Here is a 72,089-nt window from a genome sequence, read left to right on the forward strand (position 1 = left end):
GCTAACAGAGCAAGAGCAACACAAATTAAATCTCTGAGAAGAATTCCTGTGTGCAGACAGACTCATGGTGTGATTCTAGGCACAAAACAGTATCCCTTGGTGATATCAGTACACCTTAACTTATGGTGAAGACATATTCCATAATATCTGACATGTTTAAGGCAGTTAAATATCTTCCTTAACATAAAATGTAAAACACAACTTTAAAAGTGGAACGAAAATGTACCATGCTAATTTCAAATGTGTTAGCATTTGCCTCTCATTTGTGAGAAAGTGATTTCTGCTGAATGCTAACCATCACAGTTCAAGAAAACAAGCTGCCCCTTTCCTGTGAGTGCAAGTCTAACAGAGCAAGAGCAACACAAATTAAATCTCTGAGAAGAATTCCTGTGTGCACACAGACTCATGGTGTGATTCTAGGCACAAAACAGTATTCCTGGGTGATACCAGTACACCTTAACTTATGGTGAAGACATACTCCATAATATCTTTCAAGTTCAAGGCACTTAAATATCTTCCTTAACATAAAATGTAAAACACAACTTTAAAAGTGGAAGGAAAATGTACCATGCTAATTTCAAATGTGTTAGCATTTGCCTCTCATTTGTGAGAAAGTGATTTCTGCTGAATGCTAACCATCACAGTTCAAGAAAACAAGCTGCCCCTTTCCTGCGAGCGCAAGGCTAACAGAGCAAGAGCAACACAAATTAAATCTCTGAGAAGAATTCCTGTGTGCAGACAGACTCATGGTGTGATTCTAGGCACAAAACAGTATCCCTGGGTGATACCAGTACACCTTAACTTATGGTGAAGACATACTCCATAATATCTTTCAAGTTCAAGGCACTTAAATATCTTCCTTAACATAAAATGTAAAACACAACTTTAAAAGTGGAAGGAAAATGTACCATGCTAATTTCAAATGTGTTAGCATTTGCCTCTCATTTGTGAGAAAGTGATTTCTGCTGAATGCTAACCATCACAGTTCAAGAAAACAAGCTGCCCCTTTCCTGCGAGCGCAAGGCTAACAGAGCAAGAGCAACACAAATTAAATCTCTGAGAAGAATTCCTATGTGTAGACAGACTCATGGTGTGATTCTAGGCACAAAACAGTATCCCTGGGTGATACCAGTACACCTTAACTTATGGTGAAGACATACTCCATAATATCTGACATGTTCAAGGCACTTAAATATCTTCCTTAACATAAAATGTAAAACACAACTTTAAAAGTGGAAGGAAAATGTACCATGCTAATTTCAAATGTGTTAGCATTTGCCTCTCATTTGTGAGAAAGTGAATTCTGCTGAATGCTAACCATCACAGTTCAAGAAAACAAGCTGCCCCTTTCCTGCGAGTGCAAGTGTAACAGAGCAAGAGCAACACAAATTAAATCTCTGAGAAGAATTCCTGTGTGCACACAGACTCATGGTGTGATTCTAGGCACAAAACAGTATTCCTGGGTGATACCAGTACACCTTAACTTATGGTGAAGACATACTCCATAATATCTGACATGTTCAAGGCAGTTAAATATCTTCCTTTACATAAAATGTAAAACACAACTTTTAAAGTAAAAAGAAAATGTACCATGCTAATTTCAAATGTGTTAGCATTTGCCTCTCATTTGTGAGAAAGTGATTTCTGCTGAATGCTAACCATCACAGTTCTTGAAAACAAGCTGCCCCTTTCCTGCGAGTGCAAGTCTAACAGAGCAAGAGCAACACAAATTAAATCTCTGAGAAGAATTCCTGTGTGCACACAGACTCATGGTGTGATTCTAGGCACAAAACCGTATTCCTGAGTGAAACCAGTACACCTTAACTTATGGTGAAGACATACTCCATAATATCTTTCAAGTTCAAGGCAGTTAAATATCTTCCTTAACATAAAATATAAAACACAACTTTAAAAGTGGAAGAAAAATGTACCATGCTAATTTCAAATGTGTTAGCATTTGCCTCTCATTTGTGAGAAAAGAAAGTGATTTCTGCTGAATGCTAACCATCACAGTTCAAGAAAACAAGCTGCCCCTTTCCTGCGAGTGCAAGTCTAACAGAGCAAGAGCAACACAAATTAAATCTCTGAGAAGAATTCCTGTGTGCACACAGACTCATGGTGTGATTCTAGGCACAAAACAGTATTTCTGGGTGATACCAGTACACCTTAACTTATGGTGAAGACATACTCCATAATATCTGACATGTTCAAGGCAGTTAAATATCTTCCAAAACATAAAATGTAAAACACAACTTTAAAAGACGAATCACATTTCTATTATTTATATCCAAATACACCACATACATCCCCTCTCAAATTCATAACTCACCTTTTAAAAGTAGTTAGTTGAGAAAGAAATGTGCCACTCACACAGCAGATTATCAGAGCCAGAATCTCTGACCTGTACACCTCTCAGCAGAACCAGTAAATGGCAATGTTTCCCTCTCTTTTTACACACATATACATGTTAACTTCAAATCACAGTGTTTCACACATTTTTTCCAATGGAATCACACATTTCTATTGGTTGCAAATTTCAACCCTTTCCAAATGATCCCTTCCCCCAACATGACTTCTGCCTGCTACCATAGCAACAGGTCATGGAACACTGGTGTGAGCAGAGAGGTCAGAAGTTCAGCACACAATGTTTCAAATCCAAATAGCAAGAGTGCTTGACTTTTTAAACCTAACAGCAAATCCAAACTAATGTTCTGTGGGAACACATTTTTCTGAACCAATACAAAACATGCTTTTATAAATTTAAACATACAGCCTCGTTTTTACTGTTGAATGGTCTGAAACAGCCAATGATTTCTTTTTATTTTAAAAAAAGTATTTAAGCCTCCATTTTACAACTATCTTTCTTTTCATATTGCCATTCTACTGAAAGACACCTTCTGAGTGCATCCAGATCTCCTTGGAAGATGTTCACAGTGTGGATTATAGGATACAGCTATGTCTTCTGGAGTGAAAAGTTTGCAGAAAAAAGAGGTATTGTGAAAGATCTTGCTTTGCCAAATGTAGACATTAAATGGATTGGTCAGAGAGGGTTAAAGTGGAACCAATTAATGCCTTTGGTGAAAACCTTTCTACATCTCCCACAGCCTAACCTTATTATTGTGCACTGTTGTGGAAATGACCTAGGCACTTTAACTGGGGTAGCTCTGGAAATGCTTATTAAGGACACCTTTGTGCAATTGATGTCACTTTTTCCACAAACTGCCTTTGTATATTCTAAGATATGCCAAAGGCAAAAGTGGAACTGGTCCAACCAACCTTGTCCGCAGATTGACAAAGCAAGAAGGCACGTCAATAAGTCTGTTTCTGCTTTCCTCAGAGACTATGGTATGCGTTCTATATACCACAACAACTTGCGTTACAACATGCAAGGCATTTATAGAGGAGACGGTGTACAATTCAATGATGAAGGGAACAGAGTCTTCCTCTTGAACTTTGGACTCTGCATCGGTACTTACTTGTAGGTACCAAAAAACACTCAATAAACACAACGGCTCTTTTTAGAGCCACCTAATATCTAAACACTTAATCTTCTTTTTTAAATCTTTTTAAAATTAAAAAAAAAAAAATCTTTTTTTTGGCCCTTCGGGGTCCCACTGTGACCTCTGACAAACGCTAGGGGGTCAGGAACTCCCTACCCTGCCCCCTTTTCACGTTCTCCACCTTTCCTTTTCAGTGTGACATACAAAATGGCGGCCGACACTTCCGGATTTTGACCGATTTGAATGTTTACAGACATGTAACAACCAATCAGAATTTCCCTCGCGCACGTTAGGGTGTGCGCACCGTGCGCTTACGGTGCGCGCACGGTACGCGCTTATAGATATTTACATGCTTTTAAATGCTATTTTCTCAGGAAATACTGAACAGATTGACACCAGACCTGCAAAAGGCACTTCCCTGACCTGAGGACTACCTCTCTGCCAAATTTCAAGTAATTCTGTTGAGCCGTTCGGGCTGTACCTTCGACTAAAGGTCCTATGGGAAAATGCATGGGGAAAACGCGTTTTGGGACCCCCCTTTTATCTCGGCCCCCGCTTCACAAATCACCCCGAGACTTTCAGGGTAGGAGCTGAACGGAGCACCCCATTAGTTTTGAAAATTGCGCAAGGATTCGTCAACCGGCGCCAAAGTTATTCAAAATGGAATTTTGAGATTTCTTATGGAAAGTAAACACGGTCCTAACTATAACTATCTACTGGCGACCGCCAGTAGATAATACATATATATATATATATATATATATATATATATATATATATATATATATATATATATATTATTGTGCAGGGTTACCGGTACCCTGAACATGGACCGCCCTGATTGACAGCCTCTACCCCTACCGGACTCTTTCAGGCAATCTGAGGTCAGCTTCGGCTGACTCTTTCCGCTCTCTGAGGCTTTGAAGCGCATTTCGAAGGTCCCGTTCCTATTGTTGAAAGCGGCAGGGGGGCTCCGTTCGCTGCCAGTCCTAGTTGTGGGCGACTAGGCGAGGACGCGGTTACAGAGGAGGATTGTGATAGGAAGAGTTAATTGCTTCAAACCTTGGTGAGGCAGGCTGTGCCGCCGGGTTGGCGGTTCATTGGGAGTAAAAGTCGGTGCCGAGAAAGGAGCCAGCTTAGGCAAGGTCTGCAACAGGACTTTCAGCCGCCAAATCATTAATCATACCACAAGCAGAGGTACGTGTCGACACCGATAGCGGCTTGCTGGAGGGTGAAGTTCTAGCCGTATTTCCTAAACCCTCATTGCCCCTCACTGTCTTTTTTGTTAACATCGCTGATGTTGTTTAACTTTAGCCGGTGTAGTAACCCTGAACCATCACTCCCTTCCCGCAACACGATCCGCTTAGTGACATTTTTGTTTTGAAGAAATCACGAAGATATCACGAAAGATACCTCTGCCGGTTTGCAAACACCCGCGACATCAGGTAGCGCCTTTTTCCCCGGATGACTGCCTACACTGTAGGAAAGCCTGGGTCGAAGAAATAAACCACCCAGGGGAAGAGAAAGAGGCGGAAACAACGTGCAAGAAAAACACAAACCAGGAGAGGAGGCGAAGGCTAAAGACAACGAGACGCCCTATGGAAAAGGACAACAGCGTTCCAAGCGCAACAAATGACGGGTCAGCAATTTAATGACAATAATCCTTCTATCATTAACATTTCCTCTCACAATCTTATTAATGAGGAGCGTGCTTTGCTGAAACTGGGTTTATCCTTCTGCCCCACAGCAAACTTTAACTTCCCCAGAACGCGCATTGACATTTTTCTGTTCATAAGGAAATTAAAACTCCTCAAAATCCACTCCTTAAAACAAGGTGGGGCTGTCCCTGCCTTGGCGCTGTCACCCAGCACTCAGAACCCGATACCTGACCCTTTGGCCATATGTGATATTGGCCTTTTGGCTGCTGCAAGAGAGATTGAGCAGGGCAGTAAAGACTGGGATATGGATAGGGATCTTCTGATCAGCATGGGTATTACTGTTGACCATAAAACTAGGAATGATTTTAAGCCCAAATCTAGATTCAAACCAGTGACCCTCCATGATGGAATCGATACTTATCATGAGATGATTCTATCAGAACTTATGCAACTTTGGGAGAAACAAAACAACTCGTTTGGTAACAATCTCACAGCCGAACAGAAGGCGGGCCTGCTTTCCTTGCAAAAAGCCAATTCCTTTGTCATTAAGCCTTCTGACAAAGAGGGGAACGTTATATTGTGGGATGTAAATAAGTATAAAACTGAAGCAATACGGCAGCTCGAGAACTCAGGGAGTTATCTTAGATCTAGCCAAGCCGAATATAAGAATACTATTGTCCAATACCATCAGTTATTAGAGACATGGCTAGGTCAAGGGACCTTGAGGCGCAATTAATTTTTATTTCTGATGACCAAAAACCAGCTGTCCCAGTGTTCTATATGCCCCCCCAAGGTGCACAAAGACCCTGCCAAACCACCTGGGCAACCTATCATTGCAGCCAATCAAAGTTTACTAGAAAACTCTTCCATATACTTAGACTTTTTCCTCTGTGATTCTGTTTTTGTTTTTAACTTACCATCTTATTGTAGAGATACTATGGAATTGTTAGCAAGCACTGGAACCTGGTCAGACAGGACTCAGTGATAGGTAAGTTGGTTAGTCCCAAACCACACATTACTCACCGTAGATGTAAATCTCTACAGGACACACTGGTACACAGTCATCTTACACAGCAAAAGAAGAAAACAGGCACATGGCTTAAGGAACTCCCTGGTTTCCATAAATGTGGCCGTTGTAAGGCTTGCGCGAACAGCCAAAATGTAAAAAGTTATTTCTTACCAATTGGCAGGAATGAGAAAATTCTTTCTTTTATCAACTGCAATACTGAATATGATGTTTATGTTGTGACCTGCATTTGTGGCTTGCGCTATGTTGGTAGTACAGTGTTTCCAGTTAAAAAGCGGATTTTGGAGCATCTCCGTGCCATTAGGAACAGAGATCTTACCTATACTATTGCCAAACATTGTGCGCTATAACATGAAGAGATTTCTGACGTTAACTCTAAGATCTCATTTTTTAGAATTGACAGGGTTGCAGTACATCCACGTGGAGGTGACCGAGAACGCCGCCTGCGACGTTTGGAGTCTGAATATATCATCCGCCTACAGAGTAAGGCGCCTGGTGGCCTAAATCGAGAGGAAGAACTTCATGTTCACCTAGGATGAGGGGATATGATATACCTGAAGTGTTCCAACAAATCTGGACACTGTATTGATACACTCTGGCTTCCCTTTTAGGCGCGCTCTCTCTTAGCCTCCCCACCTCCTGCCATACTAACCTTTTTCATAGACAGCTTGCGTTCGCAATTGTTTATTTTATTTCTCCCTACCTGTTCCATTTCACCGCCATTTCGCCCAAGCGGCTGCTTGGTCGATGGGTGGGCATAGCCGCCACGCCTTGGTTTTTTAACACACTGGGGGTGGGTTTTTTCTTTCCCCGGCATGATCCAAGCTTCTCCTTAGATATTTTTGTTATTACACTTTTTGTGTGACTTTTTATTTGGGTTTTTGTTATTTGTTGCGGCACCCTTTAATTTTAGCCTAGCCGTCTAGTGCCAATTTAGGGTAGTTGGTTGCTGTTGCCACTTGGCAGTTCCACTTGCTCTGTATGTGCACCATTTCAGTGTGGTACACATTTGATGGGATCGCATTTCCTCTTGCGCAATTGACGGATTTCAGCACAAGCTAAATATATCCTTTTCACATTAACCATTTATAAATGAGGAATTTAAATTTACCTATTTTGTGTTATATATAGCAAAAAAGATAAAAGGAAAATTATTATTATTTTTCATGGATGGCAGCCTTAATGTGGGGAGAGTCTGTTTTTTTATGTATTCATGACTCATTTTTCTATGTCTATTCTTAAATTTGCTTGGTCATGCTTGGTTGTAAAAAATGCCTTTATATGTAGCCACGTCCTTCTTACGAAGTGACTTTGACAAAGACTGTGAGGTTGAAATGCGTCAGTCATTAACCCTTTCTTTTCCTGCAATCCTGAGTGCGACTCCTACCTTTTTGTTGTGAAGCAAGAGGGTTTTCTATCACATCTATATATAAATATATATAGATAGATAGATAGATATATTCACTGAAAAAAACATAGGTTTCAGGGGCGTTATAGTTAGCTGGACATTTCCCTCATTCAAAACCCTAGAAATTCCCATGTTATAGTTAGTTCAGCTAACTATAACTCACGCCCCCGCAATGCACTGCTGATGACGTCGCATATTACATCACTCTTGACATGGTCAGTGACATCACTGATGAAATCACTGATGACATCTCAAATGACATTACTGATGACATCACTGATGACGTCATCCATGTGATAAATTAGTGCATCTTCTCACACCCTAATATAACCTTTGATACACCGACTCAAAATTTGAAACGCCCATTTTGACAACCATAAATACTACAATACCAATAACTACACACCCACTCATTGATTTTTAGGTCTACATACATGTCCACTCACTCACCTGTGCAGTCACTCATACTTACAGTTACTCTGTGCATTTATACACCTATATAGACACTCACACACCGCCAATCATCCATTGAGGTACTGACACATCTAGTCAGTCATGCAAATAATTAATCACAGTCCAATTTACTCACCTATACAGTTAAACACACTCAAGTCCACTTACTCATACAAATACTAACAAATTCTGTGTCTTCTCTGCAGAAAAACAAACAGCACATGACACAGATATCCTTGCACTATGGCGCATACAGCCACTCCCAAAATCACACACTCTCACATATAGATAGTTATATACTCTTACACACATATACACTGCGTTTCACATATGTAGTTACTGACAAATGTACAACTGAGATATACATTCAATCACTAACACACCCATACATACACTCACCCAACCATACAGTCCATCACAGATGCACTCTTAAAACCATGCACCCACTGAATCACCCACTTACACATCTAGTCACAGAGTCACACACACCCTACCCACACAAACACTCAGGCACCCATACAGATACTCAGACAACCAATCAATAACCCATATAGGCACTCACAAAACCATGCAGCCACTTATACACCAACACACAGACACATACAGACATTCACACAGTTTAGTCACTAGTCTGCAGTAAGATACATTTAATGACTCACTTATAGAGTCAGTTACACGCCTAGAAAATCATCCATTCACACACTTGTACACCCACTTATTTTTCAACAGGCCTTTCCCTATATATATTAAACATATTAAAACTGTTCAGAAGCACATGCTTAATGGATGATGTCATCAGTGATGTCATCAGTGATGTCACTGACCATGTCATGAGTGATGTAATATGTGACGTCATCAGCAGTGCATTGCGGGGGCGCGAGTTATAGTTAGCTGAACTAACTATAACAGGGGAATTTCTAGGGTTTTGTACGAGGGAAATGTCCAGCTAACTATAACGCCCCTGAAACCTATGTTTTTTTCAGTGAATTTCTAAGGTTTTTTAAATGCTAATTCCTAACTATAACGTGCCTGAAACCTATGGTTTTTTCAGTGAATTTCAAAGGTTTTTTTAAATGCCAATTCCTAACTATAACGTGCATGAAACCTATGTTTTTTTCAGTGAATTTCAAAGGTTTTTTAAATGCTAATTCCTATCTATAAATTATCTCTAAAGATATCATGGAAAAGCATCTTTGTGATTGGTTAAGAAAAAGCAGTTTCAACGTGAAGTACATATCATAGGATAAAATTTACTCAGCTCAACCACACCTGCTACTTGCATTTGGAAGGCACTGTTGGAACTTAAAACAATCGTGAACTTTTAACCTACTCGTGTCGTTAAATGTTCAAGAAAATGTTGCAAAAAAATATCGTTAAGTTTTAAAAAATTGATGAACTTTTAACCTGCACGTGTTGTATAATGTTCTAGAAAGTGTGTTGATAGAATATGTTGCACTTCTGACTTCTATGTATTGTTGAATATTAAAAAAACAGTTCATATGGAAAATTAAAAAGAAACCAATAGAGAAGTTTTGAAACCTAAAAGAATCAAGGAACTATTCTAATTTATTCTTTACATGTATTTATGTGTGCAGCAACAAAATTATAGACACAACAGCACTAGGAAGAGGAAGAAGCAGGGAGTGGGGGGAGGGGGGAGATGGGCAGAATGGCACACATGCACAATTAAGTACAACACACATATAGACTAACAATGGCCAAAATGAAACACACCAACAAGGAGCACAAGTCACACAACCCACCAACATCACACCACTAAACGAGCATAGAAGTGAAAACCACGCTGCATTCATACAGGATGTGTACAAAGGCCAGTCGTTGTTGTTGTGGGATGCCTGCGACCGTGGTCATCATGGATGAGATGCCCAGCATGTGGCACATGGTCGAGTTCACTGTGTGATATGTTGCCAAACGGCTGCTCCTCCCTCCCACGAGCCCCCACACTTTTGTACGGTATGCTGTTGTATCTCGTGCACTCGTACGGCACACCATTGTAATGCCTATTTGTGCATGTCCTGCTACATTCCAACTACACCATCACAGTGCCGTTTGGAGGTGGTGCATGCCACTTTACAACATCGACTGCTGCGGCTCTTGTAGCAGGCCACACCAGAACACAGAGACACACTTACCGCACTTCCTGTACACGAACATGTCCGGGACACCCCGTTTCCTTGCCACATAGGCACACCCCTGCACTGACCTGTGAACCTCAGACCAGCACACGCCAGTTGTGCATGCAGGAGGATGCGTGCGTAGCTACACATCCAGGCTCACTGCCAACGCTGAGGTGACAGCACACTGTGATGTTGCAGGGCTCGTGCCTATCATGCTAAGACAATGACCACAGGGACACACTTACTAAGATGTGGGTTTGGGGGGCATTGGGGGTCCTGGAGTAGTTGAGATGAGTCTTCTGGCCCTCATGGGTATCCCTGTATCATGCTTGTTGACTCTATGGCACCTGTGGGTGTTCTGGTGTGGCTCTTGGCTGTGTTCCCTTTCATGGTGCAGGTAGTTGTCCTGCTTAACACCAGCAGAAAGCAGGTGTAAAATCCCTGGTGCTAACGTGTCTTATCGCCGGAATTTGTTTCGCATTGCAATTGGTGTGAAAGTTGTGATGTGATTTTTTTCGTGTGCAGAACGATATACGAACTGAGCAGTGTATCTCGTCAAGATCCAGCACCTAACGCACTATTCCCAATCAATATAAATACAATGAGATTTCTTAATAGATTTTGTGTGTACACTGTAAGTGCAGCCAATACCTCAGTGCAATTCAATACAGGATTTTAGTATTTAGAATAAATTGGAAAGGTGCACCTCGTGTCTTTTTGCACGAGAACGGCTAGTCTCCATTTCATTATCAGCACTTTAACGAAAGTAAAGTTGAGATAAATCTAACACACTATTCAGAAGTTGGTGCAAACTGCAGATATCACCAGTATTCCAGCGATAAGTGCCCCAAAATGTAACACCATGAGTCACACAGCAGTTAAGAGAACAACCAAAAACGTTATTAATTTTTTTTTCAAACTTTATTTTTTATAATCATAAATATGTAAACGATAAACTATTTTCAAACTTTATTTTTTTATTAACATATATATAAACGATAAACTAATAAACAAAATGTAACAACAATAATACAAAACAACAAGGCGGAACACTCCAGTGGAGACCATGGATGTCGACGACAGACCTGGAAAATCAGAAAGATTGTTAAAAAAACAACAACATGGTATTCTCAACAAAATACCACAAGAAACAAATCACAGATATATAAAATGCAGACAGCTAACAAAATTTTATAAGTTTAAATTACAAAAAGTGTAAAAGTTGCCGCTTTAAAATATTTACCGAATCTGAGGACATTTTTTTGCAGAAGGCACCACACCCACAACGTTTTTCTTCAGTGGTGAGGACATTTTTTACTTTTCCCAAGGGGCAAACAAAGACCAATGCCACCTTGATCATGCACAAGATTTTCAAAAGAGTTCTGTTACAAGGGGATCCTAACAAAAAATACTCGTGAGGCACGGCAAGTATGATGAAACACCTAAGGACCCTTCATCCGAACAATCTTGCACGAGAAGAGTGCAAACAGATGAGAAACACTCCTATTCTGTATCTGTAAAAAAGAATCACGAATACATGTTTATTAATAACTTTCAAAATTATACTATTCCATTACTGTACAAACACATTTTATATAAATACTGACTAAGAAACTATGTCCCTGAACCACAAGTGTGACGATGGTTAAAACACTACATGCATAGTGCATACTACTTTGAAGCAGTTCATGCCCTAAAGCCTACCTCACTAAAACTCTACATGCTAACTGACTAAATGATTACAGTATTATAAGGAGACACACTGGGTGAGTGACAGGGTGTTTGCTAGAAGAGTATGAATACTAACTAGGGAATTGAAGGGGCATTTAAAGCAGTCCATGTGCTAAGGCCTGGCTCACTGCATGACTACTTGGGTACTGACTGAATGATTAGATCACAGCAAGGAGAGTGACTAGGTGAATTTATAAGTGCTAGGCTGTTCGCACAGGGAATGGATTAGTACTTGGTACTGAATGGGTCACTAGAGGAGTGCAAAGGCAGTGACAAGTGCTGGACTGTATGGATACTGACTAGGAAATTGAAAGTGTGAAAGACAAGTGTCTAGGTGGTTAGAAGACAGCATGCATAGTGCATAGGGGTTTGAAGCAGTCCATGTGCTAAGGCCTGGCTCAGTGCATGAATACTTAGGCACTGAGTGAATGATTAGAGTACTGCAAAGATAGTATCTTGGTGAATTTATAAGTGTTTGGGTTTTAGCACAGTGAATGGATTAGTACATGGTGCTGAATGGGTCACTAGAGGACTGCAAAGGGAGTGACAGGGTGTTTCCTGGAAGTGTATGGATACTGACTAGGGAATTGAAGGTGTGAAAGACAATTGTGTAGGTGGTTAGAGGACTGCATGCATAGTGGATAGGGGTTTGAAGCAGTCCATATACTAAGGCCTGGGTCACTGGATCAGTACTTGGGTACTGACTGAATGATTAGAGTTCTGCAAGGAGTGTGCCTAGGTGAATTTATAAGTGGTTGGGTTTTGGCGCAGTGAATGGATTAGTACATGATGCTGAATGGGTCACTAGAGGAGTGCAATGGGAGTGACAGGGTGTTTGCTGGAAGTGAATGGATACTGACTGGGGAATTGAAGGTGTGAAAGACAAGTGTGTAGGTGGTTAGAGGACTGCATGCATAGTGGATAGGGGGTTGAAGCAGTCCATGTGCTTAGACCTGGCTCAGTGCATGAATACTTAGGCAGTGACGGAATCATTAGAGTATTGGAAAGAGAGTGTCTTTGTGAATTTATAAGTGTTTGGGTTTTGGCAAAGTGAATGGATTAGTACATGCTGTTGAATGGGTCTCTAGAGGACTGCAAAGGAAGCTACGGGGTGTTTCCTGGAAGTGTATGGATACTGACTAGGGAATTGAAGGTGTAAAAAACAAGTATATAGTATGTTAGAACACTACATGCATACTGCATAGACATTTGAAGCAATCTATTTGGTACTTAGAAACTGACTAAATAATCAGACTACTTCTAGGACAGTGCTTAGGTAAAACTTTTACATTTTCAGTTCTGCCACTGTGAACAGAATAGTACATGGTACTGCACCTTAGTGTCAAACCCTGACTCATTTTATCAATACATAAGCAAAGACTATCTACTAATGCTACTAAAACTTGACAACATGACAGGCTTTAAAAGAGTTATCTGCTAAAAAATACACAATGTTACCAAATGCTTCTCTCACCGTGGTTCCCAAATGCACACAGACTGACAGTGTGATTCTAGACAACAACCACTATACCTAGGAGTTTACCAAAAATCATTCACTACTGTAGAAGTGGTAAGGGAACTGCACACAATCTTCATATTTCAGGACTGCACTTTTGTGTCAAAGCCTGACTCATATAATCAAAGCATAAGCAAAAACTGGCTTCTAATGCTACTAAAACTTGACAACATGACCGGTTTTAAAACAGTTATCTGTCAGCAAATACACGATGTTACTAAATGCTTCTCTCACAATCCTTACCCACATGCACACAGACTCACAGTGTGATTTTAGACAAGCAACACAATCCTAGGAGTTTACCAAAACTCATTCACTAGTCTGGAAGAGTTAATGGTACTGCACACAATCTACATATTTAAGTACAGCACATCAGTGTCAAAGCATGACTCATTTAATCAACGCATAAGCAAAGACTGGATTCTAATGCTGCTAAAACTTCACAACATGACAGGTTTTAAAACAGTTATCTGTCAGCAAATACATGATGTTACCAAATGCTTCTCTCACAGTGATCCCAAATACACACTAACTCACAGTGTGATTCTAGACAAGCACCACTATCCCTAGGAGTTTACCAAAACTCATTCACTACAGTGCAAGTGGTAAGGGAACTGCACACAATCTACATATTTCATGACTGCAATTTACTGTCAATGCCTGACTCATTTAATGAAAGCATAAGCCATAACTGTCTTCTAATGCTACTAAAACTTGACAACATGACATGTTTTAAAATAGTTATCTGTCAGCAAATACACGATGTTACCAAATGCTTCTCTCACAGTGGTTCCCAAATGCACACAGACTCACAGTGTGATTCTAGACAACAACCACTATACCTAGGAGTTTACCAAAAATCATTCACTACTGTAAAAGTGGTAAGGGAACTGCACACAATCTTCATATTTCAGGACTGCACTTTTGTGTCAAAGCCTTACTAATTTAATCAAAGCATAAGCAAAGACTGGCTTCTAATGCTACTAAAACTTGACAACATGACCGGTTTTAAAACAGTTATCTGTCAGCAAATACACGATGTTACCAAATGCTTCTCACACAATCCTTACCCAAATGCACACAGACTCACAGTGTGATTTTGGACAAGCAACACAATACTAGGAGTTTACCAAAACTCATTCACTAGTCTAGAAGAGTTAATGGTACTGAACACAATCTACATATTTAAGTACAGCACATCAGTGTCAAAGCATGACTCATTTAATCAACGCATAAGCAAAGACTGGATTCTAATGCTACTAAAACTTCACAACATGACAGGGTTTTAAAAAGTTATCTGTCAGCAAATACATGATGTCACCAAATGCTTCTCTCACACTGATCCCAAATACACACTAACTCACACTGTGATTCTAGACAAGCACCACTATCCCTAGGAGTTTACCAAAACTCATTCACTACAGTGCAACTGGTAACGGAACTGCACACAGTCTACACATTTCAGGACTGCACTTTTCTGTCAAAGCCTGACTCATTTTATCAAATCATAAGCCATAACTCTCTTCTAATGCTACTAAAACTTCACAACATGACAAGTTAAAACAGTTATCTGTCAGCAAATACACGATGTTACCAAATGCTTCTCTCACAGTGGTTCCCAAATGCACACAGACTCACTGTGTGATTCTAGACAAACAACACTATCCCTTGCACTATACCAAAACATATTTCTTCATCTAGAAGTAGTACTACATTTTAGTATAGAAACATAGCATAACTCATTTCACAAATTCATAAACAATGACTGGTTTCTAATTCTACCAAAATATAAAAACAACACAGTTATCTGTCTGCAAACACATGAAAAACACAAAAATGCTTATCACAAAATGGTTTCTACATGCACACACACTGTCAATAAGATTGTAGAGAAAAAAAGTACTCCCTACACTTTAGCAGGAGAAATACATTAGTCTGATTAAAATCAAAATAGTCTACATAAATCCCCTCACAATTAAATAACTCATCTTTCAAGCTCTTTTGTAGATTAAGAAATATATCAGTCACTCACCATATTTTCTTTTACAGAATCCCTGCACTGTGCACCTCTCAGCAAAAACAAAGAATGGAAAAGTTTCCCTTTCATTTTCCACACATATGCATGTAAACATCAAATCACAATCCTTCACACATAAACTCAAAAGCAAACACACATTTCTATTGGTTAAACATTTCAACCCTTTCCAATTGAAATACATTTCAACCCTTCCCCCAATCTGCCTTCTGCCTGTTACCATAGAAACAGCTCATGGAACACTGCACTGAGCTCACAAGTCACAAGTTCAGCACACAATGTTACTAAACAAGACAGGAAGTGTGCTTGACTTTTCAACATATGAGCTTATCATATATAATGTTCCTTACAATCTGTTTTTGTTAACCAATAAGAATCAAACCTTTAAAAAACCGAAATATACACCCTACCTTTCAGTGTAGAAAGTAGTCATACAACCAATGATTTCTTGTCTTTTTTCAAAAAACATTGCCGGGGATCCGCGCACCCAACGAGTGAGAATCCGTGCACCCAACGCAATAGGAGGCGCACACCGTGCGCTCATTTAGCTGGGACCCCCTAAGCACCTCTAGAGGGTCAGAGTGTTTCCACTCTGCCCCCTTTATATGTTTTACACACTTATTCCCCTTGCTTCTTCAGCCTCGCTTCTACCGAGGCAGAAAATGGCCACCAACAGTTCCTGGTTTCGAATGTAGAGAGACACTCGACAGCCAATTAGCATTCAGTGCACGATCGGGAAGGTGCGCACTCAGTTCGGGGAGGGTGCGCTTACGGTGCGTGTAGGGTGCGCGGATCCTCCGTGGCCATAGATATTTATGTACTTTTAACTCTAATTTTTTCAGGAACTACTGAACGGATTCACACCATATATGCAAAATTGGGACCCCCTGTTTTTCTCAGCCCCCGCTTGAAGAATCACCACGAAACTTTCAGGGTAGGAGCGGAGCGGAGCTGGCCAAAAGTTTGGAAACTTTCGCGGGGATTTGTCAATCGGCGCCAAAGATATTCCCAATAGAATGTTGCGGATTTCCTATGGAAAATAGGTCCTAACTCTCTACTGGCGACCGCCAGTAGATAATATATACACACACACATATATGACATCAGGATTGTATTCTTACCCCTGTGGTATGTGAGGTAGTACAGTTTGGGGGTTCTCTGACCTTTGGATGAATTGGGATGAATCTATAATATTCCCACTCACTCCTGCCATGACAAAAATACCAAGGGAATACCCATTGCACTGGTTGATATTACATTACTTGGGTATACAGATACACACGGACCCAGAAGTGTTGCTACTTGATAACTATGGCAGAGCAATACCATGGCTCTCAGAGGTAGTCAACCACTGGATTAGTTTGCCACTCTCACTGATAGGATACATCACTGTCTTGAAAATGGTAGCATTACATAGATTATTATACTTATTCCAAAATATTTAAAATGTTACTATCCCACGCAGTGTTTGACAACATAACTTCTTTCATAATAAAATTGGCCTTAGCTGATGGACATCCAGTAGTGCAAAGAGAGACGCTCACCCTCCTATATGACATGGAAGGACTGAATGCCCCAGACCTGAAGAACTACTGTAGAGCAGAGCAGAGCAGAGCAGAGTATGTTTGCTCAGTATTAGCTCCATGGCCTGTCAGACTTGCCAAATTTTCAAGTCGAGAGGGATGCAGCTGGCCCGTACTCATTACCTCAAACACTTTTTAGAATCCTGACACGGCAACTCAGTGTGTTTGATTAATCAAATGTCACAGTCCACTCCTGGCACTAGCTTATGGAGCGGCAAGCGGACTCTTTACTATATTCACGCCTTGTCCCGTTACCTTGGTGTTACTAGTTCCCTCCAAGTCAGAAGAGTGGTGTGACATGAGCCTTGCAGATGCTTGGTATCAGGAATATGGCTGATTTTTGTCAAGACAACACAATGTGTACATGGGAGACGGTATGAGATCGGGGTGACAGGCCAATGGCCCTAATACGTTACCGCTACTATAGAGCTAGGCACATATTAAGGGGAATGTTGGGAGACGATTGTCTGGAGCCCCACGCCATGCCCTTGCTGTCTCTAAAATTGCATGTCGATTCTCCTGCTAGACTGGTAGCAAAACTATATGCATTTGCACAGGAGGCATCAATGCCTGGGCTCACTAAAGCTCGTCTTAAATGTCAGAGGGATCTGGGAATAGTCATGAGTGACAAATAATGGCAATATTGTTGTTCCGTTATCCAAGCTATTTCATCAAATGGCAGACACAGATTGGTGCACTTGAAGTATGTTAACCAGGTACATTACAATCCAGAACGATTACATAGATACAGTATACTTGATAGTGCAGAATGTCAGCGCTGTGGAGATACTGCAGCTGGGTTCACTCACCTTGCTTGGTTTTCCCCTGGAGTACCTGAGTTGTGTAGCTCTGTGTTCTGTGAACTAGAGGTTATTATTTGGTTAACCTTGGAGTTTACCCCAATGCTAGTGCTATTTGGTTATGATAAGGACATCGACCGAAAGACTCAGCGGTTGGTTGCTATCGGGCTGCTGCTTGAAAGATAGCGTTTGGCTATGTGATGAGCACGAGGTCCGCCCCTGACCTTGAAGGATTGACACCCAGACATGGTCTATGGTAATACACAATCTAACACATATAGGGAACTCCACCCCCGAGCAACCCAAAAGACTATGGGGGACTTTATTAAATTAACCTGAAAGGTAAAGACATTGGACAGACGGAGGGAGAGGATGGTTCGGAGGCAGGTAGTGAACGAGGGAAGTGAACAGCGCAGTGTCTGAAATTCTTCTATGCCTGATTTCAGTCTGCGATGATTAAATGTGATTTGATTATAGCTACTATGTTTGGCATGTTCACTCTGTATACCTGGGTGCTGGTTGACTCCTCCAGGCCTCTTCCAATGTAATGTTTGCCATATCCTAGACAAACTGGAAACTCCTATTGATATGATGGATTTCCTGACATATAGGGGCTCATTACGATACCAGTCAGAAAGCCTCTGATCGACAGTCGAAAACTTGCCGACCGCGCCAAAGCCCTTTAGACTGACTTGGTCGGTTTACGATCCGACCACCCGATTACTATGTTCGTGGATGAAATGTACACCGGCCGATCATTCTGACTCAGTTCTGATCAGCCCTCTGAGTATTCCTGTTGGTCCTAACCGCACCGTAACCCCCTTTGGATGGCTTGACCGACGTTGGGATTACAATGTTGGATTCCAACAGCTTTTCCATGCCGGCCTTTCTGACATGGAAAGGCTGTCAGAGTGTGACTTTGGGGGCCTTGCCCCTGCGCCCCACAGTTGGTGGCCGAGGGGGTAGCTAAGGTACCACCCTGTAAAACACTGCACTGTGTGGCAGGCTCCCTGGGCTACCTGCAACAAGGTGCAGGGTTTTACACACACACACACTCATTTCCCCATAGGAGCTTGTGTTATGTTCGGTTTCCAATTGAACAGCGTTCGGTCACATCGGAATCTGGCTGTCGGAACCGCAGACCGCCTGTCAGTCGATCATGAGTCCAAGACTGTGTTTGGTCAGAGGCTTTCGCCCCAACATCATAATGAGTCCCATAATGTACTGCCTTGGTGTTTCCATTGACATTTTATAACCATGATGAGGTATTTATTGTGGTGTCCAGAAAAGTATGTTTTTCAACACCTTGTTTAATAAAAGGAATGGAAATTTAAAAAATGACCTGTTTACACTACTGATTAATATGTAACACAAAACAAGCATGTTGCCACCACCATGCTCATTTCACTTTGCTCCAAGTAATGGAAGTAGAGCTCTACCACTCGGAGGGTAGTGCTTGGTGTTCCCCTACCAGTCTAACAAGACTGCTTTAGCATGAAACAGACCTAGGTCATGGCACACATGCATGATCCATGTCCGCCCATGACTAAAAATCATTACCAGGGGTCTATATATCCCTACCGCGGGGGCAGTCAGGGCAGGGATGCATGTCTGTCACCATGCACAGGAATTTTCCATCCCAACAACAGCTTATAGTACTCCTATTCACCTAGTAGAGTATCATGACCGAACTGAACAATCTATGCCCTACCCATCCACCTCCCCCATAAAAAGCTGATTCATGCTCTGCTTAAGTATGCTTAAGTATGCCAGAAACTCAATGTTCCCTATTAGGAAAGACACATAATTATACAACCTCCTATCACTCATTCAGCCATGATTACAAGGAGAAAGAGGGAAGCAATTTCCACCTGGTTGCATTTATCCATTCTCACTTTAATTTATTGGTCAACATGTCAGGGGAGAAATAACTGTTTTCAAACAGCAATCAATCTATCTCTTTCATTTCCTAAGTAATATGTGAGCATCTTCATCATTATCATTGTCAATATTCATTTTAATCAATAGATACAAGTTGGTCCAGTGATTTTCTTCCATTTTCTTCCAATTTCTTGTTTTGCTGCTAGTGATGAATGAGACACAAGTGTTCAATCATTCGTCAACATACTCTTCAATGTGTGTGGTCTCACTCCCAGGTTTAAAGTACAAGGCTCCACAGAAATTGGAAAGCACAGTGCCCTCTTGATATTCTTAATTTGGCTTTCAACCTCTTTCCTGTTTATCTGAAGTTAAGAACATGACATATTTAATCTCGCAAATCGTGGTCTACTTCCAACATTTCATATCCAGGTTGGGATACAGTGGGGCAGATTTACTACTTCTGGCGCATCTCTACTAATCAGCAGGGATGCGCCAGATGAGTTGCGACGCATCTGCCCAGCCGTGCGCCAACACTGATTCACCTCATTTACAATGCGGCACACCGTGGCGCACGGCTGGGCAGATGTGTGTTGCATCCCCCCGCGGAAAGGCGGCGAATTGCCGGAGTTGCGTCGCAAGCGCGACGCAGCTCCAGCAAGGCTCGGGGTGCTCCTATCCCTAACATGCTGCGTCAGTCCTTACGCCTGCTTCAGCATGGCCGTAAAAGTGACTGAGTGAAATCTTGTAGATTTCACTCAGCCACTTATCGGGGGCGTTCCTGCGCCGGAACACCCCCCCTGTGCAGGAACGCCCACATGTGGCACAAGGCTTCACAACGTGACGCATCTCCCTAGATGCGTCACGTTGTAAATAGCCCGCAGCATGGCGCTGGCTTTGCCCCACCGCCGCGTCACAAATCTGGCATAAGGGGGTTGTAAATTTGCCCCAGTATTTTTAGCTTTCTAGTGGTCATATACCAATTGTACATATTGTTGTTTGTTTCCTGATTTACAATGCTGTGTAAATTCTTGGGACTATTCTGACAGAAAGCCAGCAATTCTTTCTTTGCTACTGCCATCCCTCATGTTTTTTCCATGTTGCCATGAATGACTACAGTTTTTTATCTAACAAGAGTGATTACCAAAACAGTATTTGAAAACACATATTGTGGTCATAAGATTAAGGGTGTACACAATTTACACCATTTGCGTGAAATTACAGCAAAATTACACGAAATTGCATGCAGTACAAATCCATCATTTTGCACTGTAGTGTAGCAGAAATGCATCCACTCATCAATTCTTTGTGCGTGTGCACATTTAAACAAGCATTGGCATAGCCAATAGGTCTCGTCTCACCTTTGGGACCTTATGTGTTTAGCCATGCAACTGTTGATGTTGCACCAAGGATCTTGTGCTGCATAATCAAATACTTATAAGGTACCAAAGGCAAGACTTATTGGCTATGCCAATGCTTGTTTTTGTTTGTTTACAGATCGAACTCTGATCGGTAAACAAAAGGAAAATAAGTGCATGTGTCGTTTTGTAGGCGCATGCATGCTTGGTTGAATATGGCAGGCTTTTTTTTCTCTTTCGGAGCCGTTCTGGACAGCATCGGGGATGCTGTGCAGCATGGCTAAAACCATTGGCAAAGCCAGTAAGTTCTAAAGGCAAGACCTTTTGGGTTTGCTAGGGCTTGTTTCCCCAGAACGTTCGGTCAGCTAGTCAGATTGAAATGTGGTTGATGGGTTTTATTTTTGGGCTCTCTAGTGCTCCTCTTAGCGTTACGCAGGTTGCTCCAGTGTCTCCCAGGATTTTCAGTGTGTACTGCACAGGTGTCCAACTTGGGCCCTGAAGGAGTGAATCCATTTCCGATTTTCAGCCCCAGACTATGTAAATCATTCCAATTTCAATTCATTGTATGGAAATATGTTTCATTGTTAAGTTGCTCACACGGTATGAAGCCAGTTATGCCAAAGCCTTCCAGTGACAAAAACATAATGAAAACCATGCGAAGAAGCAAAAGAAAGAATTGCATTGATTGTAGCACAGATCTGCTTGAACGCATTTCATAGTTGACTTAGTATATTTAAAAAAAAAAAAAGAATTTACATGTTGGCTTGTACACAGTGTACAAGTTCTTTGTTGCAGGTAGAACAGCATTCTGTAACACAACCCCACCTCCACAAAACCACATCTCATGGGAATATCTGCCCTCTCGGTCAACAAATCTTTGGGAAACGCTTCTTTCTCGGCACAAAGGTGCCATTTAGGTCTCTGACGAGCATGGCCGAAGCAAGTGGAAGCTTATCACAAGGCTGCAGAAGTGGCCAACGTAGTAGTTGGGTAGAGCAAAAAAAGACCATAACAAACACAACCAGGCCACAAAAATATACAGTATGCAACGTTTACTGGCATAAGCGCAGATTTTCACTCTACCATGTAATTTGTACAAAGAAGGCCCGTTCCAAATTATAGCTCTGCCAGCCTTCACATAAAAAACAAGTTCGCGCGGTGGCAGGGGGAGGCGCACGCGCGCGCCTCACGTGGCAGCAGGGGGGGAGGGGGGCCTGCGCGATTCAGTTGCCGGAGCGCTAATTGCTACCATATGGTGGCGCTCGCTCCCGCAAGTGAATCTCCACACGTGCACGCGTTACCATTGAAGGCAATGGAACGTGTGCACGGTTGTGGGTGAAAAAGGGGACCGATGGCTAAAGGTCTCCTCCTAAGCAGCGCATGCGCGGTGCGTAGGCGAGACCTAAAAAGCACTCTGAACAACAGTCTTTTGCACTCTTTGTTGGCATGCATTAATGGTAAACTTTTAGCATGACTTGTGGGTTTACTGACAATGGTGCAAAATTTCAGGTATTTCATGAATTTTGTGTGGGAAGCATACATTTAAATTACCCAAAGTATGCCAGTGTAACTAAAATGTTGCCCTTGCCTAACAAAAATTTTAATATAGCTTAAAAAAAATTCAATTCACAGAAAAACAGTTATAATGCAGTTATAGTTACAAAATAAATTATAAAAAACATTTACATTTGCCAGTTATAGTTGGTGAATTACTTTAACTTGCACCTCAGAATGTTCTGCTTATAAACTCACATATAACATCAGTCATGGCATGTTAAATGACTTCATTGATGAAAGACCTGATATCTCAAATTATAAATGACACTTTAGCAGACCAGTGGATAAGGAAGGCTGATTGAAAGGCTCTGCAAATATATATATAGTAAATATATTTTTATAAAAAACTAAAGGTCGTTGCTAACAGCAGACCTTACAAGTGGGCTACAGAGATATTCAGTAGTATCCCTCGGGGGCCATGGGGTCCCTGTAAGAGTGGGGGGACTAGCAAAAATCAAGAACATTTATTACAATTATTAATAACCAAGGCTCGAAGGACTAAACCATGTGGCAGAACATGTGGAAAAATCCAAAGCTGGGAAATAAATACACAATGTCCTTCAGGGCCTACAGGACCTTGTTGGGGTCCTTCAGTAGTTCCTCACTGATTGTAAGATACAGGACCCAGCAGCACAATTGGAAGTAACCTTATTTTCTGATTCATCAATGAAAAAATCTTTGTTGCATGCCTCAAAAGATTTAATTTTCCCCTTATTAAAGTGGGTAATAGTTCAATGCACATCTTTCAACACTCACCTCATAACTTCATTAATGGCCAGATAATTTCATCTAACAGCCAGTCTATGGTGTTTGGGAGCCACAAAAGATCCCAAAACAGTCTGCAAATTACAGTAAGAATTTGAGATATTTGTTTAGATGGATGGGAACCCACCTCAAGTGAGGGTGATCCACTGAAGTCACTGAATAAGCCTGAGCTCAACCCCCTGGTAGCCATCGCAGAGTGCAGACAGGTTTCACTTAGAGGCAATGTATAAAGTATTTATGTAGCATCAAAACAATTATAATGTCAAAATACAACAAAATCACAAACAAATTTAGAAAAACTGAGAACATTGTAATAAATAAAAGGACACCAAAACAACAAGAATCCAAAATGGAAAACGAAGAATTGATAATATTTAACATTTAAGTAGAACAATAGTGCCATAAAGCATCAAGGGGCTGATTACGATGGCAGACGGACTTCAGTCTGTCCGCCATCGTCTCAGGGAATGGGACCGCCCGCCTACAGGGTGTATTACGATGCGGCCACCACAACTGTGGCCGCACTAGCCATACATTACATTGCGCCCGGTGCTGCTGGCTGCAGTACCCAGTGCAATGTAAAAAAATCATGTTTTACGATTCCCTGCACTATGTAGCAGGCACCATGCGGTGCCCCAAAACCTAAAGTGCCCGCCCGGGCACCCTAAATCCATCCCTGCCAGCGTTTCAATGCCGGGTGATACACCATGGAACGGCTGGTGGGAATGAAACATTGCAATCCCAACAGCAGTGCCTGGTAGGCACCGCTGCCATTTATGGGAATATGAAGGCCTCCACAGCACTGGCAGGCTCAAGGAGCCTGTTGGATGCATGTCGGTCAGATTTCGTGAGCACCACGGTACCGCCCGCAATTATAATATGGTGGGTGGTAAATGGCCTCACAATGGAGGTGAGCCAGCCACCGACAGCCTGTCAGTGGAGGTTTCACTGTCATTATATTCAGGCCATAAGAGCCAACAGTGGTCATCTAATTGTGCTTGACTGGTACCTAGGCACAAGTTAGGGCCAACCGTGAAGTAGCATAGGTCAGATACAGAGACTATGTTCAACCCGGTTGAAAGTTTTAACTTCAGACTTATTCTCTATAATGCAAGTCAAAAATCCTCAGTGGGGTGAGGTGGCAGGCTGTCCTCAAAGAGGATTCCAAGTCATCGGATACCTACTGGATGAGGTCCTGTTGAAGAAGCAGCCTTTTGGCAGGAAAGCTCTGAGTGGGAGAAGTTGGAATTTTGCAACCAAAGAAGGTCCTTCACCAGCCGGATACTTCTGGTGCCTTCACTCAATGAAGATTTCTACATTTGGACTGTGTCACTTTTTCAGAGCTGTGATTCTTCCAGTGGGGCAAGGTTGCAGGCTGTAGCGAAAGAGAGCTGTGTGAGGCCGGATACCTTTTCTGCAAGGTCCTGCTGAATCGGAATTGCTGCTGTGGAAAAGCTCAGAGTGGGAGCAACTTCGTTGGATCTGCTTAGCAGGTTGGTCCCTGTCACACAAAGATTCTGGATCCCAAAATGTCTCTAAACCCAGGTTTCAGGGGATGATAAACGGAGTACACTTTGACACCAGCTAAGGGTCCAGGACCTTGGGGACAGAACATGAGGGTCAGGATTCCCTACAGCAGAGGCCAGAAGCAGGGTCCAGGGCAGGTTCAATTGGCTCAGGTGAGCTGGGTGGTTGCAGGAAAAGATCTCTTGTAGCTTGTTGTGCCCATGTAGCTTGAAAAAGAGGTCAGCTTTATGACTCTTGGAGTCAACTTCTTAGTCCTGGGTACACGTAGGAGAGGATTTCCAGTCGTCTAGGCTCTTCTACTGTTATAGGCAGCAGGACCAGTCCTCTTCTGTGCATCCACAGCTCCAGAAAGTGTTATGAGGAAAGTACTGTGTGTACCACATTTATGACTGGCATCATTCTGTGGCTGGGGGTGACTTCTGGAACCTCCCTAACCAATGGGGTAAATGTTCCTTGAGGTAACCCAACCCACTTTGTATTATGCTATTATAGATAGCAGAAACCGTGTTCCCGTGTACAGAGCTTTTGTATCCACCCCAGAGGTGTGGCCGGCGAAATGAGCAATCCCTCCTCCATGGTCACTCTAAACCAGTTCTGGAGGACCTCCTCTGTCCTTGAGACTGATGCTTGCCTGAGTGGGGGAACAAGGGAGGGCCCTGCTTAGGTTTCAATGTACATTTGCCTGTACCAGGGTAGGATTCTTTGAACTTAATCAAGGTTCTGGACACAGCCCAGGTTGTCATCCTGACAGAGGAACATACCACATCCCCACACCCAAGGCCTTTATCCTTCTCTATTTGCAGTTTGGCACTTCATCACAGGGGGGTAGTCAGCTGTCAGGCAATAGTTGGAGATCATGCAAATGGGCCTCCAGAGGCTTCAGGCAGGTGAAAGATAATTTCTAAATGTATCTGTTTCAAAATATTTATTACAAATGCAAATTAACCAGTGAATTAAGCTTGAAATAAATATTTTAAAAAGTTCAAGAATTAGGTTTATAGGTGTCTTCCTAGCCTCAAATAACAATATTAAATGTAAATCTTCATGCCAGTGTTTTCCATGGAACAACCAATTTTGCTACAGTGAAAATAGATGTTTGGGCTTTTTCACTGTAACATTCGTAACATTAATGTTGTACATGGCCTACTGGTAAATACCATGCACCCTGCCTTAAGAACATTAAGACCTTCTTAGGGGTGACATTAATATTCAAAATTAAATGTCAAAAGGGGTCATTTGACAGGTCAAATTTGCTGTTAAAACTACATAGCCAGGCTAACAATGTTAGGCATGCAGCTATGTTTGCACAGTCACTGCAGTGGTTGGCACAAACGGTATTGCAGCCCACAAGTGACATTTAACTTAAAAGCCCTGGGTACTCTTTGTACCATACACTAGAGATGTACACATACATTAACTATATCAATCAAGTTTAAGCCAATTTCATCATGATGAAAGGGGGAGCACAGGCCCTTTGCCATTGGTTAGCAGGGGTACAGTGCTTCCACAGCTAGCAACAGTCAAGGCAAACATTTGGAGGTACACCACGCAAAAGATGATCATTTCTAACATCTACTGCATGTGTATCCAATGGTTTTCATTTCCTCTCAATGACCATGCATATTATTTATCAAGTTAGTTGGCTTTGCAATATTGTTCTAAGTTAAGAAGTGAGAAACTATCACCCTCCTAGGAGACTCTGTCAGTTTTTTCTTTAGACTCGATTGTTTTTCCCTCCCCTCATATAAAAGGGTCAAATACTCTTTGTAATCCTGATAGATCATGTTTGGGTATGTCTATTGGGAGGGTGTGGAATAAATACAGCAACCTTTGCACTGCATACATTTTTAGTACAACTATCCTTCCCATATTACATATGACAATTGGCTACAAATATTAAGGACATTCTTGATATTTGCAAATTGCTACTAAGTGGATAGATGGAATTGTATTGGTTATGTATCAACAAGGTTACATGTATGTTCAGAACGCTAATATTTTCTTTGGCCCTTCAGACAGGAAATCCCTCCTCCAGTTGTTCTTATGTCCTGGGCTCCAAGACTTCTCCCATAATGTAGGGCATCCCTAAATCCTGAGACTGCACCTTATTCCTTCAGCATTGTCAATGCTGAAAGAATACTTGATCTCTCCAGCTGTCTTAATGTCACTAAAATATTGTTTGTTAATAAGTGCATTTTATGTGTTCCCTCAATGGGAACGTGCTCTATAATAACTGACTGCCTGATTGGTTGTGCAAGTGCTTCCATCGATAGAGTGAACAACAGTGGGCCGGGTGAAACGCCATGGAACGGCTGGCGGGAATGTAACATTGTAATCCCAACAGTAGTGCCTGGTAGGCACCGCTGCCATTTATGGGAATATGAAGGCCTCCGCAGCACTGGCAGGCTCAAGGAGCCTGTTGGATGCATGTCGGTCAGATTTCGCGAGCCTCACGGTACCGCCCGCAATTATAATATGGTGGGTGGTAAATGGCCTCACAATGGAGGTGAGCCAGCCACCGACAGCCTGTCAGTGGAGGTTTCACTGTCATTATAATCAGGCCATAAGAGCCAACAGTGGTCATCTAATTGTGCTTGACTTGTTCCTAGGCACAAGTTAGGGCCAACCGTGAAGTAGCATAGGTCAGATACAGAGACTATGTTCAACCCGGTTGAAAGTTTTAACTTCAGACTTATTCTCTATAATGCAAGTCAAAAATCCTTAGTGGGGTGAGGTGGCAGGCTGTCCTCAAAGAGGATTCCAAGTCATCGGATACCTGCTGGATGAGTTCCTGTTGAAGAAGCAGCCTTTTGGCAGGAAAGCTCTGAGTGGGAGAAGTTGGAATTTTGCAACCAAAGAAGGTCCTTTACCAGCTGGATACTTCTGGTGCCTTCACCCAATGAAGATTTCTACATTTGGACTGTGTCACTTTTTCAGAGCTGTGATTCTTCCAGTGGGGCAAGGTTGCAGGCTGTAGCGAAAGAGAGCTGTGTGAGGCCGGATACCTTTTCTGCAAGGTCCTGCTGAATCGGAATTGCTGCTGTGGAAAAGCTCAGAGTGGGAGCAACTTCGTTGGATCTGCTTAGCAGGTTGGTCCCTGTCACACAAAGATTCTGGATCCCAAAATGTTTCTAAACCCAGGTTTCAGGGGATGATAAACGGAGTACACTTTGACACCAGCTAAGGGTCCAGGACCTTGGGGACAGAACATGAGGGTCAGGATTCCCTACAGCAGAGGCCAGAAGCAGGGTCCAGGGCAGGTGTAAACGGCTCAGGTGAGCTGGGTGGTTGCAGGAAAATATCTCTTGTAGCTTGTTGTGCCCATGTAACTTGAAAAAGAGGTCAGCTTTATGACTCTTGGAGTCAACTTCTTAGTCCTGGGTACACGTAGGAGAGGATTTCCAGTCATCTAGGCTCTTCTACTGTTATAGGCAGCAGGACCAGTCCTCTTCTGTTCATCCACAGATCCAGAAAGTGTTATGAGGAGAGTACTGTGTGTACCACATTTATGACTGGCATCATTCTGTGGCTGGGGGTGACTTCTGGAACCTCCCTAACCAATGGGGTAAATGTTCCTTGAGGTAACCCAACCCACTTTGTATAATGCTATTATAGATAGCAGAAACTGTGTTCCCGTGTGCAGAGCTTTTGTGTCCACCCCAGAGGTGTGGCTGGTGAAATGAGCAATCCCTCCTCCATGGTCACTCTAAACCAGTTCTGGAGGACCTCCTCTGTCCTTGAGACTTATGCTTGCCTGAGTGGGGGAACAAGGGAGGGCCCTGCTTAGGTTTCAATGTGCATTTGCCTGTACCAGGGTAGGATTCTATGAACTTAATCAAGGTCCTGGACACAGACCAGGTTGTCATCCTGACAGAGGAACATGCCATATCCCCACACCCAAGGCCTTTATCCTTCTCTATTTGCAGTTTGGCACTTCATCACAGGGGGGGTAGTCAGCTGTCAGGCAATAGTTGGAGATCATGCAAATGGGCCTCCAGAGGCTTCAGGCAGGTGAAAGATAATTTCTAAATGTATCTGTTTCAAAATATTTATTACAAATGCAAATTAACCAGTGAAATAAGCTTGAAATAAATATTTTAAAAAGTTCAAGAATTAGGTTCATAAGTGTCTTCCTAGCCTGAAATAACAATATTAAATTTAAATCTTCATGCCAGTGCTCTCCTATGGAACAACCAATTTTGCTACAGTGAAAATAGATGTTTGGGCTTTTTCACTGTAACATTCGTAACATTAATGTTGTACATGTCCTACTGTTAAATACCATGTACCCTGCCTTAAGAACATTAAGACCTTCTTAGGGGTGACATTAATATTCAAAATTAAATGTCAAAAGGGGTCATTTGACAGGTCAAATTTGCTGTTAAATCTACATAGCCAGGCTACGAATGTTAGGAATGCCTCTATGTTTGCACAGTCACTGCAGCGGTTGGCACAAACGGTATTGCAGCCCACAAGTGACATTTAACTTAAAAGCCCTGGGTACTCTTTGTACCATACACTAGAGATGTACACATACATTAACTATATCAATCAAGTTTATGCCAATTTCATCATGATGAAAGGGGGAGCACAGGCCCTTTGCCATTGGTTAGCAGGGGTACAGTGCTTCCACAGCTAGCAACAGTCAAGGCAAACATTTGGAGGTACACCACGCAAAAGATGATAATTTCTAACATCTACTCCATGTGTATCCAATGGTTTTCATTTCCTCTCAATGACCATGCATATTATTTATCAAGTTAGTTGGCTTTGTAATATTGTTCGAAGTTAAGAAGTCAGAAACTATCACCCTCCTAGGAGACTCTGTCAGTTTTTTCTTTAGACTCGATTGTTTTTCCCTCCCCTCATATAAAAGGGTCAAATACTCTTTGTAATCCTGATAGATCATGTTTGGGTATGTCTATTGGGAGGGTGTGGAATAAATACAGCAACCTTTGCACTGCATACATTTTTAGTACAACTATCCTTCCCATATTACATATGACAATTGGCTACAAATATTAAGGACATTCTTGATATTTGCAAATTGCTACTAAGTGGATAGATGGAATTGTATTGGTTATGTATCAACAAGGTTACATGTATGTTCAGAACGCTAATATTTTCTTTGGCCCTTCAGACAGGAAATCCCTCCTCCAGTTGTTCTTATGTCCTGGGCTCCAAGACTTCTCCCATAATGTAGGGCATCCCTAAATCCTGAGACTGCACCTTATTCCTTCAGCATTGTCAATGCTGAAAGAATACTTGATCTCTCCAGCTGTCTTAATGTCACTAAAATATTGTTTGTTAATAAGTGCATTTTATGTGTTCCCTCAATGGGCACGTGCTCTATAATAACTGACTGCCTGATTGATTGTGCAAGTACTTCCATCGATAGAGTGAACAACAGTGGGCAGAGGAGATAGTCCTGTCTAGTTACCCAGAATAGAAAAAAAAAAGACTCCACTTCTCACTGGTAGCTTTTTTGTCTTATTGGCTTTCGCATGGAAGCGTTGTTTAATCCAAAGTAGTGCTCTTTCTGAGCAGTGTGACAATATCAGATCATTATAGCTCCTAAGAGCTACCATTTCTCAAAACCATGTTAATGATATTTTAAATCTGTATTTGTGTTCCATGCACACTAATTCAGCCTCTAGTTCCTCTTTAGATATCACCTTGTTATATCTTTGTTCTGTGCTCAACAAAACACATTTCACCCTTATGGCCACCTTAGATGAATCCGGCAATCTAGTTTTTATTCTTCAATTGTTCAATGTAAATTATTCCTCAAGCTGATCTTTGTGCTCTGATGCAAGAAGCCTAACCCTTTGTATATTACTGTCTAATTTCCAAGGTGTAGCCTTTGGGATGAATCTCCTACATCACAAACCTAGATGAACATGGCATGATTATAAACCGAGATAAAACCAGTCTCAATGCTGCCAGATGATTTAGGGATTACATCAGTGCTTCATATCATGTGTATCCTGAAGTATATTAGTCAGCTATTTGTGAAAAAGTAAATTCTTTTTTAGTGAGTTTAGTGTTTCTCCATACATCTTGCAAACCCAGTTCTGCAAAGGCACCAACCATGAATTGCAACATCCCACCATCTGACTTGGTGCTGTCTATTTCCTGATATTATATTAAAGTCACCTATCCAAATAACATCCTGTGAAAGTTTTCTTTTTAGATTTAGACAAAATATCAGGAAAAAATAAAAATATATTGTGTCAAGAATATCAAGATTACAGAAATATCATCATTGGGAATATCAATGGTAAAATATCATTTTTAGATTTGTTTTTAATATTGTAAAAAATATCGATGTAGAAAATATCATTGAGTGTAATAATGTTATAATTGTTAATTTGATTGTATTTTATTATAGTACGTTTAACTGTATGGGGCCGATTCCGATGGCCGGTCGGACAGCTGTCCGTAGCCTTACCCTGCGACCGACACATACCCGGAGCCGGTCCGTCCTGTATAGGAAGTACGATGCGCCCAACTGCCTAAATCACGACCGACACGTAGGCTGTGAATCAAGACCCATTCTCCGTCCGAGCCGTAACTCCCAAAAAAGAACCGTGTCGCCCGGAAGCAGTATCCATAGCAGTTTCCGGCATGACAAGTACGATGTGTACTTCCTACGCGCCGGATGGGTAGTCACGTACGGCACGTCACAGCATCCAGAAAACAAGCATGTCAGCTACGATTCGCGCCACAAATCAATACACGGCTACGAGACGGAACAGCTTGCAGCGGGTACGAGACGGGGCAACAAGCAGCGTGTACGACACGAACACATCATGAATCCCATCGCGCAGGTCATACCAGTACTCTACATCTATGACCGGCTCAGGGACCGACGCCGATGGCGCAGACGGTAAGTCAAACACCTACCAGAAAAACAAATGACACATACCCGCAAAATGGCACACACACACAGGGAAACATATCCTGGCCACTAACAACAACCCACCATAGGGGTTGCATGGCCAGCACCACTAACACCACCACCCATAGGGGGCCTGTTGCCCATCACCCCTGCCACCCCCACTCATAGGGCTTATGTTGCCCATCACCCCTGCCACCCCACTAACAGGGCTTATGTTGCCCATCACCCCTGCCACCCACACCCATAGGGCTTTTGTTGCCCATCACCCCTGCCACCCCCACTTATAGGGCTTATGTTGCCCATCACTCCTGCCACCCCCACTCACAGGGCTTATGTTGCCCATCACCCCTGCCACCCCCACTCACAGGGCTTATGTTGCCCATCACCTCTGCCACCCACACCCAGTGGGGACCTGTTGCCCATCACCCCTGCCACCCCCACTCACAGGGCTTATGTTGCCCATCACCCCTGCCACCCCACTCACACGGCTTATGTTGCCCATCACCCCTGCCACCCACACCCATAGGGCTTTTGTTGCCCATTACCCCTGCCACCCCCACTCATAGGGCTTATGTTGCCCATCACTCCTGCCACCCCCACTCACAGGGCTTATGTTGCCCATCACCCCTGCCACCCCCACTTATAGGGCTTATGTTGCCCATCACCCCTGCCACCCACACCCATAGGGGACCTGTTGCCCATCACCCCTGCCACCCCCACTCACAGGGCTTATGTTGCCCATCACCCCTGCCACCCCCACTCACAGGGCTTATGTTGCCCATCACCCCTGCCACACACACCCATAGGGGACCTGTTGCACATCACCCCTGCCACCCCCACTCATAGGGCTTATGTTGCCCATCACCCCTGTCACCCCCCACTCACAGGGGACCTGTTGCCAATCACCCCTGCCACCCCCACTCACAGGGGACCTGTTGCCCATCACCCCTGCCACCCCCACTCACAGGGGACCTGTTGCCCATCACCCGTGCCACCCCCAGCCATAGGGGACCTGTTGCCCATAACCCCTACCACCCCCAGCCATAGGATGGGTGATGCGCAACACATCCAGCATATGCAAATATCAGGTATGTCCGCAAAATACATCCCCCATGACATCATGACAACAGTGTGTAGTCTGTGACAAATGCCCACAACAGTGAATATGGCTATGAGCATACAATGTAACTAACAACACATGTGTGACTAACACATGAGTGTGACATACACAAGGCAAGCATCACCATAGCACTGTGGCAATGTAAAAAGAACAACCCCTCACTGTGTAGAACAGAAGTCAAGTGGCGGCTCACAAAATGCAGCAGATTTGGAGCATTGTGGTGATGGGGACCAAACCCCCGTCAACACAGTGACCAAAAGGTAAGTGTCATCATGGTCAAAGCTGCAAATAACAAACAGCATGTATGATCCCTGCTCCCAACACATCAAACACTTCTGGGGGAAAATAGTGGTTGTGTCCCATACACACAGAGACGTGTTGAGGCAAACAGTGCTGTGAAAACATAACACTCTCGGCCATGTGCAGACAAGCACAACACATGGGGGCTGACAATGCACACAGCGTACAATGACACAACAGCAGAAGTGACCATCACCAAGCATGCACACATTTTGAAAATAGACACACCAACCAAAACAACATGTGTAGACTCTAAGTGTCAGCTCACTAACTCACAGTCCATGCCAGCATTGGCACCCAACAACCAGGATGAATGTGCACAATGATGTGAAATGACTCAGGGACAGCATGCAAAATCACAGAAACAGCATCCAGACAAAAGCCCACAACAGCAATACCAATGCACTGGTGCAGATGCACAAACACAAACAGGCAAACTCATACTGCACATCGGGCACAACATGTGTGTGTGTGTGTGTGTGTGTGTGTCACAGTATCCCCAGGCAACTACACAACACATGAGGGGGGCTGAACCACAGTGACACAGATGTGGACACAGTGCCATACAAAAGTAAACCATCATTGGGACACCCTCAGTGGGCAATCAGGCGTTGGGAGATGAGAGGGAGCACAACAGACACATGTGACACTAGCTGGAATGAACACTAACTAACACAGCAAGAGACTGACACACAACAGCTCAATCCCCAGGGACAAGACATTGGTGTGACACAAGCATGCATGACACCTCCACTGTGATGACAAAGGCTGATGTCGTACAAACTGGGAAACCCAGACATGTGTCCTGTGCCACAAATGTACATCACAACTACACAAACACAAATCACTCAGCATGGCAACTCATCCATGGACAAACGGGAGCTAGGGGATCATCCATGCAAACATTCACATCAGTCCACCCTCAACACCACACACCTGAACTGCAACAATATGTATCTGTGAAGCCCACATGGACAGGTGACATTGCACATGCCCACATGACAAACACAGGAATGTTGGCAAGAACTAAGGTGCACACACACATCACACAAGGACTGTTTACAACCCTGGGGAATGACAGACACACTGCACAGTATGCGGTACATGGCCATGACCTCAAAGCTCATGTGAGCTTCACAATCCCTGCCACAGTCCCAGGACTATGCAGATGCCAAGGAGGAACACAAGGCACCCATGCTGACACCTGCCAGCATTGCTGCCGTGAACCCGACAAGTGGGAGCAGTCACACACACATACAAATGTCTCAATCATTGAAAACTACCACCTAGCGACAACTACATGATATTGCGAACAAACAAGTGCCTTGAGGAACCCTCACTGTGTCTCATCTGTGTCTGACAACATCATCAACACTCAGAACTAACAAATCACAATGATGATACACCAATTAACAGTAGTGAGTCATGCACCCACACATCTGGTAGCCCATTGGAAAAGTAGTGGGATGAACCCAGTACCACTCAGCAAGCATCAACAACAGGAACATATTAAGGGAACACTGTCTGTGTATGAACAGGGATGTGGACACACACACATGCACATACAACACACACCATGGGCCCAGGCCATGTCACTGGACAACACAGTAACTTGAGGGGACACAACTCCTGTGGGAGCCCAGCTGTGCCAAACATATTCACCGTAAGTCCCACTCATGTCTGCAGAACACTTGGTCAGTCAGCCATCAGTTACCGCACACTGAAGGCTCTGGTCACAACAGCCTGGGTACGGGAGTCACCACTAAGTCAGCTGCACATACCCCAAACATATGTCTAGCAAGTAGCACAGAGGACCCAGTTTCTCCTATTACAATGATACCCACACCTGTAGGGCCAGTAGTGATGAGCACCAACTATGTGGAAGTGACAATTTGGACAATGGGAAGCACATCATATGTGCAGGGGGCAAGCCAGAGATGTGACCATGCCAATGAAATGCTCACAGAGAGATGTACACAAATAGTTGATCCAGACACACCCAGGTAGCTGCAAAGGATGACATGGATACCCACCAGAATAGGATACATTTCTCATGGACCTCAGGGAGTACCTCACATCAACACATCAGTATGCAACATTGTAAACCAAGCTTTAATCAAAAAGCCTAATCTCGACCCTGGTAATTTGGCCAACTTCAGGCCGATCTCCCTTCTTCCAGGTATTAGCAAGATGGCTGAAAAGTTTATTAATGGTCAGCTAACAAATTATCTGGAATCCAACAACCTGCTTAAAACATCTCAAACCGGTTTCCGCCCGGGCCAAGGCACTGAGACAGCGATGGTGGCGGTTGTCGAAGAGGCTAGGAAGATCATTGATGCAGGAGGATCAGTGGCAGTGATCCTTCTGGACCTCAGTGCGGCATTCGACACCGTCAACCACGCTGTCCTGGTACAACGGCTGGAAAACCTTGGGATCTCGGGTCTGGCCCTCTCTTGGCTCAAATCCTATCTCCACAATCGCTCCTTCCAGGTAGCGGATGGCGATTTTATCTCCAGGGAGACCCCGGTACGTTGCGGAGTGCCCCAGGGCTCGTCCCTGAGCCCGACGCTCTTCAACGTGTATATGTCGCCCCTGGAGAAAATTGTCGTCCCGTATGGCATTAAACTTCTGACCTACGCCGACGACACACAGCTGGTTGTCTCCCTCAGTCGGCCAGAGAATTTTACCACCGACCTGCACTCCTGTCTGGGGGACGTAGTCAGCTGGATGAACGCCTCACAACTAAAACTCAATGGGGATAAAACTGAGCTAATGGTAATTGGCAATCAGTCCCACTTCCGACCGGAGTCTCTATGGCCCCCGTGCATGGGTCCCCCCCCAACCCCTAAAACTGACATCAAAAGCTTGGGGATTTGGTTGGACCATAACCTGTCCCTAAGCACCCAAGCAAGGAACACGGCTGGAATCTGCTTTGGCCTACTCCGTACCTCCCGCAAGATCCTCCACCTACTTCCCTTCCAGTCAAGAAAGCTACTCTTACAGGGCCTCATCCTTTCTAGACTGGACTACGGAAATGCCCTATATCTCGGCGCACCTAAAAAAGTCATAGCCAGGCTGCAGGTGGTGCAAAATGCTGCTGCCCGGATTCTCACAGGCACAAAAAATCGCTGCTCTGCCAAACCGGCGATTAGAGCACTCCACTGGCTGCCCGTGGAGCAAAGGGTCCAGTTCAAAGCCCTGTGCCTAACCCATAAAATTCTCCATGGGAAAGCCCCGCCCATCCTTAAAGACCTCGTGGTCCCTCACACCACGAGTAGAACTCTTCGTTCCTCTAATGCCCACCTCACCCAAATACCCAGGTTCAAGAAAGCTCGCTCCGGAGGCCGGCGGTTTTCCTATCAGGCGTCTAAAATTTGGAATGCCCTTCCTCCGGACCTCCGCGCCCAACCCAACCTTCTATCCTTTCGTAAATCTCTAAAGACGTGGCTGTTCCCTTAACCTCCCTTCGCTTTCGCCTGACTTATTTGATTTTCCTCAGCGCTGGGACGCTCTCGGGCAGCCATGCGCTTTATAAATCCCATTCAAATCAAATCAAATTACAGGTGCAAGGGCATCTAAAACAACCTCAACATGATGTACAGCTAAATCAAGTTCACAGGGACAAAGTAAAAAGCTTTATTCAGCATATGAAAAGTGAAACGTCTGTTCCAACAAAAGGCCAATGGCCAGTACATGTCCAAAGGGCACGGAGTGAACTAGAGTCACAAATTCAGTATATGAAATTCGAAACGTCTGTGCAAACAAAAGTCCAATGGCCAGTCCATGTCAAATTGTCAAGGAGTGAACTAGAGTGACAACTGTCACACCTTGCTTGCCTGCACTGCTACGGACCGGGGTCATCCCCTCGGAGGGGCATACATGGGGGCAGGCCAGGCACAGCAGGGACAGGATCAGGGCGCAGCAGAAGGAGGCAGTGAAGAGGTGGGGGATGCAGGCGAGACAATTGCAACTGCAGTGGAGATGACTGAAGTGGTGGGTGCTGTCACAACTGTGGGGCACAAGTCAGATGGGGTGGGTGCCGTCACAAGTCTAGTGGGCAGGTCAGATGGAGTGGATTGGTTCACCACTGCAGTGCCCAAGTCAGACGGGGTGGGCGTGGACTCCAAAGCAGTGCCTACATCCATGGGAGAGGAATGGGGGACAGGTGAGGTCGGCAGGGCAGGGGGTGGGAACACGGTCCCCACATCAGTGGCAGCAACTGTTTGACCAGGTGTGGAGGAGCAAGTGCTAGGGGGGATGGCCTTAGCATTTTGGGGATGGTGTATCTGTGTGTGGGGGAACCCGGGGCAGGAAGTGGTGGGGGAACCTCTGGAGTGGTGGCCTGGGGGATGGAGGACGGAGGCTTTGCCTTGGAGCTGTGTGCTGGCGGGGGGGTCTTGCTCTTCTTGCGCCAGGGGGACTTGCGGGTGGGCGTCTCGGTCTGACTGCACCTGGGGGAGGGTGTCTGGGTGTGAGGGGCACTCCCTTCTGTGTGTGGGGACTTCCTCTTCCCCTTGTAATCAGGATCTGCTGGGTCGGTGGGGAAGAGGCCAAGGTCACAGAGGAAGAGCTTCTGGGAGGATGGGTTTGCAGGTGAGGCAAGGGAAGGGGGCTGGGAGGGAGAGGTCTCGGAGGACTGTAAAGTGGTTGTGGATGACTGTGTGTGTGTCAGCAAACCAGCCCCTGTGAGTGTGGAATCAGTCCCGTGTGCACGTCTAGACCTTGGTTTTGGAGTTTCTGTGCTTTGGACAGGTAGTGTGCTAGGAATTGTGGGTGCTGCAGGGGTAGGAGGGGTGTGGGACTGTTGGAGGAGGGACACTGCTGCCATCAGGGAGGAGGCCACGGACTGGTTGGTCCTCTGTAGGGCAGACATGCCCAAGGAAATGCCCTCCATGAATGACATAAGTTGTGTCAACAGACATGTGTGTGCATGGAGGACCTTCAGCATTGATGTCTGCCCCACATGCATCTGTCAAAGTAAATCCACAGACTCCTCACTGAGGTCAGCAGGGCACACAGGGACAGGGGGTGCGTTGCCTGGCACAAAGGAGACATGCTCACGAACACGGGAGCCCACAGGGACCTCTGGGATGGGAGCCAATGGGAGGGGGGTGGTGGTGTGGTGGTGGTGGTGGCGGAGACAGCCGCACTAGCTGGGGTTTGGTGGCTGCTGACACCCGCCTCCACAGGGGAGTCATCCTCAGAGCTGCTGTGGCCTTCAGGTGGGGGGGATGGTGCTGACGACTACTCTGTGTGGCTCAACTCGCCCTCCGTGCCACTGGGTCCACCTGACTCCTCTCCTTCTGTCCCTGTAAGGCTCTGTGGCTCCTCTTGTTCCGTGGAGCTGTCCCCTCCTGTGGCCGTGGACTTATCTGGATAGGAATAGGAAGTAAGAGAAAAACATCAGCCACCTGCACTGACTGCACACACCACAGTCAGTACATCACATCACAGGGCAAGCCCTGGCATCATCAGCTGAACACAGCTCAAAGTGCCAACACTGTTTAGAATAAGACAATTGTCATTTCCAACATCAACCACGGCACACATATACCTCCTTGACTTGCACACATATGTCTGCTGCATGTTGGATGCTAATACCCCAATGTGCCAACATGCACCACCCACACATTAGTTGTACATGCAAGTGAACATGTAGGAGTATGTCACTAGACCCACAGCACATCTCTTGCGACTGACTCTGCACAGGTGTCCGGATGAAGGGATGGGCAGAGACTCATTTCACATGCTTGGGATGCATGCCAGCAACACACACTATGATGTACTCATGTCCTGATGGGCAAGGCCACAATGGGGTGCATGGTGCACACTTGAACACAATGCAGGCTCACTCATAGCAAGTTCAATGCCATGGCACTGGGATGCCCTGTAAGTCAGTCAACACTGTCTCCTGTCACAGGGGCAGGGCATCCAGACAACAACAATATGCACTGACTCACAATCCTAGATCAGGGGCAAATATGACTCTGCAGATTACTGGCGCATTTGCCCATCCCATGCAAACAACATATCCAGGACCCAGAAGACCCCACATCATGAAAATCAGACATATGAGTCTCAGCAAACACAAATCCATGTACATTAACACATCACAGTCTGCCATGCATTTAACCCAGCTTCATGAGGGACACAGTTGCATACACCATTGTGCTCTGTCAGATGCTCACACACCTATATGTCACACAGGTTATGTCTCCCACAGTCACATTGCAGATGTCATGCTGACCCTCGGAATCATGGACACCCCAGTTGTACGTTGCAACAAGCCACACCCTATTGACACAGAGGCACACACCTGAGGGCACATGTCACGAAGCACAACCTGCAATTTCACACACAGGAGTGGGATTACAGAGTGTTTCTGAATGCCCTTGAGGGCGCAGGACTGGGCAGGACTAAGTGAAACAGTGTTTTGCCCCGGACAATAGTCAGGTGGCTAAGCAATTGTGGCATACTTGCGATACCTACTCCTGAAGCCCAAAAATTGGAGTACCCTGCTGCATGGTTTTGTATTGAATACCCCAGAAACATGTTGCGAGTCAGACCAGCAATTGGTACACATCTCAAGGGCACACACAGTTCACATGTCAGATCTCAGGCATTGTGTAAACAGTTGACCCACCCATGACACACACAACAGAGTCACGGGAACTGATGCTGACTGGTACCTGATACATAGCTGACTGCAGGGACACAGTTCCCTAGTGACACAATCAAAAGACTGTAGGGGCCACACCTGTGGAACAGATGAGGAGGGTGCATGACACAGATGAGGGACCTGATTTTGGGACTACAAGACCTACGTAATATGGAAGTGTGACCCGGGCAAAATACTGCTATTTGCATGTCAGACATAATACACAGATCAGGCATGGACTTGCCCCCTTCCTGCTGCTGTCTGGCCTTCAGCTGCCTATCCAGGTCCGGGAAGACCACTGCCAGTATCCGGAGCATGTGGGGAGTCAGGGTCCTGTGTCCGCCCCTCCTGCGTGGAGGTGACAGCTTCAGCTGGACTCTAGCTATCCTCCGGGTCCAGCCCCGAAGGTCCTGCCACCTCTTCTGGCAGTTGGGGATGCTGTGCTTGTAGACCCCCACTGAACGAACAGCCCGGGCGATGGTCAGCCAGATCTCCTGCTTCTGGTGTGCATCAACCTGTGAGGAGGACAAAGTGAAAAGTACATTAACACACATGCCCCAGATTTGTGCAGCACACAATTAGATATACATGTCATCATCACAAAGGGAAAATAATTACACAGGTAGTGCAACCCTGGGGAATGAAAACTCACATGCATGTCTGACATGTTAACAATGCATGGATAGTTTAAGCTGGCAAAAATGCACTTTAGCAGCGGGAAAAATATTCAGTACATGTCTCTACACACTTTCGGGTATGAAAGTAGTCAGTGATAATGCTTGCCACTGCTGTACACACTGCTAGTACTGCTAGTCAGACAACATGCTTAATTATGAAGGCAGTGGACAGCACACTCACCTGCTCCCCTGGTTTCCCATAGAGCTTGCTGTACTGTGGAAGGAGCCCGTCCAGCAGGGCTTGGTTCTCCTCCTCAGTGAAGGCTGGGGCCCTCTCCAGAGTACGTGCCAAAGCAGGAGCCAGAGGATGCAGAGACAGCAGCAGTGGTAGCAGGGATGTGGTCCAGTAGCATGTAGTGCAGGCAAGTGAGCTCCCTGGGGTCCAGCCTTATATCTGTTCTGCAGAGGCAGACTCTGTGCCATGTGTCCAAAGTGATAGGTCCAACACGGTTGCATTCCATGAATCTGGCCAATCCATTTAAAAGTACGACTCGTACAAGCCTTCCGCATCATTCAAATCTTCACCTTCATGGAACACTTGAAATTGCAACATTGTTGTAGGCATCCAACTGAATTTCCAGTGCAAACCTCGTACAAGTTTTGAATCCGCATCCGTCTCCATGACAGTCCTGAGCCAATGGGTGTGCCCGGCTCGTTAAACTGACTGTACAACACGTATTTTGAATGTACACATGCACCTGTCTCCATACGATTCAATGGCCAAGGCATACGCACGGCTCGGACATGACCCGTGCAATGCGTACGCATTGTCACCCACGTCGGACCTCATTACTGTGACTATTAGACGGATGCAACACACATATACTCGCCATGGACACGTGCACACACCTGCCACACTATAGCATTGGCCACACAGTGTCCCATGGCATGTGAGGCTGCATTCCCTGGGTGTTTGAGGGGGCCACAGCAGTTTTTTTGTCTGGCACTTTCTGCAGCCACTCCCAGGCTGTTATCTTGTACATGGGGGCAGTCCTTTGTGTGTTGTGCACATTAGCACTGTGATGTGCAATTGGACAGTAATGGGCATGAGTGAAGGCCACAGTGTCAGGTTGGATATGTTTGGGGCATGTCACATACACCCTGAGTCCTGGGGGTGATGGCATGTACATCACAGTGAGACCTGTAGCCCCAATACTGATGTGCACCCACAGTCTGTGTGCATGTTGTGTCTCAGATGTGTCTGATCACATGTTACCAATGGGTGACAGTCTCCACATCCATATGGTATATGTATCAACCTTGATGGGGTGTGTGTCTAAGAGACGTACATGTAGGGCCGGCATGAACAACAGTGGCCACTACCTGTGGGACTTACGTTTGCCTTGTGGTGTATACGTGCTATGCCATGTCCATTGCTGTGTTGATGTGGCAATATAAGGAGCCTGGATTTCTGCATGGCAAAGATCTGTGATGCCTGGGAGATATGAGTCCTCATTAGTCACTGGGATGGGTTTTTTGAACGTTGCAGCAGCACATAGGTTGGGTGACACAGCCAGATGATTAGCCCATTGCACTACATGGGACTCATGTGGACATGTGGAATTCAGATGTGAGGTGGTGGTCTTGTAGGTGACATATGTGTCCATGACCAACAGCACACACCTCAGTACATCGTGTAATGTCATGAACTAGCATGTGAGAGTGATCGTGGTCATGGCCACATGGGGGATGTACTGACAATCTTCCTTTGTGCATCTCTGGACTGCAGGGCACCAGCTGTGCATCGTCCGTTCCCAGACCTTGCAACTATGCAGGAACGCCACAGCATCAGACAGTACCGCTTCACCAGGCCACTGATTGAGGAGTTGACGGTGCAGTTGGCGCCACATCTGCTACCTGGCCGGACAATCCTACAGCACTGACCCCAGAGGTGAAGGTGATGGCAGCCCTGCACTTCTTTGCTACTTGTACCTTCCAGTACACTGTGGCTACTGCTGGTGGTATGTCACAAATGATGTTTAGTCGGGTGCTACGCGATGTCTTGGAGGGAATGTTGCAATTCCTCGACCTGTATATCAAGTCCCCGAGCCAAGATGAACTCCCTGAAATGAAGGATGCCTTTTATACACTGGGGAGGATGCCAAACGTCATTGGATCCATTGACGGGACACATGTTGCCCTGATACCACCACAGGCACATGAGCAGGCATACCGGAACAGGAAGCACTACCATTTGATCAATGCTCTGGTGGTCTGTCTTGCTGACATGTTGATCACACATGTGTGTGCATGGTTCCCTGGTTCGGCGCACGATGCCTGAATAATGAGAACGTAGTCACATTGCAATGCTGATGTCACAGATGCCAGCTCAGCGTGCCTGGCTTGTCGGTGTGTACTGACTGATTCTCATTGTGTGTGTTTGTCAGTGTTGTATTCCGCACTCCTACCAAACTCATCTACTTGTTCATTTTTGTGTGTGTAGGTGACTCCGGATACCCCAACATATCGTGGTTGCTGACACCCCTCAGGAGCCCTGTGACACCAGCCGAGCTGCGCTACAATGAGGCACATGTTCGGAGCAAGAGGGATGATTGAGCGGACATTTGGCCTCCTGAAAAGCCGCTTTCGCTGCCTGGACAAGACCGGAGGGGCCCTCCCATATGAGCCTGCAAAGGTGTGCAAAATAATACTGGTCTGCTGCATGCTACACAACATGGCGGTGCGGAAGGAGGTGCCTCTCATCCTGGATGAGGACGACGACGACCAACGTCCGGCACCTGTGGAGGATCCCGGCCTGGGCCAAGATGCCAGTGATGATGAAGATGATGGGGACGTCCGCTCCCAGCTCATCAACAACTTCTTCACCTGAAAGTGAGTTTCCAGTGTTTGTTATGTCAATGTATGGAGGTAGCCAGGAATGTGTTGAGCCAGCTCTGTTGCTGTCTGAGTGTGTCTGTGTGCCACTTGACTGGATGCGTACTGTGATGTGTCCATTCAGGTGGTGTGTACTCCACAATAGGGTAGTACTGCTAACTAGTGTTTGTGTAGGTGTTTTGCAACATGTTTTGTGCATGTGTATTGCATTTCTCTCCTGTTCGTCTGTGCTTTTGACTGTATCTTGTCTGTCCTTCCCAGGGTCCTTTGCCTGTTGTGTGGTCAACACTGACCCCCAACACCCAGAAGCCAACACCAGTTTGGAAGTTGACATTTTCCATCAACTGATGTACCACACATCCCTGGACTTCCATTCTCCAAACCATTGTGAGCGTGTGTCCACTGTTAAGTAGAATTACCGTGCAACTATTGTGGAATAAACGCGTTGATGATGTGTAATGAACCTGTGCTACACTTTGTTATGTTCTTTGTCTGTCTTCCCACATCTGAGTGATATCTGCCTACCTCACCTGTGGACTTGTTACCACTGACTGTGCTTGGTGTTGTGTCTGTGCATGCCAATGTGTTTCATGTCAACATCATTGTGTGTGATGAGTCACATGGCCATGGTGAGTATGTTTTGTGTTGCCATAGTGGTGTGTCTCCCTCATATGTGTCACATCCCCATGACTGACCTTACGTTGGTCACATTGTTGCAGTATTTGGCATGCACTGTGTTGTGTAGCAGATCGACTTCGCCCTGAACATGACAAGTTTGAATCACAACAGAGGCAAGTATGGTGTACTGGTGAGTTTATTTACAAACATGTGTGAGTGAGGTGCACAGGATGGTGGGTGCTGTACAGTGGTTTGGGAATCCAAAGTTCACATTTGAGTTGGAAGTGCTGGTAGATGAAATGCCCAGAGTAAAGTCCACAGTCATCTGATACATTGGCCCAACATGAACCCTCCATGTCATGTGGGCGAGTTGTGTGCGATTGGACAAGGTGAACGGGTTGCGCACAAAGAACATTGTCCAGAACAGGTTTAGAGGCCCTGGGGGATGTGCTGGGACATCTGCCTCTCACATGTCCTTCTTCGGACAACCCCTCTACTTCCGGGGGCGGATCCTCATGTGCAGGCCTCTGTGGTGAAGGGGACTCTCCGCCAGAGTCCTCCTCCCTCCCTGTGGTGCTGGCAGATGGTTTTGCGACAGATGTTGTGGGCACACAGGGGGGTGGGGACAGGTTGGTGTTGATCTGGCGGAGGCATTGTAGTATGTACCGATGCACCGCAGTAAGGGCATCCCACTTTGCCTCCATGCGGGCAGGATGGGCGACCTGCTCCTGTTTTATGTCCTTGAGGATCCCCACTACCTGGCCAAATCCTCCGGTGCTATCCTGGTATGCATCTATGATGCGTGCCAGTTGGGGGTCATCATGCAGTCCAGACCCCTCTACAAGGCGTGCCCTGTGCCTCCCACCCCTCCCAGCACCCCTCTCCACACGGGCAGGAACAGCAGCGGTACGCACAGGTGACCCTAGGACCCCTTGGGTGGTGTTGCTGGTGGTGTTGGCTATAGCTTCCGGGGGGTCCTGTGTCCCTGTGCTGTGGGTGTTGATTGTCCTTGGTCTGTCCGTGTTGGCGGGAGTCCCCTGTCGGTGTCCAGATGGTGGAGGCATGGGTACAGGGGGGGCAGATGTTGCTGCTGCTGGTGCTGCATGATGGCTCACACCGGAGGGGCCAGGTTGGTCGTCGTCATCCGAAGTGGACAGTGAGAGAGTCAGACCAGAGAGCTCAGTTTCCAACAGAGTCTGGGACTGGGTATCCTCGTCATTTGTCAGTGGGTGCCCAGCACGACCTATGTTTGGAAGAGACACACAATGTGATTTATGTTTCTACATGCATCGTTGGTTCACAAACAGACATTTCTACTTTTCAAACAGATGCCTGCCTGTACACTGCTTTTTCCCAGCTTGTCACGGACAGAGTTTGATCTTGTTGTTGGCCATTTGCCAGCATGGCCTTGTCCTCCCCACAACAGAGCCCAGTGTCAGACATCTTGTCAGTCCCTTCCCACTCCCTTTGAGGTGAGTATGGTTCAGGTTGATCTTGCTAGGCCATGTGGGTGGGTGTAGGCTGTCTGTGACTGCGAGTCCCATCATACTCTTGGCTACAACCCCCTTCCCAGCATGCCCATGCTTCCTCCCTCTTGACTCTACTTCCCTTTGAGGGGGTGTGACATCAATGGCAAGATGGCTGACTGTGAAATCCTGGAGTTTGTTTGGCTACAAGTCCCAAGTGAGTCCCTGTGCTTCACACAGCAGCACCCAGTACGGGGTATCTTTTGCTGATATTTCAATGAGGTGTGTGTCAATGCATTGTACCCGGTGAGTTGTGTGGAGTTTGTGTTGGGGGGTGTCTCCCCATGCTGATTAGTATGGTCAGGGCTGTCAGTCCTCCCTCCCATCATGACACGTGCTTCCATTGTAGGGCGTGCAAGTTGTCTTTCAGGATGTCAGTCAGTGGTGTCCTGCTTCTGATTTGCGCACATGCCCTAGCAGGGCCTTGTGCTCCCCACAGCAGGACCCAGTGTCAGCCATCTTGTCAGTCATTTTCCACTCCCTGTGACGTGGGCATGTTTCAGAGAGGTCTTGATGGGCCAATCTGGAGGGAGAGCATTATCTGTGACTACAGGCCCCATCATGCTTTTGTCTACACTCACTTCACCTGCACCCCCACTATTCCTTCCTGACAGTCAGCTGCACTGTGAGGTGGTGTGTTTGTGGTGGCAAACTGTGTTGCTGGATGTATTTGGCTTAGTGCCAGTGGCTTGCTGTATTTGTTTGTAGGTTGGTGCATGTCATGACACAGTCCCCAGTCACTATGAGATGGCAGGTATTGTGTTTGTGTGACTGGCATACACATCTTGGGTTGATTATCTATTGGTTAGTGTAGGTTTGCTTGGGGTGCATGGTTTCACTGTACCCTTGCCACACAATCTTGGGTTTGTTGTTTGTGTACTCACCAGTCTCTGGGATGTCTGTTAGGCCATGGACGCTCTCTGGTGGTAGGATGTCCCGCACCTTCTCCTCCCAGGTCCTGAAGTAGACTGGTTTGGCAGGAGGGCCACCGCCGGTGCGCTGACTCAAGGCGTGATCTTTCTCAATGAGTTTCTTGACCCTCCTGCACACGTCATACCACCTGTTCTGGATATCGTCCTTTGTGCGCAGCATTGGTGCTTGTGCGTTCACCGTGTCCACAATCCTCGCACACATCTTGGTTTTCTGTGAGATGGGGGTCCTTTGAACCAATGTACCAAACAAATGTGGCTCTACTCTGATGAACTCGTCTACCAGCACTTCTAGCTCACTATCTGTGAACTTTGGATTCTTCTTTGGAGGCATGGTGATGGGTGGTGGTGGTGAGGGATGTGTGTGTGAGGGTGCAAGTGATGTTGGTTTGGTGTTGATTTTGCTGTGTGTATGTGTGTGTGTTTTTGTATGAGATGCTGATGGTGTGTGAGTTGTGTGATGTGTGAGTTGTGAGTGTGTCTGTGGCTGCTGTGTACTGGTGTTTGCTGCTGGCTGTGTCTCCTGTTTGCAAAGGATGACGGTAGTGATTGTAGTCCTTTATATAGTTGTAGTTCTGGGTGTGTCTTTTTCCAATTAATTTGTGTTGGGTATTTATTGACTTAGTCATTGCTTGTTTGGTCCTTTTTTGTGTTTTTTCCTTTGTGTTTTGTAGGCATGTAGGAGACGTTCATGTGACGGAAACGGATGCTGCTGTTGTCTCGTGCGGGCTTCTCCTCCTCGTTCACGCTGCCTGTCTTCTGTGTTTGGTAGGTGTCGTTCGCGGCGGTCTCTATTGCTTGTGTGCTGGGTTGTCTGTGCTTGTCGGTCATGCGGCTTGGTCTCCGTGCGAGTCGATCTGGTTTTACACGCCTTGCATCGTACTGCTCTAATCGTACATCCCGGGTACGGATCGGTCGGGTTGATTCCGGGTTTGTGTCGGTCGGTGAAAATCGCGTTGGTTTTCCGGCCAGATCACTATTTTCCCTCCGGCTCAGTCGTACGGCTTGTATTCCGTACGTGTCGGTTGTAATTCACTCGCGTTGCATCGTACTGCACGGGTCGTACGGCGCTGGTCCATGTCGGTCGGTATTCGGTCCGGGGCCGAGTCGGTTGGTTAGTTTTGCGGCCGGAATCGGAATCGGCCCCTATATGTTTAGCATGTTTTTTGTAAGATAAATTATTTCTTGAAATTTGCAATTTTTGTTGGATTTATCAATAACATTAACAGATTTATACTTTTATGTTAGTGAGATGTTAGTTTTTTTAGGAGATAGTGTTTTTAAAAATGTATATTTTAAGGTACAATTTATGGTAACATTGTTAATGATATGCAAATTAATATTGTATATTTTACTATGTTAATTTATTTTCTTATTTGTTTTATTTAATAATAATATAAACACATATTAATGGTATTAATTGTAAAATGTTTGTAATGAAAATAAACATTAATAACATATTTTACAAATTGAGATTTATTATTTTATTGATATTCCCAAATGTATCAATGTTCCAGAATATATCCTAATATATTATTCAAAAATAAAAACTGTACATTTAAACTAAATTAAAAAATAACAATATTTAAAAATATATATTTTTTAAAGCAAACATTTTAGAATATATATCACTATAGACTGTTCAAAATGAACATTTTGTCCGTAATGTTTATTCAAATTTATCAAATTTATATTTAGTTATATAAAAATTTATTGTTTCATTTTAAAATCATATCTTTTAAAAAATTGTTTCAGGATATATTTTTAATATATATATGTTTTACTGAAGATCATCGTTTTATTTCATTTTGATGGTGTAAAGTTTAGGAATCACAGTTTTTTCTTTTATTTATTAGTAATTTTAATCCAATGGTTTAAATAGTTTGATGTTTAGATATGTATTAATAGGTCAGTAGTCTTGGATATTTATTGTGTATTTAAAATATTATTTTTATTTGACTAATTTAAAAGATTTTCTATTTAAGCGTTTATAGGTAATTCTAGCTCTTTAATGTCTAATGTCTTATTCAAGTAGTTTAGATTGGAGTGGGACTAGTTATGGCAACCCATTTAGTGTCCAACACCATCCTTCAATATGGTTAGGCTGGAGTGGGAATAGTAAATGTCACCCCTTAGTGTCCAACATCTTCCCCAATGTGGTTAGACTGGAATAGGAATAGTAAATGTCATCCCTTTAGTGTCCAACACCTTCCCCCAATATGGTTAGGCTGGAGTGGGAATAGTAAATGTTACCCCTTTACTGCCTAACACCTACCCCAATACAGTTAGACTGGATTAGAATAGCAAATGTGAGTCATTCAGTGTCCAATACCTTCCCCAATATGGTTAGTGTGGAGCGAAAATAGTTAATGTCACCCCATTAGTGTCCAGCACCTTCTCCAATGTGGTTAGACTGGAATAGGAATAGTAAATGTCATCCCTTTAGTGTCCAACACCTTCCCCCAATATGGTTAGGCTGGAGTGGGAATAGTAAATGTTACCCCTTTACTGCCTAACACCTACCCCAATACAGTTAGACTGGATTAGAATAGCAAATGTGAGTCATTCAGTGTCCAATACCTTCCCCAATATGGTTAGTGTGGAGCGAAAATAGTTAATGTCACCCCATTAGTGTCCAGCACCTTCTCCAATGTGGTTAGAGTTGAATGGGAATAATACATTTCATCCCTTTAGTGTTTACCACCTTCCTCCTATCTGTTTAGACTGGAGTCGGAACAGTAACTGTCACGCCTTTATTGTCCAAAATCTTCCCCAGTATGTTTAGGCTAAAGTGGGAATAGTACAGTGGGAACTGATTCCCGTCATCCTAGCGGTACCTCTTCACCGCTCACGCTGTCGAGGGGCAATCACAGGGCCTCGAACATTGTCCTTCCCCATGGCTTAGCGCTCCCTGCCCTCCCCTACTTAGAATTGACTGCATATTCTCCTACTCTCACTAACGCTCGGTCTCCACCGGGCACAACCAACGACATAGATTCCCACTCCAACACTCTCCTTATGCAAGTGCCTTCTAGACGGTCACCACCTGCTCGAACGTCGACGTTCAATCCCCCTGATAATAATGAAGTCCACTGAAATCCGTGCGATGAGGCACCTATCCGGACAACATCATCGATTAATTACTCTTCCGACACTCCCTCTTCACAAGGTTGACCTGAAGCATCACACGCAGACTATCTACAATCCTAGTCCTAAAGACACAGAACATCCCCTTAATGTGGTGATCCCCTCTCCCTCTTACACAGACCTCACTGTGTTTCCCACCACCATCATAGCGGGAAGCTCCTCCAAATCTCTCACACAGATTCTGAACTGAATGGAGCAGAAAGTCAACTCTCTAGCAACACAATTAGTGCATCTTAGACATGATCTCTTAAACAAAACTCCCTGGCCTGCTCTTACACTTACGATACTCCACCTACAAGTTCTCTAAACACCTCTCAATGCACACCTTGGCCTACTTTTCCCATTTGCAGGCGGGCCCACAGACCTTACTGTGCATACTGCCCTCTGTCCGCTCTGGAATTAAATGCTCTCAGCAAATCCTACCCCCAGAAGATCCAGGTGACCGACTATTCCCCTCCTCAACCATCCCAGTAATAGTGGGCTTAAATAGAACCCATACAATTCCTTACTCGCCCAGACCTCCAGCGCAATATATCAACATCCATACTCTTAAATTTACTAAGGGTAATCCTAGCCCCCTTTCTTGCATGCTCATCAACTGCAGACCAGCAGCACAACACGCTCCTGAGATAGCCCAAACCATCCTCAGTGAGGGAATTGACATTGCTTTCATTACAGAAACTTGGCTCAATGACCACTCAACAGCCATTCTTGACCCACTTACTCCGTCTGGGTACTCCATCATAAGACAGGACAGGCCTAATAGAACAGGGGGAGGTCTAGCCATAAACCACAAAACAGTAATCCAACTCTCCATTCTAATGAATGCTGAATACTCGACCTTTGAATACCTTGGTGTTGAACTTAATGACACAGGCTCCCCACCTATCAAACTGCATACCACGTACCACCCACCTGGTGATCGCCCACTCTTCGCTGAACAGCTATCGGACCAACTCACTCAGTTTTCCCTTTCTGACTTGAAGGATGTGTTTTGGGTGATTACAACATTCATTGGAACAATACAGAAGACTCTACAGTAAGGCACCTCTCTAACCTTCTTGAGATGAATGACCTAAAGCAACTCTGCAACAAACCAACCAACATCAAAGGCGCTACTCTTGATGCTATCATCTCAAGCAATGAACTTGCCTCCCTTAAGGACATCGTTCCGATTGACTGGTCTGACCACCATCTCATTCTGTTCAACATCAAGACCATTGTCGAACCTCCCTCTATCTTTATATACAAACCTAAGCTGTGGACCCAAAACCTCAAACAAGTCCCTGCGAATGAACTTGAGTCAAATATTTGTGTGCAACTTCAACGTCTCCTGCACTCCCAAAATGCAAATGAACTCACTACCCACTTCTATACGGTGATAACTGAGGTTCTCGACCAATTTGCACCGCTCAAACTAAAACAACAAAGAACAATCCAATATAAATCATGGTTTAACGAAGATCTCAACAACAAAAGAAGACAACTTAAACTAGCTGAAAGAACTTGACGACAAAACCCAACTTCTTCACATCTATCTCTCTGTAGAACTGCTAAGTTAGCTTACAAGAAGCACATTTTCAGAGAAAAAGCCTCCTTCTTCCATATCCAACTTGATTGGACAAAGAATAGCCCCAGAGAACTCTTTAACACTGTCAAAAGACAAACCTCACCCCCACACACACAAAATAACTGCCTCTAAGGAACGATGTGATGAAATTTGCCAACTTCCTCAAAGATAAAATCGCTAAAATTGATCAATCCTTCTCTCAAGTTACTGCCCTTCATCCTCTGCCAATCTCGTTTAATGACACCCCTCTAACCACGACAACCCGACCACTCAAGTCTTTCAATAAACTATCAACTCCTATTGGAACAGAGGACAACCTTTGTAACACCAAACTAAAAAACAATGCCAACTGGACAAATTTCAACCCTTGACTGAGCTTGAAGTCGTTAATATAATTGCAAAATTAAAGTCGACCTCACACACCAAAGATCCTCTCCCGGCAAAAGTAGTTCATAACCTAAACCACATCATCACCCCGGAAAAAAATCATTATTACCTCCCTTGCCTCTGGGTGAGTACCTGAGTCCCTTCAATTAGGGCAAATCACACCTATACTTAAAAACCACAAGGCAGACCCTAACAATCCCAACAACCTCCAACCTATCTCTAACCTCCCGTTCCTAGCTAAAACCATTGAGAAATGTGTTTTACAACAACTCGACAGACACATAGATGAATACAACATACTTGACTCCTTCCAATCTGGTTTCTTGAAAGGCTGCAGCACAGAAACTGCCATGCTCAACATTGCAGAAGACATACATCGTCCCTTAGAGAATGGAGATGCCTGCCTTCTCATCCTACTGGATCTCTCAGCAGCCTTCGATACAGTCAACCTCTCAGCCTTACTAGAATCTCTGAAGACAAACTCTGGTTTCAATGGCACAGTCCTAAAATTTTCACGTCTTACCTCCAACATCGAACACAACAAATCAAAATTAAATCTTGCCTCTCTAATCGAACTCCTGTCTCTCTTGGTGTCCCCCAGGGCTCAATTCTCTCCCCTTCTCTCTTCGACCGCTTCATGGAACCCCTTACTATCATCCTGAAACAAGCAGAAATCAATTACCACCTCTACACTGATGACATGCAACACCATTACAAAATCAAAACTGACAGCGACATCCTACATCTTAACATCACACTGAGTAAGAGTCAATCCTGTTTTTACTCCAAACATCGGAAAATGAATGCCAACAAAATGGAAATTATTCTATTCTTCCCCAAAAGTAACCACCTCCATATCCAAGGCTGGGTCTCTGACCTCAAAGTCCTAAATTGTTTTCTCACTCTATCTGACTCGGATAAATCCCTAGGCTTCACCCTGGACAATGATTTGTCACTGAACGACCATATCAATAAGTCAGCCAAGGAGCGCTCTACACACTTAAATACCTCAGAAAAATGAAATCTTTCATCTCATCAGATGATTACAAATGGGACATTCAATCGCTGGTCCTCCCTAAACTGGACTACAGGAATGCTACACTCACCGGGACCCCGAAAACTCACGTCGCGCCCCTTAGATCAGTGCTCAACATGCCAGCCCGGCTTATAACAGACTGTAAACGGAACGAACACATCACACCTGCATTCAAGTCCCTAAACTGGAAGATGCATCTAAAAATCAGTCTGCATCAAACACAAAGCACTTCACTATCAGTCCCCTGACCATTTAGACAATAAACTCACAGGAGCAGGAAGTGCCAGACCTTTGAGAAGCTCAACCACTCTTCCCCTTCGTACCTCCAAAACTAAAAAGGAAATCCGCTCAGACTTGCTTTTTTCAGGTAATGCTCCCAGCATCTGGAACTCCCTACGGAGGGACATTCACTGCAACCACTACTACTCTGGCTTCAAAAGAGACCTGAAATGCCATTTCCTCAACAAATACTGGAGCCCATGAATCAATATGAACCTGATTTCTTTTATGCTCCTGTGATCTGTTCATACCTCGGTTAATCTGTTGGCTTTTTTTCCCATGGGGTCACCTTTATTGTTTGTGTTGTCCTTCTCACCAGGGTCCCTTAATGCTCATTTCAGTAATTTTCCATACTCCATAGCCTTACATTTGTTTCCAAGTATACAGTAACTGTGTCCTCCTCTGTAAACTTTACTTCCCTTATCTTATTTTAATTAATAAAGAACCTATAATTATAACCTTGCTCTTGATTCTGTAAAGCGCTTGGATACCTCAGGATCCATCCCAGCCAGCGCTTTATGGTCCCTTAATTGTTAGTTGTTATGACCTAATTTAAGTAATTCTATCCTACAATTGTTTCTTTGTATAAATTATTGTGTGCTCCTCTGCTGACTTTCACTTCCCTTGTTTTGATAATTGGATGTAACCTTGAACCAATGATTATTGCTTTGCTCGTCACTCTGTAAAGCGCTCTGAAACCTATGGGTCGAGATTGCGCTATATAAAACTTTAAATAAATAAATACATGTCACCTTTTTAGTGTCGAGCCCTTTTAAAAAAATGGATTAGTTAGAGTTTGTGTTATTATATTAAAGTTGTTGGTGTTTAGAAATATAATATAGATAACATTATTTGTAGCTTTGTAAGTAATAAAATCATTAATTACATTTTTATAGAATAACGACGTAACATATTTTTCACATTTTGTTATGGTTTCAAAGTTTATTTATTGCATATGTTTACAATTTTAAACACACACACACACACACATATATATATAAACATTTAAATAAACATTCACATAAAGTTCAGTAAGTAAAACATATCATGTTTTTTATAAAAGAAAAGACACATTTTATATTTACTTGCTCTTTCATGTTGCATGTTTTCTACTTTTAACAATTTTGTGACAGTTTATTTAACAAGTGTCTTTTAGCATAGCACTGGCTCTAGGCCTGGTTAGTCAGAGTTGGTTTCCACCAGTACCCGTCTGAAAAAGTTGTGGGCACAGGATGATTTTGCAACAAGGCCTCTTTCTGCTCCTCTGTCAGTTCTTTCTGCACATCTTCCCTCTTCCTGCACTTTTCTTTGTGGACTTCTGTTGCTTCTTTCGGCATTTCTTCTGCTTCTTTCTGTGCTTTTTTCCTTCTTTCTTCTCATGTCCTACCTCTGTAGGCATAGTTAGAAATTAGCATTTAAAAAACCTTTGAAATTCACTGAAAAAACCATAGGTTTCAGACAAGTTATAGTTAGGAATTAGCATTTAAGAAACCTTAGAAATTCACTGAAAAAAACATAGGTTTCAGACACGTTATAGTTAGGAATTAGCATTTAATAAACCTTAGAAATTCACTGAAAAAAACATAGGTTTTAGGGTAGGTTATAGTTAGTTAGACATTTCACTTGTACAAAACCATAGAAATTCCCCCGTTATAGTTAGTTCAGCTAACTATAACTCGCGCCCCCGCAATGCACTGCTGATGACGTCACATATTACATCACTCATGACATGGTCAGTGACATCACTGATGACATCACTTACGACATCTCAAATGACATCACTGATGATATCACTGATGTCATCATCCATATGATAAATTGATGCATCTTCTCACACCCTAATATGAACTTTGATACACCCACTCTAAATTACAGACGGCCATTCTCAAAACCATTGACACTCCAACACCAATAACTACATACCCACTCGCTGATTTTTAGGTCTCCACACACATCCACTCACTTATCCGTACAGTCACTCATACTTATGGTCACTCAGTACAGGACTATCATATGCACTCAGACACCCATATAGACACTCACACGCTGCCACTCATCCAGAGAAGTACTCACACACCTAGTCAGTTATGCAAATAAATAATCACACACCAATTTACTCACCTATACAGTTATACACACACCAGCTCACTTACTCATACAAATACTAGAACATTCTTATGCTCTTATACAATCACTGATACAACCACACACTCATCCATACAGCCACTCTCACAATAACACACTCTCACTTATAGCCATTTAAATACTCTAACACACATCCCTGCTTCCCATCTATTCCAAAGTATTGGAAAGACATATTAATCAACAACTCACACTGTTTGTAGATTCATCGAATCTTCTTCACCCTTCTCAATCGGGTTTCCGAGCTGGTTTCTCTACAGAATCTACACTGCTCAGAGTCTCAGAGTTGTTGCGGCAGCATTTGGATGCTGGGGACACCGTAGCTCTCATCTTGCTTGAGTTGAGAGCTGCATTTGATACGGTGTCCCATACTGTGCTCCTAAAAATATTACAGGACTCTGGTATCATCGGCACTGCTGTTGATTGGCTCGCATCTTTTCTTACTAAACGGACCGTTCAAGTTTTTTCTTCTAAAGCTATGTCTAAAACTTACCTCTCTTCTTATGGTGTGCCCCAGGGCTCTATCTTGAGTCCCATTCTTTTTAATCTATATGTCAAACCTTGGCAATTATAGCAGAAGAAGCAGGTCTTTGTCTGTTTTCCTACGCCGATGATACTCAGATTATTTTCTCCCTTTCCTCTGGACAGTGCCATGGTTCATCTGAACTTCAGATGAGTTTGAGGAATATTGCTTCGTGGACGCAGAGCAATTTCCTTAAGCTTAATGGCGATAAGACCGAGCTCCTTATCTTAGGGAAGAATAAAGATCTCTGGGGCCCTCTACATTGGCCGTGTGAAATGGAAGCCCCGCCTCAGCCCTCTGAATGTGTTCGTAACTTGGGAGTTTTGATCGATGTCGACCTATCTATGAAACAACAGGTGGTTGTTTCACCATCTTAAAATGGTTAAAAAAATCATGTGGATGCTCCCTATGCCCACCCAAAAAACCGTTGTCCAGGCCCTTGTGACTTCGCGACTAGACTATTGTAATGTTTTGTACTTGGGTGTAAATAGGGAGGTCAACCGGAAACTATAAGTGGTGCAAAAATCAGCTGCTAGGCTGCTCTGTTTGCTGCCCAAACATTCCTCCACTTCAAGTGCTTTGTATAATCTGCACTGGCTCAAGATTGGAAGCAGAGTGAAATTTAAAGCCTTGTGCTATATGCACAAAATTAAATCGGGTTTGTCCCCTAAATATCTTCAAACTTTGGTGCACCCTTATTTGCCCTCTCGTGTGCTTCGTTCAGCTACCCAAGGTAAATACATGGTGCCCTTTATCAAGCTGAAAAGAATGGGCAGCCGCTCCTTTGCCTATCTCGGACCTGTGCTTTGGAATTCCCTCCCAATAGCACTCCGTATCGAGCCGTCTTTTTTGGTCTTTCGAAAATTCCTTAAGACTTTGTTGTTTGACCAATAATCAGTTTCTGTAATTCCTTTTATTGTCTGAGTGCTACAGTTTTTCTGTCAGTCTTCTGCGCTGGGAAACCCTTGTTGGGTAGCTGTGCGCTTTATAAAATTATTATAACATAACATATATACTGCCTTTTAAATATGTAGTTACTCGCACATGTACCACTGAGATATACATTTACTCATTAACACACCCATACACACACTCCCCCACCCATGCAGTCCATCATAGTTGCACTCTTGAAACCAAGCACCCAGTGAATCACCCACTCACACATCTATGCACAGTCACACACACCCCACCCACACAAACACTCAGCCATCCATACAGATGCTCAGACAACCAATCAATAACTCATATACACACTCATGTAGCTATTCACAAACCCATGCAGTCGCTTACACACCAACAGACAGATGGATACAGACATTCACACAGTTTACTCACCAACCCATGCATTCAGTAAGATATGTTTAATCACTCACTTATAGACTCAGTTACGCACCCACTAAATAAATCTTCTATTCAGACACTTATATACCCACTCATTCTTCAATTTGCATTTCCCTATATATATTAAACATAGTTAAACTTTACAGAAACACACAGTCACTGGATGATGTCATCAGTGATGTCATCAGTGATGTCATTTGAGAAGTCATCAGTGATGTCACTGACCATGTCATGAGTGATGTAATATGTGAAGTCATCAGCAGTGCATTGCGGGGGCCTGAGTTAGCTGAACTAACTATAACGGGGGAATTTCTATGGTTTTGTACGAGTGAAATGTCCAACTAACTATAACTTAGCCTAAAACTGTTTTTTTCAGTGAATATATTTATATATATGCAATACTATTATTTAATTGACATTTTTATGCAACATTTATAAACACATTTTTTACATGTTTTATATTGGTTATACTTTTTTACATTTTTAACATATGTATTACCTGCCCCTTTAACAGTATGTACCTCCAGAAGTTGTCGACACCCAGCTCCCTGGTTCAATGAATCACTTAGAACCAGTAAAAGGGAATGTAAAAAGCTGGAGAGGAAGTGGCGTAATCTTTATCTCCAAGAAGACAGGGAGACCAATAGGGCCGCACAAAAAGCGTATTATAAATTGGTGAGAGATGCTAAAGCGAATTATTGGCGGAATAAAATAACGTTGGCAAAAAATAAGTGCAATGAGATCTTTGGGATTGGTAAAGTTTTTTATGGCTCCAAAGGTAACTAGTGGAGCAGCCCCATTGTCAGCAGACTGGTTGCACTTGCTCGTTCAATCTTTTCATGCCAAAATAATGACTATCGAGCAGTCTTTCTTGGTATCATCTAAGGATAAAATAGCTGGATTGGGGACAGTAGGAGACTGAATTAGTTCCCCTCCACTATGTGAACCCTTACAAGGTCCTCAGTTACTAGAGTTTCCAGCAATTGAAATGGTGGATTCACTCTCCTATCTGATGATCCTGAAATCAGGCTCACATGTGGACGGGTGTCCTGCGAAGCTTTTACCAGCTCTGGCCCCCACCATCAATCAACAGATTAACAAGGTCCTAAACTCCTCACTGGCTGCAGGTATTATGCCGCCACTTTGGAAACAGGCGAAAATCCTGCCCCTTTTAAAAGAAACCGAGTGCTGACCCACTTATACCTACAAATTACAGGCCTATCTCCCTCCTTCCTGCCTTCTCTAAAGTGCTTGAGAAGCACGTAAATAAATCTATGGTGGAGTTCTCTGAAGCCCACGATCTCTTACACCCCACTCAGTCAGGTTTCAGGGATGGTTATAGCGCAGATATTAAACAACCTGAACGTTCAGGTAAAAATAACCTAACCTGGGGGTGTCAGAAAGACAACTGAATAGCACAGAAACAGCATTGTTGGAGGTGACAGAATATCTTAAGGAGATCTTGGATCAGGGGGGTAGAGCGAGCCTCATATTGTTGGACCTGTTGGCAGCGTTCGACATGGTGCTGCACAGGAGGCTCCTCGAAAGACTGGAAAGGATTGGCTTTGGGTGTCAGGCTGTAGCCTGGCTTACCTCCTATTTGGTGGAGAGAGAGCAGGTAATCTGGACTCCTCTGTTTTCCTCCCCCTTGCCTAGTCTACAAGTTGGAGACCCTCAGGGTTCTTGTCTTAGCCCTATGCTTTTTATTATATATATATCCCCTTTAGCTACACTGGTAGAGTCCTATGGGGTAAAGATAAATTCATACTCTGACGACACTCAGCTGGTTTTCTCTTGCAATAGAGGCAATGAGTTCGATGGGGGCATGATTAGATCTTGCCGCACTGACATCTTCGGGTGGTTGGAGGAAAACCAGCTGAAGTGCAAGTCAGAAATAGTCTTTTTTGGCCTGCCAACAGTACACGACTGGAGCCAATGGTGGCCGGAGGAATTTTCTCCTCCCAGTGTGGCTCAACCTACAGTCAGAAACTTGGGAATTCGTATCGATGATGCTCTTACTATACGTTCCCAAGTTCAGGCTCTAGTCGGGACCTGTATTGGATTGCTACGGATGGTGAGAAAGTTTCTTCCACTTCTTCCGCTAGACTGTTGGAGGACTGTGATCCAAGTACTGATCACATCAAGGCTGGATTACAGAAATGTCCTTTATCTGGGTGTGTCAGACTCCCTCCTTCAACGTCTTCAGGTGGTGCAGAATGCTGAAGCCAGGGTGATTCTTCATCTAAAACCGAGGTCCCATATGACACTGCATCTTAAAGCACTACATTGGCTCCCAGTTAGGGAGCGGATACTTTTTAAGACCTTAGTAATGTTCTTTAAGGCTCTTCATGAGAAAGGGCCCAGCTACCTTACAAGACGTGTCGGCTGGTACACTCCGACTAGGGCACTAAGAATAACAGCGGGGGCGCTCGTCTTCGTCCCGAAGGTTCACCTGGCGGGCAGGGGTGGCAAATCCTTCAGCCTCTTGGGGGCACAGGCATGGAACGAACTTCCGCTGCCCTGTAGACGTGTAAGAGATCTGATGAGTTTTAAAAAACTGTTGAAAACTTGGTTCTTTGGAAGCTAAACCATCTTTTAGGCTAGCAGCTATGTGATTCTGCAGTGCCGGGACACTCCTTTTGGAGTAGCTGAGCGCTATATAAACTTTTTCATTAATTTATTCATTCCTTACACATTTTTACATTATTTACCATTCATCTCTATGGGTAGATAGTCTTTTTTTAGTTTCATTTAGCGGTCAATTTCTTTTACCTCTAGCTTCTACTTTGTAATCTAACCAGATCGCTGTTAGGTGCTGCTGTTTGCAGGAACAGTTAAGTCCTTTTTTAAGGATTTAATAATGGTTATGAAGGTGGGCAGGGTTTAGGGGGAGGTCTACATGTTAGTTATAGTTTAGTTTGTGGGATTTTGGTATATTTATATGTATTAATAGTAGTGTATTCCACTAGTTAGTTGTTTGGGAATTTTCATATGCTATTTTAGTAATGTGTCGCTATGTCGAATCGAAAAAGACTTTATTCGGTATGTTAAAATGAACAATCATAAAAGCAATCACAATAAAACAATCACGCATAACTAAAATAAAAAATTAAAACAGCAGCAATGACCATTGATTATGATCAAAGACGTCGCTACCAGAGATACATACTTAAAATTACTAAAAGGCTGCCAACCAGTCTCGGAAGGATTCATTACAGCAGAAAAAACAATTCTTTTACATGTGTTAATTGCTTTCCAGATATAAAGTGCAACATTAAGGCATACACTGGAATGGTGCAGCTCAAGCAAATATTTTAAAACAACGATATGTGAATTAATTAATTGTGTAAGCAAAAGTGATTTTAAATAGTAACACCTACAAATTGAATAAAAGGCCCAGAACAGAATACAGTGCATGGTGTTTTGTGTGCTCTGGACATCACAAGGACATGGAATTGTATGAGGTGGGCACATTTTCATATAGCGAAAGGCAACTAACTGGTGGACAATCTCTAATCTAAATCTCGTTAATAAAAAATGATTTTGTAAATTTGAAACATGGGTTTAATAACTTTGATAGTCCTATCGCTATGTCATCTTTACTTGTGTTATGGTACATATATTTTCATGATTAATTATGATGTAAAAGTGTTTTTGGGAATGTAATTTGTTTTGCAGGTGTTTCTTTCTACTTTACATTACATTTTTTTCTTTGCTAATGTGTCCAATAAGCATTGAGAGTTCCCTTTTAAAAAAAAAAGAAATCTATTTTGGGTTGTAATAAACCAATGCTTGTTACCTTGATTTTTCTTTTTTTCGGGTTTCCTGGAATGTTTATTTTTTGTAAAGACTTTTTTGATTATTTTATGATTCAAATATACTTTGGTTTGCTTTAAGGGATTTGTATTGGATTTGCTTAATTTGTGCTTATTTTTAGGTTTTTTGGACAACATTTTTCCTGTTTTGGTGGAAAACTATTGTCGGACTGCTTATACTCTTTCAGTAAAAACTGTGCATTTATTGGACAACATAAGCATCAGAACTGTGAAAGACTGATTCTACGCACACCATCAGGATATGTTGGCCTAAGTCCTGCTAGATCACAGTGCACCATCTGTACCCTAACTTGGCATGGTAACAAATGGAGTGTGCATCCTCAGAGCATGACAACCCTGACTCTCCAAGGAAATCATAGTAATGGATCTAGAACTTTTTTGTTTGGTTACTCATGCATACCTAAAGAGATACACAAGATGTACACAACATGCAGTTTCGATATTTCTTGAAACATTGTAATTCTTTACTAACATACGTGTGCTGCAATAATCAATGGAATTAAACCAAATAACTTGATTAGCATTATGAGAATAGTGAAGAAGATAAACAATTCAACCATTTTGCTTGCACAAAAGTACTATAATATATTGTAATTCTACCTAGCAATCCCTATATTAATGTGGCTAGGGTAGGTGAATCTGCCAGAATCCCTGTAGGATGGTCTTACTTCGACCTTACCGGTGGGTAAGTGTCATCATGGCGCCCGTCTTGGTGGAGAGCTGGGCACCATCCTTCACAAGAGGAAAACAGAAATCAGCTGGGCTGAAATTCTGGCACAGGGTGACCTCTCAGTGCCAGTGAAATGCTCCTCTAACCAAACAAGAGAGTGATGTCATTTATATAATAAACATCACCCATGCTGCAATGCCGAAGTCCCAGTCAAGCTGCCATTGTGACAGTTCTGTCACTGAGCGGACAATAAAACCAACAACATGTTATGCAGTGTACCTAGCACTTTTACAGAATGTTCAAGGTATTTGATAATATGCCTATGACGTGGAAATATAAGCAGAGCTAATTCAGAGAATACTATACTGCACAGGCATGCAAGTAGATGTGTGTCAAAAGTCATTGTGTTTAAGAAAAGAAGACAACTTAAAAACATGCACATGTAAAATGGTGGTGTTCCTATAAGGCCTAAAATGTGAACACATGACACTATTTTTCATTAAGTGGATACAGAGGAAGATCTGCAGCTACAGAACAGTAAGTTGTATTTACTTCATTCCTTTTGGGTAGGAAATGTGATATTATATTGTTTGTGTAAATAGTATGTGATTGTTCTTTGGAATTGTGTGTTTTATGTGTTTTCATAAATGTATGTGATGGATTACATTTTTTTTAGTTTCTTGGTTGGTGATATTTATATTTTGTTAAGAATATACATTTTATTATTTCAATTTCCATTGATTTAGAGATTATATTTAAATCTTTGACTGATGTAATAAAATACTATATTCATTATTTACAAAACAAATATGATTTGTTATCTTGGTTTACATTTTGTCATAACTTTTTAAGACTTTGGTGCTTATTATTTATTTTATAATATTCTTTTGGCTATTACTTCTAAGCAATCTATTTCTTTGTTATTTATGAAGATTTCGACTTTACGTAGTAGCATGTCGGAATTTATTTGGTTTGTTAGGAAGTTTAGGGGCAATTTGACTTGCTCCATCCATAGTTGTTGTCAACTTTACTCTTTTAGTGATCATTCTATAAATTTATAGTGTGTAGGTTGGGTTCTGCCTAGTGTGGATTGGAAGGCATTGTGCCATCCTTCCACTGCATTGTTTTGCCTTCCGGTGCCAAGGTGCTGTCATAGACATTCCACCATGGTATCTGGAATTTGGGTTGGGGTCCGTGTCCAGAACAATGAAGTCTGACAACCCAAGTGTCTTTGGAATAAACCATTAGGGGACTAAATCTCTCTTCCTTTTGTTTTTAGTAAGGGCTTTCTATTAGAAATGTGTAATGGTTGGCTACCTCTGTGACAGGGACATTGGCTAGTGCTATTATTTTTTCATTTATTTCAAATGCAAATTGACTGTTTGTACAATATTCTACACTTAGTGCCTTATTACGAGTTTAGCGGTCCAACCACCCGAACACTGTGTCCAAGTCCTCTACAACACCACTGCACCGGTAGTCTACAGACCGCAGTTTGCAATGTTGGGGTTGCATCCACCGATGCCATCAGGTCCGTGGTCTACCTACTGAGCATATTATGACTACACAGTCATACTAACGGTGTTCCAGCATTTGTTAAAAAACAGCAGTTACCCAATGGCAGTAGACTGCTGCGATACGCATGCAAAAAAAACACTACAACAGTGACCACTGGATGGATTTAAAAACTACACAGCTGATGAGCTTCGACCAAGTTGACATGCCTGCAAATCATACTATAAATCATACCCTATCCCTGACCAGCATCCTTTGCTTCCCAACTGCAGCCCACAAGACAGGTAGCCCTTTTTCATCTTCCCATTTTCATTTTCCGATTTAGCACTCTCCACAACTTACAATTTTTGTTTTGCACCTTTTTACCGTATCACTTGTTTCCCCTTTTATATAGTCACTCACATTTTATTTTTAAATCATGCCTGGCAAAACATAACATACTTCACTGAGCTTCGGATGACAGTCATGGTGAACAAAATCATGAGAGTAGAGGCACAAATATTTAGTTCCCAAGTCCAGCATGCTCCTTTCAGTTGGAAAACTGAAATTCGGGACTTGATAGTCAACAGAGTGAATGCTGTTGGTACCACCATGCACACAAAGGCCGACATTAGGAAGAGGTGGAATTACCTCAGTTTGAAAGTACGTAACCGATACAACAACCTCCACCTAGAGGCTCAGAGGACTGGCGGTCGCCCTCTCAGCGTAACATTACAGAGAAGGACTTGCCCATCTTGCATTCAGAGGGCTTGACAGGAATACCTAGGGTAGTGGACTCTAGTAAGTTACACTACAATAACTGTCACAATATCACAATGTCCTGCTTGCTCATACCTCTGCTTTTGCTCGTGTGTTCTTTATTTACTTTCCTAACATGCAATACTCAAAGTATCAGAGATGTTGGTTTGTCTGTGTCAATGTGTACTGTTACATATAAGAGCACATGTATCCACCTGCTTGACATGCCACATGTTGCAATATTGTCTGTAAGTGGATTACCATACAAATATCAATCCAGGACCCATGATATGTGTGAATATTTAAAAGTATTGTCCATTCCAAATGCATGTTGCCAATAGGAATGATTCACTAACCGTTTGTCGAGTGTTGGTAAAGTGAGATTGAAGTGACTACAAGAACCATGAGGCCCTGTGACTGCATCTGATGCTAGACTCCCTTTGCCCCTTCTCACTTGTCTGCCATGTTACAACTGATCTTCACTCATCATGGAATGTGCAATGTACATAAAATGCTCCACTCAGATATATGTCTGAATACTTTGCCTGATGGTGTCGTGGTCTCATAAACTGAAACTATTGATTTCATGAGTGACATCCTAGCAATGGTGCGCCCCTAATATAAGTAAGTCATGAAGAACACTCAGCTGATTAGCAGTCCCAAATTACCCCTTGGCTCAGCACTACTCACATGATGAACAATATTAAATATACAACCAAGCTGTGTGTTTGCCTGAATTATACATAGCTGGGCCTTGGAATGGACACATACATGTTACGGCCACAAAATAGTGGTTACAATGTTTTGAAGATGTCATGTCTACTCCTAAAGCCAAAATGCCACATATATGCACATCTAATGAGCTGATGAAATCTACTGCATCTATTGAATGTCTTCAAATGTCTAGTAACCAACTTCAACTCCATGCAAACAGATAACAATACTAATCTCTATCTATTTTGTTCCATTCTGGGTTCCTATTTACTTTGACACAACACACGTGGAGGTAGATACTTCACCACCATCAATAACAAGGTTCTTTATTTCCCAACAGATGGATCAGTCACAGCACCTGCACAGAGGCTGGAAACCAAACAGAGGGGCCAATTACCATTGCAGAAGGACCGCCACTGCCAGTCGTGTGATTGCAAGTCCTTCTGAAATCGGACCCCGATTTTCCCCCGCCACATTATGATGGCGGTGAGAATCGCATTCGGACCGCCGTGGAAGCAAAGACCGTCTGCCACAGGAACCGCCACAGGCAATTGTTGCGATTGCCTGGTGGAGCGGTCTGCATACTAGCAGGCACAGTCCACCAAACCACAATGCTGTCCCCAGCCAGCCTTTCCGTAGAGGTAAACCACCATTAAAAGGCTGGAAGAGATTGGTTTTGAGGGCCCGTTGCGGACCCCCTTGTGTTGGGGGAGGTGTGGGTGCACTTGGAGGTACCCATGGTACCCCACTACATTTCACCAAGTGCAGTGAAATGCACAACATTCTATTTTAACATTGCGGCGGGTGCTGCTGTCAGCAGCACCTGCTGCAATATTAAAATGGTAAATGCGAACGCCATGGTGGCGTTCGCATCCTGATTTAGTGTGCCAAACCGCCGCATGTATTGCGGATGGTCCTGATCACCACCACAAAGGCAGACAGACTCCAGTTCGTCCGCCACCGTAATGGGCCCCAGAGTGCCTCTCCACGGGTCACTGACAGAACATCGATTTCAAACATATAGGGGCCGATTCCGATCCGGGTCGGAAAGCACTCTGACCGAGCTAGATCCAGAGTATTTTTCGACTGAGCCGGAGTCCTGCAATCCGACCGAGCGAGTACGATGCGGCCGTATGCTGCTGGACTCGGTTCGGTCGGACTCCCATAGAAGTCAATGGGAGCCGGTCGTACGGCGCGTACATGGGCTCCCATTGACTGAATGGGTACGTCTCGCGCAATGGCACCCCCTACAGTGGGTACGCATCGGTGCCATCCGCACCGTACATGCCTGTGTTGGGGGGACCCTTGGGTCTCCCCCTGTGTCCGAGTCGTAGGGCTGCTGGTGACAGGGGGTCCGACGCGGACCCCCAAAGGCAACCACCCGGACGATTTGTGAGTTGGACACTCTGGCTCGCATAGGCTGTCCAACACGTGCATCGTACTGGCTCGGTCATGAATCGCATCCATTGCATGCCACGGTTAGCTTACGGCCGAGACGTTCGGAGCGGTTCGGACCCGGAAACGACTCAGTCGGTGATTTTCATGTAGCTCGCATCGTACTTGCTCACTCGTACAGCTGTACGAGTCGGGCGGAAAACACGCGTCCGCTCATAGTTTTTCCGTCCGGATCACGTTCGGTGCCCTTCCGACCCGGATCGGAATCGGCCCCATAGAGGTAAAAATATAAAATGCCAAAAAATAAACTCCCCATACTTAAACAGGTAAGTACCAAAATATCCCCCCAAAAATATTGATGAAAAAATATAGATGTACAAAATATACATTTTTATATATATAAAATAAAATAATAAATATGAAATATAATAAATAATACCATTTATTTTAAAAAATATATTTAATATACATCTTATCCATAATAACGAATAACATCTTTCTGTTCAACGGTACCTTGTACAGACAAACTACTGGTACCGCGATGGGTTCATGCTTCGCGCCGAGCTTTGCGAACCTCTTCATGGGGCGCTGGGAGGAGGAGGTATTTTCTGACACTGCCTTTGCAGATTTTTTGGAACAGGTTACAATGTGGTCGCGTTACATAGATGATTTATTCATCATATGGAAGGGCCCTGAATCTGAAGCTATCAAATTCATCGAGCAACTTAATATCAACGATTACAATATTGTACTCACAGGCAATATAAGTGACACCTCGGCAGAATACTTAGATGTCAGGCTTGACATCAAGGACAATGCCATCTGCACTACCATTTTCAGAAAGTCGACAGCAGGTAACAGCATTCTTCATGCCCTCAGCAGCCATTCCGAGACTCTGAAATGGAGTATTCCATATGGGGAGCTGCTGAGGGCAAAAAGAAATTGCAACACAGAGGCAGCTTACCAACTGGAAAGTTCATGCATGCTAGATCGTTTCAAGGCTAGAGGTTATCCCAATTGGGTCTTGCGTAGAGCCAAAGGAAGAATGGAGACCTCACCATTACAGATAAAACTCCCTTAATGAATGATGATGATACCAATAACACCAGGATCATCATGACTTATAATTCCGATTCGAACAAAATACATGAAGTCGGAGCAGGAATTGGGATATTCTCAAAACTGATACCATCATTGGCGACATGATTCCTAACAGAGCCAGCATTACCTACAGGAAGGGTAGGAACATCAGAGATCAATTAATACACAGTGATATTACTCTCTATCCCAAAAAACAAGAACATGGCCTTCAGGGATTTTTTCCCTGTGGCCATTGTAAGGCATGCAGGAACAGCATCTTCTGCAAGAGAGTCAAATGCAATGGGATATTTAAAGAGATCACTCAATTCCTTACGTGCAGCTCTACTTTTGTCATCTATGGGATTGAATGCCCGTGCAAATTATGGTATATTGGCAGTACCACGCGCATGGCCAAGAAACGTGTATTGGAACATTGCCGGGCAATCACACACATAGATGAAAAATACCCGGTAGCCCGCCATTTTAGGGACAAGCATTTTTTAGATTCTTTATCCTCGAACAAATTCTCAATAACCCCAGGGGTTGTAACCGAGTACTCAAACTCAGACAAAGGGAATCAATGTATATCGTGGATTTTCAGACAAAACACCCTGGTGGTCTTAATCAGGATGAAGAATTAGCAATTCATCTTAGGGATTAAATGCTAACCATTACAATCTATATCATGACCCATTCCCTATATGAACATATGTACATTTTCTGTAATACTGTATACAAAGAAAGTATTTTTGCAATTTGGGGTATTTTTTCTTTGCTGCTACCCTTTCCTAAAACCAGCGTTCTCCTCTCCTTCTCTTCTTTATCAATTTTCCATCAGCACATTGACAAACGAAAATGTTGCATTTTATTAGACACCATGAGATGGTGATTTACTAAATCGTATGTTTTTCTTTTCTTTATTTATTTACAGATGGAAAGGAAGGGGCCCAGACACCGGCATACACTACTCACGGGCAACCTACCCTTTTCCCCTGTCATCACTTAATTCGGTGGACGGATGGGTACAGTAGGTGAACATAGAGGGACTATACCAATACGTGTTGGACTGGTTTTTGCTGTTGTTTTGTTTCTTATTGCAGAGTCAGCGGGCACTTGCCATAACAACCAATTTGCGACACTATTTTGATTGCTAGTATATTTACCCATTCTCAATATTTTGCGCACTCGTGCAAGTTGTAGAGGATCATGGCCATTCGGCAAATTGATACTTACTGAGTAGGATCCGGAATACATACACTTGTATTGGAAGGATCAATGCGGGATACAATGTTTGACTGACATGCAATGGAGACAGTAACCACTTACAATAACAATGTTTGGCAATAACTTGTGATGTCATAATGGAGGCAAATAGATTGAGTAACAAAACATATGTGGATCGACATTCATCTAATGTATACATACATATGTATGAAAGGTTGAATTTGTAACAATACTCCCTGTGATTTTACCATTCCAACATGTCTGCCACATTTCTTTGACATTGCAACAGGTATTTTCTTGTGTCCCTCATCAATGTTCACTATTGTAAACTTTATCAATCCCCACGCTTGTGCACTAACCTTACGTGAACAAGGCTTTGCAACGAGCTGAAACGCGTTGTAAGATTAAACATCCCTGTTGAAACTGATTGAACTGGAGTATCTGATTTTTGAGAGCGCATTGAATTGGAACTGTTTGGGGACATTTAATAGCCGGCACGCTCCGCCGGCATATGCGCCACTTCTCTTGGGTCCCTCGCGTCCGGAAGGAGCAAGTTTTGGGATATACATATATATAAATACACTAAATCAATAAACAATTCATTTTAATTTATTTAATAATTATATAAAATGTAAAACTATATATATAAATTACAATATGAAACTATTAAAAAAACATTTAAACTTAAATGTCCACTATAGTCAGTGCAACAGTAGGAAAAGATAGCAGAGGGGTTAACATTAATATTCTCACTCCAATGAGTGTAACAGTAGGGAAAGTGTTGGATAGCGTAGGGGTAAAAATTACTATTCTCACTCCAGTGAGTGCAACAGTGGGGAAAGTGTTGGATAGCGGAGGGGTAAAAATTTCTATTCCCACTCCAATTAGTGCAACAGTAGGGAAAGTGTTGGATAGCGGAATGGTAAAAATTACTATTCCCACTCCAGTGAATGCAACTGTAAGGAAAGTGTTGGATAGCGGAGAGGTAAATATTACTATTCCCACTCAAATGAGTGCAACAGTAGGAAAAGTGTTGGATAAATGAGGGGTAAAAATTACTACTCCCACTCCAATGAGTGGAAGAATAGGGAATGTGTTGGATAGCGGAGTGGTAAAAATTACTATTCCCACTCCAGTGAGTACAACAGCAGGGAAAGTGTTGAATAGCGGAGGGGTACAAATTACTATTCCCACTCCAATGAGCGCAATAGTAGGGAAAGTGTTGGATAGCGAAGGGATAAAAATTACTATCCCCACTCCAGTGAGTACAAAAGAAGGGAAAGTGCTGGATAGCGGAGGGGTAAAAATGATTATTCCCACTCCAATGAGTGCAACAGTGGGGAAGTGTTGGATAGCGGAGAGGTAACAATTACTATTCCCACTTCAATGAGTGCAACAGTAGGGAAAGTGTTGGATAGTGGAGAAGTAAAAAGTACTATTCCCACTCCAGTGAGTGCAATAGTAGGGAAAGTGTTGGATAGCGAAGGGATAAAAATTACTATTCCCACTCCAGTGAGTGCAACAGAAGGGAAAGTGTTGGATAGAAGAGGGGTAAAAATGACTATTTCCACTCCAATGAGTGCAACAGTAGGGAAAGTGTTGGATAGCGGAGGTGTAAAAATGACTATTCCCACTCCAGTGAATGCAACAGAAGGGAAAGTGTTGGATTGTGGAGGGTTCAAATTTACTATTCCTACTCCAGTAAGTGCAACAGTAGGGAAAGTGTTGAATAAAGGAGGGATAACATGTACTACTCCCACTCCAATGAGTGCAACAGTAGGGAAAGTGTTGGATAGCAGAGGGGTAAAAATTACTATTCCCACTCCAATGAGTGCAAGAGTAGGGAAAGTGTTGGATAGCAGAGGGATAAAAATTACTATTCCCACACCAATGAGTGACACAGTAAGGAAAGTGTTGGGTAGCGGAGGGGTAAAAAATTACTATTCCAACTCAAGTGAGTGCAACAGTAGGTAAAGTGTTGGATTGCGGCAGGAATACAAATATATTTAATATTGAAAATTTAAAAAATTAAAAACATGCTATAATGTTAAACGTATATGACATATACCTACTAAAATTATTTTAGATTAAATAAACATTAATTTTCAAATAAATAAAAAAGTTTTAATTAGAAAATATTTAGAAACAAAAACATTAATCATTAATTAAATTTAGTATTTGTATGTCCTACCCTATAACACCACACATTTTGCAACCCACATCTACATTTTAAAAAATGAACTTCCATAATTAACATAATTAATCACCAATTAAAGAAATATTATTAATTTAAAACAAATTAAAACTCCTAAAAATTAATTAACTTCCCACACTGTACACCGATTATCTCGAAACCCACAGCTAAACTTAAACTGTGAATACATTAATTACACAATTAAAACTTATTTGCAATTAAAAAACTAATAGTATTTAACAACTAACTATAAAGCAATTAAAATTAATTTACTCCCCATCCTTTAACCCTATAAATGTTAAACCCACACACAAAAAATAAACAATTACCCTAATTAAATATCAATTAATAAATTAATATTATTTTCAACTAATTATTCATTAATTAAACATAAATTACTTCCCACGCTTTACCCCTATAAAACCCACACACCACACCTAAAATTAATTACACAATGTTCATATTTAATTTTCAATTCATTAATTAATATCAATTTACAAATAATTATTAATTAATCCAAAATAAATTACTTCCCACCCTTTACCCCTATAAACTCCACAACCCACACCTGAAATTAATGACACAATTTCCATATTTAATTTCCAATTAATTAATTAATATTAATTAACAACTACTTAATCATTAATTGAACACAAATTACTTCCCAACCTTTACCCTAATAAACCCAACAACCTGCACCTAAAATTTATTACACATTGCCATAATTAGTTTTCACTAAATTAATCATTATCAATTAGCAAATAATTATTAATTAATCAAAAAAAATTACTTCCCACCCTTTCCCCCTGTAAACCCCACAACACGCACCTACAATTAATCACACAATTTCCATATTTAGTTTTCAATTATTTAATTAATATTAATTAACAACTTATTAATAATTAATAAAAAATGAATTACATCCCACCCTTTACTCCTATAAACCCACAACCCGCAACTTTTTTTTAAAAAAAAAATACCACAATTAATTAGCAATTAATTAAGTAATATTAATTAATAACCAATTATTAATTAATTATTAGGTAATTACTTCCCACAATTAACCCAATTAAATCTCAAATAAATATTAATAAATAAAAAATAGTCATTAATTTATTATCATTAAATTACTTCCCCCATTCCCCTAAAAAACCCACAACCCGCTATAGAACTAAAAGACGCTAAATTGAATTAAACTAAAATTGTTAACTACTTAAAATGTAACACATATATTTAAAAAAATAAACAATTCTTATACAAAAAAATACATCAAATACATTTCAAATATATCCTTAAAACACTAATTAAAAAATCAATATTTTAAACAACTATATTTTTGCATAAGATATTAATGACGTCTATTTTTTTAAATTCAATATTACTTACCTTCACATCGATATTCTTGCCAATGATATTCTTGCACTCGATATTTGCACTCCACAATATTTCCAACTCGATATTCATGTAGTTCGAATTCTCGAGTATATTCTGTCTTATTACCCACTCCACCCCAGGATGCATCCTTCAGTAATGACAACGCTCCTGTAGAGATCGACGTGAATGATGGTCCTGGCCCATCTGGTCATTCTGGGCAGACGGCAACAGTGAGGCTCACTGTGCCCACAACAACACCTCCCACCACAGCTGCAACAACACAGCCAACCACTGCACAGCCAACATATACACCTAGAGCAGTGCCCTCCAGTCAGGGATTCTGAGCAGGCTATCACCACCCTAGTCACTGATGAATCAGGACTCAGTGATAGGTTGCAGTCTGTGTCAAGGGCACCGGTCCATGGG

Source organism: Triturus cristatus, chromosome 11, assembly GCF_964204655.1.
Source record: "Triturus cristatus chromosome 11, aTriCri1.1, whole genome shotgun sequence".
Lineage (NCBI taxonomy): Eukaryota > Metazoa > Chordata > Amphibia > Caudata > Salamandridae > Triturus > Triturus cristatus.